We start from the raw sequence: 72089 nt of genomic DNA, 5'->3' as shown, positions 1-72089 counted from the left end.
TGCTGGATGAATTCAAAGAAACTTTGAGATAGACTGTTTTAAAAGAAGCAGTCACCAGAGAGATGAATGAGTCGCCCTGCCTTTCAATAGAGGACTCCGGAGAGCTGCATCTATAGTGCATACAAACTGGAACAGACCCCCTCAAAGCATGGTGGCACTGGGATTGTATACCCCTCAGAAAATCTGATTGTAAAGGTCCTCATGTGGTGGCTCTTTCTTTAAAAAAGCCATGACCAGCCAGATGCCAGGCCAAAGCCCTGAACTATTGTCCTGCATTTTATTGCCATTAGCCCCCATGTTAAAAATCGATATTACAAAAATGTCAGTATCATGCAGTAAATGAGGGACAGGGATACAAACAGGAGAAGTATCATGTAGCCCCACTACCTCTATTCTCTTCCCTGCCAGAGAGGGATGCTAGCAATAGCATGCCAAAGGACTGAAAAACATAGCTCGTCAGAGAAATTTTGACAGGTCCATATTCTGTTGGACTATGCAGTTCCAATAAAATTGAAATTTTTCCTCAAAATCAGGCTGATTTTGCCAGAATTTAATTTATGAAGAAAGCTAGGGGGAAGTTCTGGCAATGTCAATATGTTCTGCTTCAATTTGGAGTAAAATGTTTCAATTTTTTGTTTTGAAATGACTTTTTTTTTTGTTGAGAATTGCTTTTATTTTGCATTATATTATAATGCAATACAAAATTTAAAAAAAAAGTCAGAATTGAAACGATTTTTTGAAATGAAATTGATCAAAAATCAACCCACAACAAACAAAAATTGGAATGTCTCTTGATGAAGCATTTCAAATTTTTCAGTTTTCATTACCATTCAAAATCTTGAAATTCTTCACAAAAGCTCCTCAAATCTCTACTGGAAAAATATTAGTAACAGGTCAAAGCTCCACTTTCCCTTAGAGTTCCTGCTGGAAAATGGCAACCAAATATTACTTTCTGAAGTCAAATATGAGCTAGAAGGAAAGAATTTTGCTAGGGTCCTCTGAGATGGTTATGCTAGAATATAGGTGGTGTATATTACTCAGACCAGTGCAGCACAGTGATAGTATGATGATGTATACATGGTTTACATTACTCAGACCATGGCATATAGCAAGCATGTGTTACTCAGACAATGGAAGCAAGCTGAAAATTATTCTTGAATTCTTAGACATTTCTTAATGGTAACGCAGTCCTAAAACTACAGCAGCAGAAACTGAGTTTATTTGTGTCCTGCAGTCTGTCTGCTTGGAGAGTCTGATAGCCATATTCAGTAGTACACATGTAGGCAGCAAAGGAAATCCTCTGGATCAAATTAACCAATTCCTTCCCCCTCTAATGAAATGAATGAAAAGCATGTTGTGTTTCCATAGCTGTACAGTGAATGGTTTCAAAATAATTATTAGGGGAACATATTGGTACTAAGATCTTACAGGGAGGGACCAGCAAGGCAAAACAGGGTTCCCAGGAATTGATTAATTTCTTTATGCCCCCATGAGTCCTTAAACAAAGATAATTTCCACAGTGTTAAGTCCAGTTGTTCTAAACAGTGCCTTTGGGGCCAGATTCTGCTCCTCTAGTGGTCACAGGCAGTTTTCTCCATTGACATAAATGGGAAAGGATTGAGCCAAGTGTCAGATATTATTTTTGACTTATTATTTAAATCAGTTAGGGGTGCAAATTAGGTGTCTGAGAATGTAGTGCACATTCAAATAAACATGCACCACAAAGAAGCATCACATGGAAGTCCTTCAGTGATTACTACTTATAGGCCTGATCTCTTTCTACTTCCTTTTCCTACTCCCTCTGCTTATTTACAACCTTCCCTGCCCCTCATCGGTGTTGGTGCAAGAGCCTTCTCCCTTGTAGCTTTTGTCATCTTGAACAGACTTTCTCCCTCTAGCTGCCACATTACCTCTCCGTGTGTTTTTAGCACTCCCCTAAAAATCGATCTTTTCTCCTTCACCTTTGTCTCTTATTTCTCTCCCTCAGCCCTTATTTTGCATTGATCTTTTTAATTGTGCTACTGAATCCTATAGAGAATGTCTAACATAAATGAATTATTTTTTAATTCATAGACTCTTTTGGAAGTGACAGACCATATCTCTAGACTTGCTGCTAGAAACAACAATCTGTTAGCCATTAAAAATGTTAGGAATAAATTTCTATGGCAAAATTACAACTAATTTATTTTCTAACTCTCTCTGGTACCCAATGCACTATCCCCTATATTTACACATAAATCTGCCTCTCCAAAGATATTGCTTTGGAGAAAGTTTTTGGAAGATCTGAGACATGCTACAAAGGCTGCAGAATTTGGACCCTATTATAACCTGTACTTCTCATATATTTGCAGTTAGCTGGCCAGGAAAGTAACCTGCTTCTGTAGATGAAATTGAAACTCCTATGTGGTGGGCATTCTATTTACTGAAAAGTAAATAGAAGGACTATCCCACTCCCGCTGGTTTAAGAGCCAAACACAATTACTACAGGGCTTCCCTCAGCTAAAGTAATAGTATAAAAGGTAGAGCTTGCTTCAGCCAAATCCAAAGTAAAGGTCTGAAATGTCACATGCTGCAACCACATTTTTGATCCTCCTCCCACCTTATTCCCTGACTCAATCCCCTAGGTCACTCCAGCACATTTCTCTTATAGTGTCAGGAGTGGGGTGGGGCGGAGGTTAATTAATCCCCACAGCTGTCCCAGCCATGCTATCCTGCAAATCCCTGCACTCAAGAAAAGCAGCTGTGATCTTTCCTCTAGCCACAAATTAACCTCTTCTTTGCTTACTTCCTTGCTAATTTCTGAATAGGGTCCAATCAAATTTGGATCTGAACTTCATCTCTCGGTAATGGATCAAACAAAACCCAAGATCCAAACATTTCTGAACGTGGAGGTTTGAAATCAAATCTGAATTTTTCCAAATTTCAGGATACTCAGTTTTGGTCCATTAGAGATACATTACCAGATGCAAGCTAGGAAATTGGATCTGAATTTAGATCTGAGGTTTTGGTTTAGAGCCATCTCTGTTTGTCAATATGAACATGCTGCAACAATTAAATTACCTGAGCAGGAATTTGGTCAGAATACCAGGTTTAATTATCTCAAGTAGTCAGGACTATGGTTTCACATTTCATTCAAACCCTAAGTGTTCTTTGGAAAGAGACAGGAGCCCACAGAGAAACAGTTTAGCATGGAGGCTAATACAATTCAGATTATTCTTTGAGTCCATTGACAGAGATTCCTACCCATTGAGGTACAATCCAAAATTCTGCTAATATAGACTGACCAATGATACTTATTTTAAACACTAACACATTGTTGATACCATACAAATTATTAAGGATAATAGAGCATCCTCAATAAGAAATACATGCCAGGATGCTTGTTAAATTTGCAGTGGCATTGTTTTGCCTGGGATAGTTACAGTTAAACATTGAATGTAACTTTAGTGTCACCCAGCAAAAATGAGATGTGAGAAAAATCTTGTCGGAACTGCACCATTTACACACCAATTTCACCATTATTGCTCTGGAGGAGGCAAAAATCTGTCTACCACTGGCCCAAACATAAGAAGTAAAAGAAGCTCTGCAGCATTATTATATAAATGTGAGGTTCCAGCTTTAAAGAGAAATTGGAAAGACGGAATAATCTTCATTTCAAAGTGAATTTTGGAGCAAATCTGGTTTTTGTGAAGGAAAGAGGTAGCAAGGCAAAGGAAAAAATCTTTTTGGACAAGTGATAAAGCATTGAAACAATTAGCAAATGAATTGTGGAAAGGGTTGCAGGATAACAGTGAAACCTTGTGCTTCTTTTCTAAACAGCACTGATAATAAAGCAGACTAAAACACATAATAGGAGGTAAATATGGAAAAAAAAAGTGTAAAAACTTTGCAGGATAAAACATAAGAAAAATGTGTGAGTTGGAAATTTGACATGAATTTCAACATTTTATACAGCACAAAATTATTTGAGTTTTTGGTATGGCACTGGCCCCTCACTTAAAATCCACAACGAAAAAACAGAGTTTAGGGGAAAGAGATGTAACATACTAGCCAGTGATCAAGGTGATGGCTGGCACCAATCTTGTTAGTTCTAGATAGGCAAATAAACAAGCCCCTACTGCTTCATTAGCCATCAATAATTCTGGAGCTGATTACAAAATGTCAGTGGAAACATTTTCAATGAGAAACAGAAGTGAGTTTTTGCAAATTTCCACACTCCACTCTCCCCAGTCTCCATACATTATTTTCTGACGAGATCTAAATTAGTTCTATTTTTTTGTTTTTTACCCTTCCTCCAAGCCCTTCATCCATGTGATCTTATGCTACATACCCCCCCCCCCAAATCTCCCTCACTCTCCACTTTCCTTCTGCCACAACAGCCCCCTTGAATGATTAAGCGTGGAAAATCAAAATAGCTTCATGGACACACTTCATTCATTAGAGTCTCTGGCTTCTCCCAACCCCAGTCAAGGTGATAGTGTCAATTACAAACATATTAATACTTCACTAGATCTGATTATGTCTGTAAAATTCTTTCCACTGCCTGGACAGTTCTGTTAGCTTCTGCAGTCTGTGGCAGCTGCATTTCCACTTCCCCTTCCTCCTTGGGGTCTGAGCCTCTCATAGCTGTCCTGGAGCAAATAGAAGCTGCAGCCCTATGTGGTTTGCAATGGGGGGCATTTTCTTGGGTTCTGTCCTCCATTCAGCTGAGATATAAACCAGGGTGAAGGAACTGATGAGCCCACATTCTCCTTTGCTCTGTGAGCTGTAAGGGACCTGCTGTATTTTCACTGAAGTAAGGAAGCAGTCAGTATAATTCCAATGAATTGTACATCTAAGGGTATATGCATGTTTAACATCCATCACTAAGTAATCACTTTTTGTGGATGACCTATAATATTCTCAGACAACATAAGGAGTACAAATTGACTAATAAACTCTTTTTCCAGGACTCTGATGATCTCATGAATGATGCTGATGCACAAACAAGGAAGTAAACAAAGTATAAACCAAAGAAAGCCATTTTATTGTTATCTTCATTGAAAACCTAGGATGGAAATGATAGTTTCCCAATCCAGCAGCGCTAAGAACCATATAAATTATCTAATCATAAGAACACAGGTTCAGATTTCCAATCCCACTGGATTTCAGAATGGTCCCTTCCAATGCCTGTAAAGCAGTTCATCTGGCTGTGGTCACTCCTGAACTGGATACAGTACTATAATGGTGAAAGGTGGAATTTTCAAAGGAACCTGACTTTCAATGGGATTTAGGCACCTAACTCCCTTAGGTTTCTTTGAAAATCCCAGCTGAAATGTACTAACTCATATCAAATTCCTGGAATTTGTGTGAGATGTGGTATCCAATTAACCCTGCTATTTTAGTAGAAAATATTTTAAGTATTAAGTAATGAGTGTTTCCCATTTATTATAGACCTATCATGATCATTTCATTGTCGTTGCTGTTTTAATTTTGGAAATGCATATGAAGTGCAAACTCAATCATCCAAATGTTACAGGGAAATTGATTAAGTCTGGATAATTAAGGTTTTGAATAACTGAGAGACTTTTCAATATAAGTAATAGATGTCAGGCAATATGACTCAGATTACAGGGAAGATGACTGAAGTTTAGATAATCAAGATTTTACTTAGTTTAATGTGTACATTTGGGGCAACCAACTCCTACAGGTCTGAAGGAGTAAAGAACATACACAAACTGCTGCATTACAGCATTGCTGTGACCTAGTCAAGAACTTCAAGGTCAACATTAGGAGAGTTCAGCTTTGCGGCTGGGGGTGGAATTGCACATGGGTTGTTAACATTTATTACAATGTTTGCAAGGGGACACCTGCTAATCGTCAGAAGATTCTGCAGCAACTTTGTGTGTTTTCCTAAGCTAAAACTACAGGTTTTGCACAATTTCCAGAAATGCTTGTCAAGCTACTGCAACCTTTTTCACATCAACAGTACAAAGCTTTAAAGCAGAAGCATACATTTCAAAAATATTCAGAAGAAGATTCTCCAAAGCTCTTCTCTTACCAATCTATTTATGCGTTTCCAAAAAGATGTGACTCTGGTTAAATGGTACTGCTGTCTTATAAATACTCAACATAAAGGGCCAGATCCTCAGCTGGTATAAATTGGCATTGGTGCATTAACTTCAGTTGAACTATGATAAGTGACACTAGCTCAGATCTAACCAAGAGTCTACTCTGCATGAAAACAATCTCTATGAGCACTATAAAGCAACCATGAGCAAGGCTTACTCACATAAGTAAAGCCTGTAGGACCCATCCCTATATGTCTAAATATACAGCAGATTCCAATTAAACCCTTCCTTTGTTAACATTAAACCATATTTGAACATCAAGGTGATTCAAATCAATTTTGTGCTGAAGTTTGCTGTGTGTTTCAGTTTGTTGTGCTGCAGTATTACTTCCCTACATCACCACTGTATTTTCAGCTCAGTGATTTTCTTTGCTTTGAGTAATAAAACACTGTCTGCTCTTCAAGACTAATATACAGCCCCTGAGTGAAGGCAAGGGTGTAATTCAAATCAAGACTTCTGTTGACACTATAATCCTTAGGAGCACAACTGGAGCATTTCATGAACAGTAGCAGAGATTCTCCATTGATTTACTGCCTTGGTATTCAATCAAGAGCTGCGTTGTTAGCTGTAACATACCAAAAAACAAAACAAAAAAACACCCCATGACTTCTAATTGAGGAATTGAACTTGTTGCCTGTCTTGTAAGAAGAGATTTGTCATATATGTGATATGAGGCAGCTTTTAAGAATTCTCCCCTATTTTTATAGTGGAAGGGCTCCAGGCATGTAAGAAGGTCCTCCAGACTTTAAATGAGATGTACACCAAAGAGACTGTCACTTGTATGAGGCAGAAACTAAGATTAGGAGGTGGTGGGATTATAGTAATTGTATGTTCCCCTTCCTAATGGAGCATCTCTCTTTCCCTGTGTCCCAGTAGCTGCTCCCAGTTTGTATGAATGCTGTACTTACCCTGGGGGGGAGAGAGGAACACGTTCTACCCTCAGCTACATAAAACTCCTATTGACAATGTGGCCCTGGGCTTGTTTTTTGGAAGGCAAGTAACCTCCTCCAGTACTGCAATAGCATTCTACAACCAGAGTGCCTAACAGCAAGATAGATACTGCACTTTCTTTCTCTCACCCCTCGTCCCCAAAGACTGGGAGCATGTTGCCATCCCCCACTGACCTGAAGACAAGAGTTCCCTAGATTGGTTCCAACCCTGCATTGCTAACCCCACTGAGCCAATAGTATTTACAGTATTTTGGGGTGGTGACTCACAAGAAAGTCATGAGGGCCTGTTAAGGGGCTGTCCAAAGCTCCTTTTTGAAGAAGTGTTTTGTTTTGTTTGTTTATTACATAGGCTGACTGCAGCTGTATCCATAACACTCACATTTTTGTCACTCAGTCAATCCATTGTCAATGTAGCAGCCATAAGGCAGGATGCACACTCTGAGGCAGCAACTACAAGACATACAACCAGTGAGTTTAGAATCTGACTCCCTTTATCACCCTCCACCAGTACTAGTAGTAATAGTGAACTCTTCTGCTCTACACAGGTTCATCTATCACACCCACTAATAGTGCTACGCAAACATTAATTACCCCTTACAAAACCCATGTGAAATTGGTAAGGATTATTATTTCCTTTGTAGCATGGAACCTGAAGCTGAGAGGTTAAGGTATTCACCCAAGACCACAGAAGGATTCAGTGTCAGAGCCAGGATTAGCACTCAAGAGTTTTTGTCTCCAAATCCTGAGCGAAGAATAAAGGCGGTATCTAGTGGTATGCTGGAGCTGTTAATATTATGTTTAGTTTAAATTAAAAACAACTGACAGGAAATATGGTAACTGTCCACATATCTGATTAGCACCAACCCCAAGGGTGGGACAGAATTGTACAAGGGGGCAAAATTAGAAGTAAAGGGATGAAGAAAAGAAAAAGAAAAAAAGAAAATATGGGGAAAACATCAGAGAAAACTAACAAATGGGGAGATATTTTAGACTGAAATAGTTTCCCAGGGGAAAGGTAGAAGCCCCATCATTTGAAACAGTTAAAACTAATTTGGATAAAGCATTGGAAAATATTCTGTAGAGGATCATTTAAACTATCGGGGACATGTGACCTAATAGGTCTTTTTTAATCTCTAACTTCTATTCTTCAAATGTCCCAGATTGAGTTGCTGTCACGGGGTTCTAATCCTAATAGTCTCTAGTTTCCCAGATGAACGGACTTCTCATATTTGGCCAAGATCCTCAGCTGATGTAAATGGGCAGCTCCACTGAAGTCAATTTTGTGCCAGGAAGAAAATGGGCCAAATCCTCAGCGGGTGTAAATGAGCAAAGAAGGCAGCAAACCTTTCTTCACCTAGATGGTACCTCACCGGAATGTCTAATTATTCAAACAGGTCTATGTCCACACTAACTTTCATTTTTACAACTGTCAGTCTTTCAACTTTTCAAGGATTAGAAATCACCTAGCAGGAAAGCCCCAGTTAGTCAGCAATCCTGCGACTGAGCAATTTGTTTATGAGACAGAACCCTATTTGGCCATACATCTTGCTCAGACTTGCACAGAGAGGAAGTATTGCCTAGTGGATAGAGCACTAGCCTGGGACTCAGGCAATCTGGGTTCTATTCTCCGCTTTCTCCTTGGCTTGCTGGGTGGCTTTGGGAAAGTTATGTCACTTCTCTGTGCCTCAGTTTCCCCATCTATAACATGGGGATCATGATAATGATGACCTGTGTTACTTATCAGTACAGTGCCTAGCCCAATGGGGCCTTGATATCCTTGACTGGGGTTCTTAGATGGAATAATAATGATGAAAAATAGTTGGTGCAGAGCCTTTATGTCTTATTTCTTGTTTTGAGAATTTTATATGGAAAACATTCCCCAAGTGTTATCTGTGTAATCTATACAAAACATTCACTAATGCATGCCTTTGTTGGCAAGAAAGAGAAAAGTTATTACAGTCTCTCTCATTCAGAATAAGCAATGAGACTTTCTAGCCCATGTGTTGTTAAGGATGAAAGCACAGCCCTCCAGAAATTAAAGAATAATGAGGAGATAGTGTAGCCATGAAGCAGTGTCCTTGTATATTCTTGCCATTTTAAAACAATATTTTCTTATGTTATCATCGTCAAGCAAGTTAAATATTCCAATAAATTATTTTCTCTTGGATTTCTGTTTTTGTATTAATTAGAGGCCTAATCCTGCTGCAGTGGAAATCAGTGGCAAAACCCCCATTGACTTCAATCATACAGGATCAGACTCTCGCAAAATAATGTCATGTGAAATAATGAGAGTGTAAGCTTCATTATCACTTATCCGGTGGGGCTGGAGTTATCCAATGGGAAGAAATACTACCAAAGGCCAATGAGATATGAGATATGGTTACCAGGCAGGAATCCTAGGGGATTCAATTACCATGCAGGAATCCTATGAGACAGTATTATCAAGCAGGAATCTGTAGTATTCAGTTTACCACAAGGCGGTAATATTAGATTTTTAGAATGAAATCCTGTGGTATCTTATTTTATAAGAGTTGGCACAGAATGAATAGAGTAAAAAGGCAATGGAAGGAAAGTGTTTCTTGAATCCTGAAGTTGGAACAAGTTCCAATTGTTTATCTGTATTCCTAGCAGAAATAAAATGTCACAAATTTTCCTGAAGATTCCCCTGGAATTGTAACTAAAAGTTTCAGATACTTAGAGGTGAGAGAGGATTAGTTTGTGTTCATATTTTACACACACAGAGAGAATATAATTTATTGTTAGGCCTGATTTTATTGTGGTCATTTTTGATTAGGGGTGGTAAGCAACTGTTGGCTTTGTTTTTGATTTATAGTGTTTTCAATTTTTGGCAAAAGTACCAAAACCTTAGGGTAGGATAAGATTTTAAATATATTTATTATGAATCAACATTGCCCAAGATTATAAGCTGTTTGGGGAACAGGATGTCTTTTTGCTACCTATTTGTACAATGCTTACCATTATGGGGCCCTGATTAGGGTGAGTAGGTGCTGAAGATAAACAATAGCAATACTGAAAATACTTTATCTCAACATCATCTTATTGTGGCAGCAATAACATTTAAATTAAAAAGAAGAAGCAAACAGAAAATGATTACACTTTAGATATGAGTGTCAAGAAGACTCTAGAGAAGTTTGTCTCCCTAGAATCTAGACTTTCTAGAAGGGACTTCTAAGAAGAAGATTCTTAAATGTGTAGAATCTTCCCAATATTTGTGAATAACCATCCCCTACATATCATAATCACAAAGTTTCAGCTGAATTCCTAATTCCCATTGAAACAAATGCGACCTGCATTAATTTCAACCTGGGTCTGGAGGTAGGTCACTTCATCTTTAATTTGATGAGTCCTTTACCAGCGGTGGATACAGTTCTAGGAAAATCTAGTACTCAGGACAAAAAAATAAACAGGGGTTCCCAGTTCTTTTTATATGACTTTTAATTTGGTCACTGGTGTTACTTCCTGTGATTATACCTCACTATTGCTGATTGGTCAGCTCATTCCTTTAACATTTGGCTTTTTGATGCTAGATACTACCTGCTTATAATTTTAACATACATACCCACACACACACACTGGCCAGATCCTTACTCAATGTTTTTATTCACTATTTATTAAGGCACACTCCTAGTTAAGTCAATGCCTACGTGATGACTGAGTAAACTTTGGGTGAGGATCTGGCCCGTTTTGAGATTTGCCTGAGTACATACTGAATTAAGACCTCAATTTGGGTTCCAGATGCATGAATCCACCTTTGAGTCAATGTATCCCAATGAGTTTCTCAATAGATTCTCACAAATTCAAACCTCTACTAAAATTTTACATTTTGAAAGATAAGTGACAGAAGCAGTAGATCAAAACTCATCCAGCCTTTCAGGTACCTCCATGTGCATGGATAACTAGAACTGTTCTGGTATGGAATGTTTCGGTATGGAACAGTATGGTATCTGTAGGAGAAATTTCCTTACCTAAAATGCCACTGTGGAAAGTAATAAAATAGACTAAGAACATAGATTAGAAAAAAAGTGAGATGAAAAGATTGATGGCAGTGCATCTTGGGAAATGTAAATAATAGAAATGAAACTAGAAAACAAGAGATCTGTGTACAATAGAACATGGGATGATAAGGGCTTCATCCAAGGCTATTATAGTAAATGAAAGACTCCCACTGATTTCAGTGCCCTTTGGATCGAGCCCTAAATGAGGCATGTTAAAGGAGATTCCAAAAGAATCACATCCTCTCCTTGTTATATTGGTGACAAAGGTGTTAACGTGATAGCTGCAGGAATAAGAATTTCACAAGGCTGCGGAAGGACCTGTCTGTGTTATTCAAATGCAGTTATACAGAATGGGACTGATTATATTTCCGCTGTAGAAAAAGGGGAGGTGGCAGGAAGGAGTGTAAAATTCAAGAGGCATTATCCTGCTCACAGTGTTTGCAAAAATGTTTGCTTGAGTGCTTCTGAACAAGGAAGTGGTACAGCTGAACGGTAGGCTTAAGGAAAGTCGGTGTAGCTTCAGAAAAGGGTTTGGATGCACTGATCATATCTGAACTCTAAAAGACATGATCAAACAGTATTGTGATCATGGAAGAGATCTGGATGTGTTAAGTGGACTTTTAGCAAATATATCACCTATTGTGGGGGGAAAAGTGTCATGGAGATACTAGAAAGATTACTAAACTGATACAGGTAATGACTAATAAACAAGTTCCTGAACCCACATGCTAGAGAGATGCCAATTGTGACCATTGTGATTATGTGATAAGGATCTCAGCTCACAAGCAAATAGTTTGGGATCATTAGCTCACATATCATGAGTCACCAAACAGCCATCAGATGGCAATGACTTTTAGTCACTAATGATATCTTGAGATGACTGCCTTCTTTGGGGTCTCTGTACCATTTCAAAATTTCCCTGAGATATCTAGATCCACCATTTAGTGCTTATTGGGTGCATTCACCCCTGTACGGACAGTCAGAAGAAAGTCATGAAAATAAAGCTTTAGTGTGACATAAGTTGTGCATGGGCCCCTGGAGAGAATTTCATTCCTTATGCACAGTAGCTAGTTTTCATACATTGTAACAATGTAGAATGAAAACAAATCAAATGAACAGAGTCCCCCTGAAGGATTAACAATGTTTCACATTAATGTTCCACCTGTTCAGAAATTAACAGCCATATTTGAATTACAGGAGTGTAAAAAGCATCTAAACCTGTCAAACATCTTGGATCAGCTCAATCTAGCCTTGTTAACAATGCTATTTATTTTTTCACTTTTTAAATGACCTGTCCACACTCTAATCTTGTCTGTGGGCTCCAGTCAAGTCCTTTCACTTCAGTGCACAAGATCAGGTCATTTTATTAAGTGGTATGTTTGGCTTAGGCTTACTTTTCAGGTTTCTGTTTATTTAATTAACTGTTGCACTGCTCTGCAAGCAACAGGGTCAAACCTTGTTTTATAGAAGTGGGAGAGAAATGCTGTCAAACTGGGCACTTACCAGTGTATTGTGCTTGAGGACGCCATTGAAAAGGAAACTAATATTTCATGAGGTCTCTCTCTTTTGCTGGTAATCTCCATCTGCTGTGCTCCCATTGGCCATTAGCATTCCCTGACACGAGTGACAAGTTAGCATATGCATAGTAAATCCAGAATCACACTAAGTGCATTCTATCTGGACATGAGAATATCCAGTAGCCACCACATGATTATGTGTCTGCCTTGTCAGTGTCCAAGATCTGTGAATTCCTTGGTTTGCCTGCAGAGGTGACTCATATGGTTTGTTCCTACCTCCATTGAAATCAGCAGCCCTTTTGCAGTTGGGCTCATATTGTAGATTATCTTTAACAATAGGTTGGAGTGGAGTCTATTACTATAAAGAGAACAAACTCTAGCATTACTAGTAGATTATCTGGCCTCCATCCCCATAGTACCTAAGTGCAGAGAGAGATACCAACAGCTGAGCAGAGAATAGATGTCATTCTAATGAAAATAAAGGAGATTTATTTAAGACTTCTGGACATAGGCCCTGTGCTTCTCTGTGGCATTCTAGCTCCTAGGTTAACACAGCATGTGTTGCCTTGTGTCACCACAAGGGATCTGCCTATATTCTGGTATGCACTACACAATCAAGGACTGCTGACTACATTACAACATCAAGTTATCTGCCAGGCCAGTGCCTTATGCACATTCAGTTTTCACTGGTATGCACTCTGCTCTTACTTCACTGGAACATTTATCTCTCACTGTTGATAAGTGATTTAGTTTAGCACTGTTAATCAGCTTCTGAAATGCTTTTCTTTGTTTTTAGATTCCACTGGACACAAGAACAAAAAGAATCCCTTTTTGCAAATGGAAGCAGATAGAAGAGCTCACAGGGAGATGATATTTCACTAGCTCTAACTTCCAGCTCCAAAGTTCCCAGGAATGAGGAGAATGAAGATTGATCTCAGCAGCGGAGTAGGACAGAGCTGTTTAACGAGCCATGCCAGAAGTAAGCAAGCACATTGCTAAGGTTTGGAGTGCCATGCAATACAAAGTTCAATATTGACCATTACTATTGCACAGAGCAGGTTACTAAAATGAAGTATACAAGCAGGATTTGACCCTATTCTGAGATTATATATAAAGCCAAATTCCTTCCTCAGTTACATGTCTGCAACCCCAATTAAATCAGTGCAGTTGCACCAATGATGGCAGAATTTGGCACTTAATGCTTTTGCAGGCACCATGTGCATATGATCCTGTTGGCTAGATCACTGTGCTGGGACTCAGTTGAGCTGGGTTCAATTCTCAGCTTTGCCTCTGGCCTGTTGGGCAACTTTGGGTAGTTCAATTCACCTCTCTGCCCCTTGGTTTCCCATCTGTAGAATGCAGATAACGATACTGGCCTCCTTTGTGAAGTGCTTTGTGATCTACTGATGTAAAAGTACTCTAAGAGGTAGGTATTATTATTAAATGTAGACATGTTGTCTGAACAGTGAGTGATCATCCCATCAGTTTTGTTTTACCTCAAAAGAGCACATGAGCAGAAGTTATGCTCTTAGTGCAAATGATGCCTTGAAACTTGAAGAGTACACTTGCAGAAACAGTGGCCAGAAACTCCTCAATCAGACAAACCTCTAAGATTTTCATTGCCAGAGTCTGGTCCACCTCCCAGTGAAGTCAATAGCAAAACTCCCTTTCACATCAACAGCAACGAGACTGGGCCTATAGTTTGCAGGTTGCACAAATAATTAGGCAACAGATGTTCAGCCCAGAGAGTGATAACATGTAAAATACATGTAGCGTTCAGCCTAAGGTTGGTGAAACAAGCCTTTAATTTTTGTAAATGAGACATAGCTGACAACATCCACTCAATGTGCAGCGGCAGTCAAAAAAGCTAACAGAATGTTGGGAATCATTAAGAAAAGGATAGATAATAAGGCATAAAATATCATATTGCTTCTATATAAATCCATGGTACGCCCACATCTTGAATACTGCATGCAGATATGGTCGCCCTATCTCAAAAAAATTATACTGGAATTGGAAAAGGTTCAGAAAAGGGCAACAAAAATGATTAGGGGTATGGAACAGCTTCTGTATGAGAAGAGATTAATAAGACTGGGACTTTTCAGTTTGGAAAAGAGATGACTAAGGGGGGATATGATAGAGGTCTATAAAATCATGACTGGTATGGAGAAAGTGAATAAGGAAGTGTTATTTACTCCTTCTATAACACAAAGTCAGAACAGGGATAAAGTGAGAAAGGCCAAAAGCCATGTAGAGTTGGATCTTGCAAAGGGAATTAAAACCAATAGTAAAAGGTTCTATAGCCATATAAATAAGAAGAAAACAAAGAAAGAAGAAGTGGGACCGCTAAAGACTGAGGATGGAGTGGAGGTTAAGGATAATCTAGGCATGGCCCAATATCTAAACAAATACTTTGCCTCAATCTTTAATTAGGCTAATGAGGAGCTTAGGGATAATGGTAGGATGGCAAATGGGAATGAGGATATGGAAGTAGATATTACCACATCTGAGGTAGAAGCCAAACTCGAACAATTTAATGGGACTAAATCGGGGGGCCCAGATAATCTTCATCCAAGAATATTAAAGGAACTGGCACATGAAATTGCAAGCCCATTAGCAAGAATTTTAAATAAATCTGTAAACTCAGGGGTTGTACCGTATGACTGGAGAATTGCTAACATAGTTCCTATCTTTAAAAAAGGGGGAAAAAGTGATCCGGGTAACTACAGGCCTGTTAGTTTGACATCTGTAGTATGCAAGGTTTTGGAAAAAATTTTGAAGGAGAAAGTAGTTAAGGACATTGAGGTCAACGGTAGTTGGGACAAATTACAACATGGTTTTACAAAAGGTAGATCGTGCCAAACCAATCTGATCTCCTTCTTTGAGAAGGTAACAGATTTTTTAGACAAAGGAAACACAGTGGATCTAATTTACCTCAATTTCAGTAAGGCATTCAATACGGTTCCACATGGGGAATTATTAGCTAAATTGGAAAAGATGGGGATCAATATGAAAATTGAAAGGTGGATAAGGAACTAGTTAAAGGGGAGACTACAATGAGTCATACTGAAAGGTGAACTGTCAGGCTGGAGAGAGGTTACTAGTAGAGTTCCTCAGGGATCGGTTTTGGAACCAATCTTATTTAATCTTTTTATTACTGACCTTGGCACAAAAACTGGGAATGTGCTAATAAAGTTTGCAGATGACACAAAGCTGAGAGGTATTGCCAATACAGAGAAGGACTGGGATATCATACAGGAAGATCTGGATGACCTCGTAAACTGGAGTAATAGTAATAGGAAATTTAATAGTGAAAAGTGCAAGGTCATGCATTTAGGGATTAACAACAAGAATTATTGTTATAAACTGGGGACGCATCAGTTGGAAGTGACAGAGGAGGAGAAGGACCTCGGAGTATTGGTTGATCACAGGATGACTATGAGCCGCCAATGTGATATGGCCGTGAAAAAAGCTAATGCGGTCTTGGGATGCATCAGGCGAGGTATTTCCAGCAGAGATAAGGAGGTGTTAGTACCATTATACAAGGCACTGGTGAGACCCCATCTGGAATACTGTGTGCAGTTCTGGTCTCCCATATTTAAGAAGGATGAATTCAAACTGGAACAGGTTCAGAGAAGGGCTACTAGGATGATCCGAGGAATGGAAAACCCTGTCTTATGAAAGGAGACTCAAAGAGCTTGGCTTGTTTAGCCTAACCAAAAAAAGGCTGAGGGGAGATATGATTGCTCTCTACAAATATATCAGAGAAATAAATACCAGGGAGGGAAAGGAATTATTTAAGCTCAGTACCAATGTGGACACAAGAACAAATGGATATAAACTGGCCATCAGGAAGTTTAGACTTGAAATTAGACGAAGGTTTCTAACCATTAGAGGAGTGAAGTTCTGGAACAGCCTTCCAAGGGGAGTAGTAGGGGCAAAAAAAAAAAAAAAAATCTGGCTTCAAGACTAAGCTTGATAAGCTTATGGAGGGGATGGTATAATGAGATTGGTCTTTGACTATTAGCGGTAAATATGCCCAATGGTCTGTGATGGGATGTTAGATGGGGTGGGATCTGAGTTACTACAGAGAATTCTTTCCTGGGTGTCTGGCTGGTGAGTCTTGCCCACATGCTCAGGGGTTAGCTGATCGCCATATTTAGGGTCGGGAAGGAATTTTCCTCCAGGACAGATTGACAGAGACCCGGGGGGGAGGGGGGGGTTGCCTTCCTCTGCAGCGTGGGGCACGGGTCACATGCTGGAAGATTCTCTGAACCTTGAAGTCTTTAAACCATGATTTGAGGACTTCAATGGCTCAGACACAGGTTTGACACAGGAGTGGGTGGGTGAGATTCTGTAGCCTGTGTTGTGCAGGAGGTCAGACTAGATGATCATAATGGTCCCTTCTGACATTAAAGTCTATGATTCTATGAAGAACTAGGGGTCACCAAATGAAATTAATAGGCAACAGGTTTAAAACAAACAAAAGGAAGTATTTCTTCACACAATGCACAATCAACCTGTGAAACTCTGTGCCAGAGGCTATTGTGAAGGCCAAAATTATAATGGGGTGAAAAAAGAACTAGATAAATTCGTGGAGGATATGTCCATCAATGGCTATTAGCCAGGATGTGCCCATCTTGGCTAATAGACATTGATGGACATATCCTCCATGAATGGTGCCTCTAGCCTCTGTTTGCCAGAAACTGGGAATGGGCTACAGGGGATGGATCACTTGGTGATTACCTGTTCTGTTCATTCCCTCTGAAGCCCCTGGCATTGGCCACTGTCAGAAGACAGGGAACTGGGCTAGATGGACCTTTGGTCTGACCCAGTATGGCTGTTCTTATGTTCTTATTTGGGGATGAATATGGTGCTTTAAATACAGACACTCCCTCGCGTTCTCTCTCCTGATTGCTCCCTTTGGGCTCTGACCTACAGCAGAACAGCTCTGCATCTCCACCTAAAGGCAGCCCGACCTGTTATAGAATGCTCAGTATCTCACAGGAAGCTCTCACACTTTTCAAGGTTTGTCTCCTCCCACTCAGTAACACACCTTTTTTGATAGGGGAAGAGCTTTCTACTTCCCCAAAAACAAAGCACCTTCTCTTTCCTTCATAAAAACCTTCCTATTTCAGAATTATGTCCTTCATTTACCTCCTAACCAACAATGTCTCTATACTTTTGTGTTTGAATAGCTCTGTGTAATGTACTTTCATGAGGTAGGCTTTGGATCCTGCAACTTGTTGCATACAGGCAGATTGCTGTGCCTACAGGGAGACCCACTAGATATGTCTACACTACAGCTGGGAGCGTGCCTCCAAGCCCATATAGACAGACTCGCACTAGCTCCACTTGAGGTAGCATCCTAAAAATAGCAATGTGGATGTTGCGGCACTGGCTAGCCACCCAAGCTTGGACCCGGGGTTGGGCAGGGCTGGATTTGGGTGGCTAGTCCAAGCCACCCATGCCACAATGTCCATACTATTTTTAGCATGCTAACTTGAGCCAAGCTAGCATGAGTCTGTCTCCCTGGGTCAGGAGGCAAGCTTCCAGCTGCAGTGTAGACATACCCATTTAAGTCATGTGGGATTGAAGTCCACCTGTGTGCTACAAGATGCAGAATCAGAGCTTTAAACTGAGGCGGGGCATTGGTCTGCATTTTGTTTTGAATTGACTGCTTGGCGACTTCTAGCACTACCAATCATCAGACCAATCATTCCCTAAGAAAAAAAGATACAAAGAGTCAGAAGTTTGGCCAATAGAGAAAAATTATATATATACACACAGAGTGTTCGTACAAAGCCTAGCACAATGGGGTCAAGGTCCCTGACCAGGGCTCTTAGGAGCTACTGCAATACTTTTGCTGCTGCTGCTGCTTCTACTGCCTAGAAACATTTGACTTGTATTTGGTGAACCTAATTTGCTGTTCAGACATCCCCAACCCCAGCTTCACACGGTCTCCCTGCTATATGGTTTTACTTCACATGGCACACTGTGTTGTTCCCACTTGAATGATGGAGTTTATAAAAAATGTTTTGCTGCCATCCCTAATCATTCCAGAGGGTCAATTAATGGAGAGTCTTTGCTGTTTTCTAGCATACTAAGCAATAAATAGCTGTTGAGGTTGATTAAAACCAAAATGAAACTGAGGTGGTGGGGGGTGGATTTAGCAACCTTTACTCACATTGAGTAGAAACCACCATTTGGTATGTGATTGGGTTGCAGAATTGACCTTTATCTCTGTAAAAGAAACAGGTATGGTGAGTGTATACAAAGCATTGCTAATTATTGTAATTATTTAACAAGCCATAATTATATACTAGGTTTTCCCCTTGGGAAAGACTGAGAGCCTGATTCTGATCTCACACCTACTTTATACTGGGAATTCTCCTTTGCACTGCTGGAAGTGAGAGCAGAAAGTCCTTGAAGGAGTTTTAGTTTCCAGGGAAAAGAGAGATGTGATTGGACACACATTGGGTGGATCTACATTAAGGGCCTGGTTCAAAGCCCACTGAAGTCAGTGGAAAGGCTCCCATTGACTTCTGATCAAGCCCTAAGCGAGGAGACTATTGCAGGGATGTTGGTTGCATAAAGTGGTTCTCTTCTTATTTCTCTTTGTAATAGTTCAAGCCATCCACACAGATATTCTGTTTCTGACAAAACAATTTTGGAGTGTGTATGCATAGGAGGTACAGAACAGTCATTGTATCCATACATTCTGCATCTGTATATTTGCTTACCCCATAGTAGTCCCATCCTCGCTGCTGGGAATGGCTAATTTTTAAAAATAAGGCACTACCTTTCAGAAAAATGAAATGCCTGCAAGGTGCATAAAAACTTTTTAAAAACACCATAATAGAAGCTCTAATTAAAATGTATAACTCAAATTTAAAATAAAAGTAAGAGGACCAAAAAAATGCCACCATGGCTAAGCAGAGTAAGAGGTGGTTAGAGGCAAAAAGGCATCCTTCAAAAATTGGAAGTGAAATCCTAGTGAGGAAAATAGAAAGAAACAAACTCTGACAAGTCAAGTGTAATTAGGCAGGCCAAAAAAAGAATTTGAAGAGCAACTAGCAAAAGATTAAAAAACTAACAGCAAAAAGTTTTTTAAGTATATCTGAAGCAGGAAGCCTGCCAAACAATCAGTGGGGACACTGGACAGCTGAGGTACTAAAGGAGCATTCAAGGAAGACAAGACCATTGAGGAGAAGCTACATGCATTCTTTGCATCGATCTTCACTACAGAGCATGTGACTGAGATTCCCACACCTGAGTCATTCAATCTGAGGAACTGCCTCAGATTGAGGTGTCAATAAAGGAGGTTTTGGAACAAATTGATCAATTGAACTATAGTAAGTCACCAAGACCTGATGGCATTCACTCAAAAGTTCTGAAGGAACTCAAATATGAAATTTCAGACCTACTAACAGTGGTGTGTAACCCATCACTTAAGTCACCCACTGTACCAGATAACTGGAGGGTAGCTAATGTGATGCCAATTTTTAAACAAGGCTCCAGAGGTGATCCTGGCAATTACAGGCTGGTAAGCCTAACTTCAGTAACATGCAAATTGGTGAGGAATGATTTCCCTTTACAAAAGCTGTGTTGACTTTTCCCCAATATATCGTGTTCTTCTGTGTGTCTGATCATTCTGTTTTTTACTATAGTTTCAACCAATCTATTAGAATTCTTTGAGGGGTCAACAAACATGAGGACTACAGTGATACCATGTATATAGTGTACTTGGATTTTCAGAAAGCTTTGACAAGGTCCTTCACCTGAGGCTCTTAAGCAAAGTAAGGAGTCATGGGATTAGAGGGAAGGTCCTCTCATGGATCAGTAACTGGTTAAAAGACAGGAACCAAAGGGTAGGAATAAACAATATGTTTTTCATAATGGAGAGAGGTAAATAGCAGTGTCCCTCAGGGATCTGTTCTGGGACCAGTTCTGGTCAACATATTCATAAATGATCTGGAAAAAGGGGTAAACAGTGAGGTGGCAAAGTTTGCAAATGATACAAAATTGCTCAAGTCCAAGCTGATGGTGAAGAGTTACACAGGGAACAAAACTGGGTGACTGGGCAACAAAATGGCAAATGAAATTCAGTGTTGATTAATGCAAAGTAATGCATACTGGAAAACATGCTCCAAACTATATGATGGAGTCTAAATGATAGGGTCTAAATTATCTATTACCACTCAAGAAAGATCTTGGAGTCAGTGTGGATAGTTCTCTGAAAACTTCTGCTCGATGTGGAGCAGCAGTCAAAAAAACTAACAATGTTAGGTACCATTAGGAAAGGGATAGATAATAAGAGAGCAAATATCATAATACCACCATTTAAATCCATGGTATGCCCATACTTTGAATAGTGCATGCAGTTCTGGTCACCCCATCTCAGAAAAGATATTAGAAATGGAAAAGGTCCAGAGAAGGGCAACAAAAATGATTAGGGCTGTGGAACAGATTCCATATTAGGACAGATTTAAAGGACTGGAACTGTTCATCTTAGAAAAGAGATGACTAAGGGGGGATATGATTGAGCTCTATACAATCATGAGTGGTGTGGAGAAAGTGAATAAGGAAGTGTTATTTACCACTTCACATAACACAAGAACCAGGGGTCGCCCTATGAAATTAATAGGCAGCAGGTTTAAAACAAACAAAAGGAAGTACTTCTTCACATAACTCATAGTCAACTTATGGAACTCATAGCCAGGGGATGGTGTGAAGGCCAAAACTATAACTGAGTTCAAAAAGAATTGAATAAATTCATGAAGGATGGGTCCATCAATGGCTATTAGCCAAGATGGTCAGGGATGCAACCCCAAGCTCTGAGTGTCCCTAAGCCTCTGACTGCCAGATGATGGGACTGGAAGACAGGAGATTGATCATTTGATGATTGCCCTGTTTTGTTCATTTCCTTTGAAGCATCTGGCATTGGCCACTGTCAGAAGACTTGATATGGACCATAGGGCTGACCCAGTGTGGCCATTCTTATGTATACTCAGGCCTGTCAAGAGAAATTTGGGGACCCAGTACATCATGTTTTCTGGGGCCACATCCCCTCCCATTTCACTTTATTTACATAGCTGTTACAGGTATGCTCAAGACCCTGGTACAATTGTCCCCCTTTCCTCTCCTCTTGTCAGACTAGACTTCACTGTGTCATGGAGTTATATGAGCCTGTTGACTTGTGCAGCTGCAATTGTCTTGTGACTTCTTGTCTATGCTGGAGTGAAATTTTTGTAGATTGCATGGGTTCAGTTGGACCTAAGCTAGAGATCTTGTCCCATGTTGCATTCTATCTGTACAGCCAGTGTTCATAAAATAACTGGGGTGGCGATTGTGTGTGGACACAATATATTTTACAGATGTTCCACTCTCAAGGATTTCCAACCAATGGTTTGTTCCAGCATCTGTAGTCAGAACCATAGTGAGAAAAAAGGCCTCAAAAATCATGCTTTTCGAGGGGCACTATGTTGGTTTTTCTTTTCCATCTTGCAAATAGTGGAAATTCTTGAATTTTATACTATTTTCATGCCACTAGTTTGTAAAATGTGCACAGTATTTTGAATAATGTCTAGAGGCAGTTTGAATTATGGTGCTTTTCAGTACAGGATATGCCTTTTGGACCACACTACTGTGAATCCTTAACTGAAAGTTGTATGTGCCTATGTCTGAAGAGTGGGAAGTGATGCCTGGTGGAACAGCAGCAGCAAATATCAAGGTATCTCCCATTCCTTCCAAAAATTGAATAAATCCTTCAAGGTGAACAATACAAATTCAAATCTTTGTTTCTATTTTGATTCATGTGACTTTGGACCCCTCAAGATTTTCTTTGAGTTTCAGATTTGGACAGACTCAAAACTCAAAGCAAGATTCCTTCAAACTCCTAGCATTTCTCTCCATTTCACATAAGAAGCATGCTCAGAACTCAGCCTGAACTCAGTCAAAACTGATGTTCCCTATGCAAAAATTCACACACATTTTGGTGCAAAAGTGATTTTACCCTTTGCTTTTTTCCACCTGACTTTTTCATATCAAATCTGATCCTGAGCTAACCTGTAGCAACCTAGAATTTTCAGAACTGGATCACCTCAGAGTATAGAAATAATGTTTTACATGAAAACCTTGCTGGATTGACACTATTGGAGGCTGACGTGCTTTACCAAAATACTCCTACCAATATAATATAAAGAGCAGAGTCTGGAGGACTCTTCACAGGTAAAGTTGGTTGAAAAGCAAGAAAACGATTTTGAAACAAAAATCAAAATTTTTGACTTTGTTTCCCTTTCACAGGTTCAAAATGAACCCATTTTCCATAACATTTTCAGTTAAATATTTACTGAAATTTTTATGGAAACTTTTAAAATAATTTTCTAATCTATTTTTTACTTTGTTTACCTAAGACCCAGTTTTCAGCAAGTAACCATTGTTTTCAGAAAACAATATATTTCTATAATGATTTTGAAAATTATTTTGTTCAAACTTTCAGTAAATGTTTTGGTAACAAATATTGTGAAAAATTGAAATTTTCAATATCAACAATTTATTGTGGAATGTTTCATTTTTAATAAAGGCCTTTTTATGAAAAAAAATTGCATAACATATCAACCAACTCTATTCAGAGATATTTTTCAGTCCCTTTCTGGAGGGTTCATCTTGAAAGGAGAGAAAGTAGTTCGATCTCCATGGCCAGTTCTCCTGAGGATGCTTTTTCCAATAGACAGTAACTGTATTCTTGTATCACTAATTGCAGAATAGGAAACTTTAAGGACTGAATACATGTGCATGATGAAACAGTTCTCCCCTTTTCCTCTATTTTATCATTTAATAAAAAGAAATTCTCCACTGGTGGCCTAATCAATCCCTCCATAGAACAATGGCCTCTAATGAATAGGGAATAAATGGAATCAGATTTATGTTAAAAACCCAGAAAATTCAGAAACAATGAGCAAATATTATGACTACACTTTCCTACTCCTTGTCTGAGGTAACAGACAACTGTTATGGGTGAGAACAAGAATAGACCAGGATCCAAAGATTCAAGATTTGGAATCAGATAGTTCTATCCTTCTCCACTACCGGGTCATGTGCTTTGTGGTTATTCAAGTTTTGGTCTGTGAGCAAACATCTCCTGTCTTTCCAACACACACACACGGTCAACCTGCTAATATGGTCATCTAAATGGGGGTCTGGTTTGGTCCCTCCTAGGATAGTGCCATATCCGAGCTGGAGCCTTCTTCCTGGTCTACTCTGATACAACTTCTTGTTCATCCTCAACTTCCCTGCTCCTGCAGCCATCTTGTGCTAATCTATAACAATGACAGCCCCCTCCTCAAAAAACAAACAACTCCCACTCCACACACACACGAACGGCATCATACTTTGTGGCAGCTATATGAAGAACTCTCTCCTCTTGAAATGTCCCACAAGTTAGATTGGCCAGTCTGGACAACACCACATTCTACTTACATCTGTAGCCCACATCTGATAAGACAAAAATAAACTGTTTACAATAATTTAATTAAAGCTAGTACTACTACCACTGAAAAATGGGGCTTCTTGAGTGTTTCCAATATGCAAATTAGCTAGCAATTTATTCAGGGCATTATTTTCTCCTAGAGGTGACACCAACAGTAAAAAATTCAGTTGTAGGTGTAGTAATTGACACGGTTAAACAGGGAGATAAAATAGCATTTTGCATTAATGACTATTATCACGTCATTTCCCCCCTTCGTTTTCCAGAGCACAGAACACATTCAAGAAGACTGCAAAAATCTATATATTTATTCTGAGCACCTGCAGTTGATCTTTAAGCCTCAATCTCCAATTTGCATGAGAAGTCAATTCATAAATGATGGGGGGGGGAGGGCAGATTAATTTTGAAAACAATGTTTTACACAGCATAATAATTTAGGTTATGTCCCCAGAATTTGTATCAATTTCATGAAAAACTCCAGGGCTGATTCTCATGTACCCTGAAGCCATTTTAAGGTCTCCTTACACTGCTAGAACAGTATAAAGTAGGTGGAAATTTAGTTTACTCCCATCTTCAGGTTCCTTTGCCAGAATGGTGTAAAGTGGCCTTAGGATAAATCAGACTCAGGCCTTTCATCTTTTAACCAATTTCCCCATTTATTTGAATAAATTCCATTTAGCCCATGCTCTTTGGATAAAGAGAAGTTCTGCTGTATTCCTTTAGTGGGGGAGGGAGTGCTAAACAGGTTATTATAAGTCTAAGACTTTGGGGCTTGAAGGGCTTTTTCTGGCTATGTCTCTGACTGAGTGGAATATTTTGTGACTGTATATAGCATGTGGCAAATAGCATAGCAGTGACTGCACAATACTGTCTGGATTCTCTGGGCAGGGAGTTTTCACTTCATTAGTTCATCATTCACAACCTGTTGCAGTGGTTGCAATAGCTCACAACGTTATCCTCCATTCACATGAACACCAATATCATGTTCATTAATATTCCTGTAGAAATAACAGGTTTGTCTAGGAAGCTGAGTAAATAAATCTCATGAGGCTGGTGGTGGTTGACTCTTTCTGTGGGCTCAGCTTTTCCCAGCTTTGCACATTGACATTAATAGAAAGTGTCAATAGATCATATTTTAATAGTAACACTGGGCCAAATTCTGGCATTAGATGCCAGTAGACGTACATGGGAGAAAATGAGAGCAGAGTTTAGCTCAGTGTCCTCAGGGTAGTAATTTGTTCATTGTTTCACAGTGAGTGGCAAAGCCAAGAAGAGAGCTAATAACCATACATAATAGTCCTTCTACTATGAACTGTCTCTACATGTTGGATGTTGAATTTATTTCACCACAGTATTACTGAGAATGTACTGAGAGCAAAGTCACATGCTTATCTTACATTCACCAGTAACATATTCAGGGTTGATTTGGTTCAATTTGAAGTGTGGTCCATTCCATTGGTGGAGGGGATTCTCTTCTTTGTTGGCTGTTCTTAGGGACCCAACAAGCATAACTACCTAATGTATTACCTGCCTGAACTAAGAGTCACCTCAAATCAAGGCAAGTTATGAAGATAAGCTCATTTCAGGTCTGTATTTTATAGCTCAACAAAGTCTCATTCCAAGAAGTTACATTAGAGGTCTGTAGTTGAGACACATTTCTCTCTCTAAATTGCAGCTACTGGTGACCTGTTCCCATGGCCCACCTTAGCATTATGCTGCCACCTAGCCCTCTGTCCATTATCTGCTTTCTTGATATAAATCTCAATGAAAAAAGAGGGGGGGGGGAGGAAATCACAAAGTGAATGGCCACAACTACTACTATGCACTATGCAGCCTGAATGGCATCCTTATCCAACCTGAGTTAGGGCCCCATCCTGTTCCCACTTAATTCTATGGAAGCAGGAGTGGGAAGTAAATTTGTCATCTTCTTCTGTGTCTCTTCAATATGTTTATGCGTACCACTAATCTGGCTTTGTAGTTTCCCTTGCTCAAGATTTTTTGGGAAAAAGTCACATTCTGTCAAATTACTACTAATATTTTAATGAGCAAGTTTTCTCTCAGCAATTCTTAAAACAAGAATATGGTGATTTTAATGGGATTAGAATTGAGGCAGATTTTTATAAGCCTTAATATTGTCACTGTTCTTCAGTCAAATCAAACAACAGCATGGCTACACAATGCCCAAACCATTGTTAGAAATAACAACATCAATGAACACTTGGGAAGTAAGCCACACATCAATTTGGTCTCAAGCTTTTAAACTGTGTTGTGCACTGTGTTTTTTATGAATTGTAATGATGCAAACTGCAGCTTGCCTTTCAAAGGCTCATTCAGGGTCTGAAACAGATGTTTGCAGAATGACACCTTGAGAGCTGTGACACTTCTCTCATCAGACTCAAGTGTCCACCTATCGGTCTCCGGGCTCATTTCATGAAGAGTGACACAGTGCTGGCTTGATCCTTGCACAGGTTGTATGTGAAACTATAGGAGGGCAATGGAATATGTTAATCTTTGTTGGTACAGTAGCAATATGTTGTTTGCATTACCCTTTTGTACATCATGGAGCTTGAAAAGTAAATGCAAGCTACCGTTATGGCCATAGTGACTACTTTAATAATGGATATTAGAGAAGAAGAATGGTGCTATGGTCAAATCTTTGAATAGGTTTCAGGAAATATGGATTCTGTTCCCAGCCCTGCTACAGCCTCCCTATATGAACTTTGGCAAGTCACTTAATCTCTCTGGTCCTGATTCACAACTCCAATGCACCAGTTGTATGCCAATGTAACTCCATTGACTTAAATACAGTTACACCAGTGTAAAATTGATGTAACAGAGGGGAGAATCATGCCATCTGTGCCTTGGCTAAATATAAACTGGGAGTGATGATAATACTTCCCTATCTCATAGGCTGTTCTGAAAATTCATCTGATCATTTTTGTGAGGTGCTCAGATGTTATGGTGATGAGCACCATAGCAAAACTTAGGAATAAATAAAGAAAATAGACTCTAATTTGTTTCATAGTTGTGACACTAAAGGTCAACTGGAAAAGGCTCTCTGTACACTGCTCAGGGAGGTTATGAGTTATACAGTTATCTGTATATATGTTCTGACAGATTTTGTGTTGTATTTTGCTGGACAATTTTAAAATTCAGCAATACACGTCATTTGCTTACAACAGCCAGTTTGCCTCACAATAGCCACCAGTAGAAGGATGATTCATACAAGAGAGGCCACCACATGTTGAGCAGACCCATTTAAAGCACTTATACTGCATTTTAAGGTCAGCTAAAAAGATTCTCACACAAAAAGTTAATTCAGGATGCTGTTTCCCACAATAATAATAATAAAAATTAAGCTTAACAAACAGTTATCCTGGTTCCCAAAACCCATTTTATATTATGTTTCCTTTTACCAATTTTCTTTGGCATATAGTCAGAGCGTATCAACAAAAGTGTGTGTTCCATAATTGGGCAAAAGGGATAAAGGTATATTTTTAGTTAAAAAAAATAAGTACCTAACTTCAAGAGGTTAAAAGAATACAAGGAACAGCAGGACAAGGAATAGCAGAACAACAAATGCAGAAGTGTCAGCAATGAATAAAATGCTATGAGCACATTGAGCTGGTAAAACATTGAAAGGTGCACAGTGCACAATTATAAGGAAAATCTGACACAAAGCACTTTTACTAAACAGGTCAGTTAAATAGAGGATATTCACTTAACACAATCTCTTAGGGTATCTCTGTATAGTACTGTGCCTAGTACAATGGCATCCCCAACCTGGTTGAGCATCTAGTTTCCACTACAATGTAAATTAACAATGCAGCAATAATTGCTATAAGGATTCTTCATGCACAAGGGAAGCTATAATCACTCCATCTATATTCACAAGATGGGCAATCCTGGAATCTAGAACTTTCAACCATGTGGTCTTAGGTCCCCTGCCTGGTACAAAGACCATCTGGAAACTGGCCTACCAGGCTAGTTCATCTGATCCAGACCATGAGTCAGAAGTGCTCCGCTCATGTAAAGTTAGACCTGTCACCAGGCCAATCCCTAGTAGTCTCTATCACTGTGTTTCTTAATGTCCTGTGGTTTAAATCAGTAGTTCTTCGCCTTTTCCCATTCAGGACCTGCAAATATCCTTGTTTCTTGCCATGATGCATGCAAATCCCATAATCCTCTGCAACCATGAAGATTATGGTGCTGGAGCAAGAAACTGGTCATGTTTGGCTACTTGATAGAAAGTATTGGGGTTTGCAAGTGTTAAGAGGCTGTTTTTCAGAGAGGTATAGGGAGTGATGAAGTGTTCTGGTTAGGCAGGATTGTTGAAAGATATTGGGGAATGCTGTGGTGGGTGGGTCCTGCATACTGTGTTTTGTTGTGTGGGTGCTGGAGGCTGGGTGTGGGCCTGAGGAGAATGCTTCCCCCTTTCTCTCCAGCTGAGTGTTCATCTTGTCTCAATGTCCAGGAATCTCTCCATTATACTTCTGGGTGAACTTACACACCTTGTGGCTGACATTTTTCCAGGATGACCAATAGCAGCAGGACTATGGGCTCCCCTCCATACTCAGCACAATGACATATTAGATCATATCTACTTTGTCTAGGGGAAAAGACACTAAAGCTGAGTCCAGTCCAGTTTTGCCTTAATTAACAACACAAAACCTAGTGATAAGGGTTGATGTGGCTAAACTTATCCTAACGGAATAAATACAAAACCACTGCCAAGGTAAACCTGAGAACGATGGGATCATATGAGGGACAGCCAGGATCTGGGTCTGTATGAGCAGAATACAGTATTATCACCATGAACAGCCAGAGACCTTTCCAGAGAAGATACTCCTACAGTATCTTGCCATGGCAGGCTATCTCCACATGGCACCTCAACAAGGTGGTGCACATGATCCCTCCCATTTGTGATTTGCCTTGGAAAAAAGTACAGATACAATTGCATTTGCTCAGGACCCAAACACATGTTGCTTCATAAAAGCAGTCCTGGATGGGCCCTGCCTTTGGGCCCAGGTTGGGTCTTTCCAGCCCTAAAAGCTGAAAGAAAGGCTAACGAGATGGCTGCCCTGAAAAGGAGAGATTCAGTGCCAAGACAGGTGACACTCCCATATAGTCACTTGAGACCCGAATGGTGTCTGGTCACTACCTCTCAGCTTACTGGATCCCCCCCAGCCATTTAAATAAATAAATAAATAATCTGCAAGTTTTGAGGAATCCAGCTGCCTAGGAGAAGAAGGATATTAGTGACAAATGGAAAGGCATAATAGAATGGGCAAGGCCGTGTTTCATTAGAATCACAATGAGGTGCCCTATGTGTTTCCATGGTAAAGAAAGCCAAATATATTCCTGAAGGTCACTTATTGTACTCTGCCTTCCAAAAAAAGGACTGTATTAGGATGGCACCGATCATTCACCCATCCCTAGCCCTATCAAATGCCAAGAGATAGTAAGTGTTCTTCTGGCTCCCTGGTAGATTCCCTCCATTCACCTTAGGTACAAGCCCCTGAAACTTGCTGGTGTGAAGATGAGAGATTCAGCAATGCTGCTGCATATCTCTGGGACATGCAGGACTGGAAACAGATGCAGGCATTGTAGGACAAATTCCCAGACCACCTCCATCACACAACCAGATTGAGAGTCATGCTGTTTAATATAAACTATGGCCAAATTGTCAGCTCCAAATAATATCTTTCTGTTAGAAAGATACTGTCGCCACACTGTGACTACTACCAAATTTGGGGGGGAAACTCAAGAAAGTTGATATCACTGATTACCCTTCAGGCCATCTAGGTCTCTGGCCTGTGCACTTCACACAAGAGCCCCCTATAAATACACCCAAAACGGATGCCTCCCAAGGTGTACAACTGCAGTTGCAATTTTAGGAACATTTGACATTCACATCATCACACAGGCACTCTATCAAAAGGTTTTTCCGAATTCCTCCCATAATTCCTAAATTGGTCTTCATCCCAGCTGTGATTCACATGTGTTGGTGAAGACAGTCAATGCCTGCCAGGGTAGCACGAAAGCAAAGGCAGAAGATGCAACCCAACAAGCGTCCCTAACCTGCAATTCCAGTAGCATTAATTTAACAGCCTCCTTGTCTCAGGACAGGGCATCTCCAAGCTTCCAAGCATACACAGCCATGCCTAGTTCCTTTAAGAAGGTTTATTTTCTTAAAACATACCAGGAAACAAGCAGAAAACACAATCTTAACTCACTCCTTAGTCTCAGGCTTCAGGGTCACCTCTCTCAGGGATCTCTGGCATTCCTGCTCCTGGCAGCTTCCAAATTTTAGTCAGCTCTGCCCACTTTCTGGAGTAGTAGGCCCCAGGACTGCTTCCCTGGGCACCTGGCCCCTTGCTCCAAGGACCCACCACCAGAGTTAGCTCCACTCCACTCCACTGTAGCTTCCCTTCCCCAGGCACAGCCTGTCTCAATCACTGTCTCCTCAACCTCTTATTTCCTGCCCTTTATAGTCTGAGGTGAAGCCCGGCCCCCTTTAACTGGGCTCACCTGCTCTGACATAGGGGCTTTAGGCCCAGCTCTACTCACATGGACCAGGTACCCTGTAATACAACTCCCAACTTTTCAGGAAGAAAAAAAAACATGTTTTTTTCTCTCTGTTCCTTCTACAATTAGATTCTTTATAACACTCCTGGACCCCAATATTTCCCCAGATCAACCAAAACTTTCCCCTTAGTCTTTTAAGGTTTCACAAACATTTCATACAGTATGTCACATAAATTACAATAGGTCACAGAATATTCTTCCTGTCACAGGGACCCTAGCACAGTCCCTCCAGCAAAAAACCCTTGTCCCATTCGCCCCAAGCCTTACACAGCGTGGTCAGAGTCACAGCCCAGCCTCACCAGCCACACACAATATACAGTCTTATATTTGCTGCCTGGACTTCAAAGTCCCTGCATGCATAGGTCTTTCTGTCTCTGCCTGGAATTTCTACCTCAGTCTCAAGGTCATGAGCCATGAGGAGTAAATGTCGTTTTTCCTCCTTGGTGAACCAGAGATCTGTCACAAGTTGTTCTTTCTCAAACTTGAGGTTCTGTAATTAATGTTCTGCTGCTTCCAGATGCTCTGTAAGGTCCAAGACCTCAGGACAGGAGCCATAAAACAGGTACCTGCTATTTCCTTCCTCATACCAGAGTCTTGCTTCCATCCCTGGCCCTCTATCTGGGCTTCTATTTGTTATTGTGGCCCCATTTGAATCCCCATGCTAGCTTGTTTAATGGGGAGTCCAATCTGGGTCCCCATAGTACCTTGTTGGGATTCTGCTTGGGTCTCTACAGTATCCTGCCAAATCTGGGACTCTGTCTGGGTCTCCACAGTACCTTGCTGGGTCTGAGACTCTGCTGGGTCTGAGACTCCATTTGGGTTCCCATTAGCTTCCATTCCTTGGTACTTCTGTCTGTCTGGGGTTGGGCTAATTCTTTCTTCAGGATCAAGCACTGGTGCTTCTTTTTCTCAGCTTCCACCCAAACCCTGGCTAACTCTTGTTTAACACCACTAGCTGGTTAATAATTTTCCCTCATGAGATGTTTGCATCGTCCAACCCCTGTTGGCACTTGCTAAGCTGATCCTTCACTCCCTGGAAATGGTCATGCTTTCCCTCTCAGCCTCCCTTTGGCATCTTTACGCTGGCTCCTAGCTCTCTTATTTCCTTTTCTGATCAACCCCAACCCCTTAGTCCTGGGTTCTAATCTCTAGTTTTCCGCATTACGTGGGCTGAAAAACCGACCTCGTTTTTCCCCAGAACTATTAGCCAAGGCACACCCTTGACCACCCCAATATGAAGTCAAGCTTTCTGACCCTGAACTTCCAGGCCAATCTCTGCTGTGGGCTAGACATACGTCTCACCATGGATACACGAGACATGTACTGGGAGATGTTGGTCTAGGTTATTGACCCCTTCCTTATCTTCCTGATCAAGAGTGCACCCACAACCTGAGTCTACAAGTCCCTTAACGATGGTTCCTCCCAACCTAACTAGTACCTCCCATGGCCAGCCTTCCCCCCCCCCTCAACTTTCTAAGTGGGCCTCCATTGCCTGGTCCCAGTGTAGTAACAGCCTAGGTAATCACACTCCATCACCAATCAATTCCATTAAATATGCCCAAGCTGGCCACATCTGAAGCACACCATGGTGCCTGTTAGTCCACCCCATAACTGTTTCCATTAAACTGTGGGGCTAGTCAAGACTCTTGTTGCTTCTGTCTGTCTCCCAAGTTCTGGCCACTCAAGGTTTTTCTCCTTTGAAAGTTTCCCTGGAACATCCCCTGTTGAGCCCCTCTCAGTTTGCCATTCCAGCCACTCATCTCCTTTGGCCTTAAAGGAGACCTCAGCTTGTTCCACACCTTCCCCCACTGAGGTTGGCTGGAAGTGGCTTACCCAGCTCTGTGCTCCCACAGATAGAACCTTCAGGAACTTCTCCAAGACAATCTGGTGCATGACCTTCTCTATCAAGCTGGTCTCAGAGCCAAGCCACCACATTGTGTCTCTCTCTTTCTGGTCCACTACCTATGAGCAAACTCCTTGTGGTAATGGTTCAACCCAAAACCAGCATCTGTATGACTCAGGAGTCAGCCCTCATTGGTTCAAAATGGCTGCCTTCACTACCAGGTAGACGTTTGCCTGGTTATTGCTTGCCACTCTATAAGCCGTCTATGCCTCGCCTGTCAGAAACAGTTCTATGTGGGCTGCCAATGTTGATTCCTCACAGCCTGATGCCTTTGCCATCCTCTCAAATATTTGGAGGAAGGCTTCATGGTTGTCATCTAGTCCAAGCTTCACCAGGTCTGGAACCAGCTGACACAGGGTCCCCTTACTGACTATGTTGCTTGGTGATCCTTGGCTCCCTTCTGCAACCACTCTTGCTGTTGGAAGTGGACTACTTGCCACCTCCGTTGTGCTGCAAACTGGGCCTCTTGTTATTTCTGATGATTCTCCATCAACTTCATGAGCATGGCCTAAGTCTGCTGTTGTTGCTCTTGTTGTCACTGTATTATGGCCATCTGCTGCTTCTGCCCAGTCACTAACAGGCTAATTACCTCCTCCAGCTTTCCCTTTGCCCCAAACTAGATGGGATCAACCCAGGTTTCCTCTTCACTCCTCCCCGATATCAGGGCTAATCGAGGTGCCCACATTCTCCACCATATGTGTCAGTGCGGGGCTTCACCCCAGCTTCCAAGCACACACTGCCATGCTCAGTTCCTTTAAGAAGGTTTATTTTCTTAAAACAAGCAAATAAACAGAAAAACAGTCTTTTAACTCATTCCTTTGTTTCAGGCTTCAGGGTCACCTCTCTCAGGGGTCTCTGGCCTTCCTGCTCCTGGAAGCTTCCAAGTTTTAGTCAGCTCTGCTTCCTTCCTGGAGCAGCAGGCCCTAGGGCTGCTTCTCTGGACACCTTGTGTGGGGATGTATAGCTTTCCATGGTTACGGCACATTGTTTTTATTGGCAGCAAGGCAGAAGCTGTTTACACCCCCACGTTTGTGTTTGGGAAAACCTTTTGGCTGATTTGATTGTACCCTCGCAGCTGGTGTTCACGCGCACAAGAAATGGGTTTGCTATCTTGTGTAATTGTACACTGCATGTTTTCTTCATGCACAAGAATGTAACCACTAAAAAAAGTTGTAAACAAAGTAAGAAGAGAAATAAAAGCCCCAGAAAAAGTTCCTGGGAGGTAGAGGGGCTTTTCAGCTACCACAAACCTGGTGTTCTGTTTCCTTTCATCTGTCGTCGCCACAACCTTGCACCAGGGATCTACCACCAGAGTTAGTTCCACTCCACTTTGGTTTCCCTTCCCCAGGCACAGCCTATCTCAATCACTCTTTCCTCCCCTCTCATTTCCTGTCCTTTATAGGCAGAGGTTCAGCCCAGACCCCTTTAACTGACTAGATTGGGCTCACCTGCTCTAATACAGGGGCACTGGTCCCAGCTCTACTCAGGGATCAGATACTTTGTGACATTCTGTGAGGACGGGTGCTGGTTTCTGTAATCCTGTCACCTTGCTCAGTTCAATGCCCATAAATGTCATGGAGGCAGCAGGGCCTTCATTTTTTCCCATGGGCATTTGAAATTCTCGAACATTCTATTATCTCAGAAAAAGGTCCTTAACAAGGACTCACAATATCCCATATCCACACAGGCTTTAAAAAAGGAAATAATTAAAATAGTACCCATCCTCATCCGAGCTCAGTCAGATTGGATGAAGAGGGGGAGAAACTGGACAAAAGTCTGCCTTGTATGAAGTCATGAACCTCTGGAGGAAAACAGGGTACTGGATGGTGCTACAATGGGCCTTGCTGGTGTGCCCTCCTAAAGGACTCTCCAATAAATAGGAGTTGGAACAGCCTGCTGGGAAACTGGTGGGAGGGAAAGAGAAAATGACACTCCAACAGCTGCAATAACAATTCTTCTGGCTGTTGCTGGGCCCTGCCTTGGTCAGATTCTGTTGGCAATGAGGCAGGAGTGGCAGCAAGGGGCTGGGGCAAAGGGAGACTTTGCCTGATTTGCCTTACTTAGAGCAGTGGTAGTGATAGTAGTATATGTGTTGGACATGTGGTTAAAACCATCTCAGCCCTAAGCAATAGCAGCAGATGGCAATGGCCTGACCTGGTGAATGTTGTATGACCAAACATCATCCTGGAGTAGGAGGGAAGTGAGCTGGGGAACTGGAATACAGTGGTCAAGAGGCATGGGCAGGGAGTTAAGGTGGCCCTAGAAAGGAATTGAAACAAGAAAGAGTAGTGGGTGAGGAGAAGAGTGGGAGGGACAAGAGATGGTAAGGCAGCCAATGGGGCTAAAGAAAGCTGCCAATTGGAAGGAGGCATGCCAGTAGTCGGGAACTTCTGCTAATGGGGAAGCTGCTGATGAGGAAGAGGAGCTGCAGCCTGCAGAAACAAAGCTTTCTCCGGGTGAGAAGCGGGGGGATATAATAGCGTGGCCTTGTGCATTTTCTCATATATAAAGAGGGCTGGTCCCAGGTCAGCCAAGCAACCAGGGGCCAATGGGGCAGCTAAGTGCCTCAACAAAGCCATGGTTGGTTGGCTGGCTGAGAACATCTGCTGAGTTCCACACAGTGATGCCAACAATATTGCTCCCCAGCCACCCTAAGTCTCTGAGCTAAGCGGGTTGCCTGAGGCAGCTAATCACAAAGCTCAAAAAACAATAAGCAAACAAGCAAATAAAACACTGACAAGCTGAAAGAAAAGGATCCAATGAAACTGAATGCAATTAAGGGGGATTCAATCTTTTGTGGTCCTAGGAGGAAGCACTGAAACCCTTAAAACATCAGGTAACAGATCAAGATCACTACATCATAACCACATTCTGAAGCAAATGGGTAAATACGAGCAACATGGTATCCAGCCATAAGTACAAACTGCAACATCAGAGCCAGTAGAGAAACAGACAAACCATGCAGATGCACACAATCAAGTCTTCTACAGTAATGTTAATCAGTGCTTTATAAAGAGGTATTTTTCTGCACAAATTCAGTTGTGCCAGAGATAAAGCAACAGAAGGAGATAGTAGCTGTTGAAAAAGTCCATATGCATTACAAATAAAATGACACAGACTTTGCATTGAGCCCTTTGGGTATCTATACACATTTGATCCATATTATTGCTGCCTTTGGTATTTATCCAGTACCCTATTGTAGCTGGCTACTGCTATACTCCACTGCTCTTTTCCAACATATGACACCACATCACACCCCAAGATAAAAAGGTTTTGATCAGGGCAGGACATTTACAACAGCAAGAAACCAAGGCACACAGAGATCAAATAGACTGGCTGCAAGCAAGCAACAACAAAAAAAAAAAAAAAAAAAAAAAAGGGCAGCAAACCATGGCTTGTGTGCACATGGCCAGCTAGTGTGTGTGCAGTGCAACTCCAAGAGGACTGGATGGTGAGGGTCTCCCAGCGACACTCCAGCCATTCTGGGTTGGGCCCCCAGCTTTGCCCTGCATTCCAACCCAACCTCCTCTCCCAGGACTACTGTCCCCTTTGACATAGAGAGTCAGCCAGACGTGAACGTGAGAAAGCTTTGTCAGGCGAGTCTCTTCAGCAGATCTTTGTGCAGTGTCCTCCAAAATAATAATAATTAAAAGGGGCATGTGCAAAAGGGAGGTGAGGAACAGACCTGCCTGTTTGCATTGATTTAGTTACATACAAACATGGTGAAAGAGATTTTCCCCCCCAACAATGTATTTTAAGAAGTGTGATCCCCATGCCCGCTCCAGTCCATTCCCCGTCCATCCAGATCAAAGAGTCTCAGTACAATGTTTTCCTTCAGTAACAGAGCTCAGGAGATGTATCTTCTGGGCTCATTTACATCTCTTTAGCAGGATTAATAAATCAATAAAATGATTTTTTAAACTGGCTAATTCTGTCTCCTTATCTATATACACACATAGGGCCAAATTCTGCTTACTGTTACACCAATGTAAATCCAGAATAACTTCAGTGACATCAATGAAGTTATGCCAGATTCTTTCTTTCTTTGGTTATGTTCATGGCTGACGAGAGGGGAAGAAATGGGGGACAATTATACTGGGGCCCAAAGCTAAGGGAGACCCCAAAACATCTGTAACATCTGCGTCAATAAAGTGAAATGTAAGGGGGTAGCCCCAGCAAACACGATGCACCAGGGCCCCCAATTTCTCTTGACAGGCCTGTGTATGTCTATACTGCAATCACAGAGGGTGATTTCCACTTGTGTAGACAACCCTGAGCTCGCCTTAATCTAGCTAGCTCAGGTCCTGGAAAAGGGAAGCCACAGCAGCCCGGGCGTCAGTACAGGCTAGCCATGGGAGTAATTACTCAGAACTCTGGGTGGGCTTGTACAGCCTGCACTGAAGTACATGTTACTGCAGCTTCGAGACTCCAAGACTCGAGCTTGCTTGATAAAGCGAGGTCACATATATCTACTCAAGCTGCCATCACATCCTGTGATTGATGTATAGACATATCCTTTCTTTCTTTCTTTCTTTCTTTCTTTCTTTCTTCTTGTGATTCTCTTTTGCAGAATTTATATTACATAAGAGTATCTCTGTCAAGACAGTCTCTGCATTAGAGATGGACCTAACACCTCAAAATGTGGTGTGTTTTGAATCTGAATGGGAGGCGTGGATCTGAATTTTATGAATACCTTCTTACTGCAATTACTCAAACCTCAGTTCGGATCTCAGTTGTGACTTTCAGGTGCATTTCTAAGGGATAGAGCCAGAGACAAGGATAAACAAATGAAAACCCACCTTTTTAAATTTAAAATATCAACTATAAATGATTGTATCACATAAGGCCCAATGGATGTATGAAAGTGATATAGGACTTGATTGAGGAAGATGATGAGTGAACTTCTAGATGCTCTGAACACTCTCAGCTTCCTTTCATCTGTAAGAAAGTTGAGGGCACTTGGAACCATCAGAACCCATTTGGTACCTTGCAGGTGCCCATAGGACAGAAGGATGATCTTGTAGTTAAGGCAAAAGATCAGTTCCTAGTTTTGTCATAAACTTCCTGGGTGACCTTGGACAAATCACTTAATCTCTCTGCACCTTATTTTCACATCTGTAAAATGGGGGTAATACTTTCTTTGTCCACTTTCTTTAAGTGCTACTGTAATAAAAATTATAAGGAGAATTGTCTTTCCTCAGGGATAGATCAAGGCATCGGAAAAGATGGTTGCTGGGAGAACGGGGGACTGTGTGTGTGTGTGTGAGAGAGAGAGAGAGAGAGAGAGAGAGCAAGAGAAGGAAGGCAATTACTCAATTCAACACTGAGGGACTGAAAGAAACACCTTCACATTGTTCTTCTCAAGGATCTTGAATTTTACAGCTGCATAAAAAGTGTCTTATAATGAACAAACAATTTTTGTTTTCCGATAACTTTGTCATGACAACAAAAGATGGTTTGTTTTCTGGGCAGAAATTTGTATTTTGCTGTAAAGAAATGTGGGCCAGATCCTCCCTTGGGGTAAATCAACATAATTCCATTGAAGTCAATGCCACTACACTGATTAACACCAGCTGAGAATCTGGTTCTTTAAGAAATGGCAAATTTTCACATACCCATCTATTAGGTGGGGCTTTGGGGGAGGGCTTAAGATATAGGGGTTTAAATGGAAGTGGAATGGGATATACTTCTACTTTGATTTATTGATGGCAAATTAAATTATTGTATTGTGTCATGCTGCCCATACAAATTATGAATTTAATCAATTGTCATGACACCAAGAGCTTAGGGTGCAGGCATCTTTTCATAGTTAAAATACCACCTAAATACATAAATAGCAAATAATCACAAATCTCAGCATGTCACCTTTGGTTGGAATCTTGTCACTTTTGCTACCAAACAGGACTTTATTCAAAGCACTTGTGGAAGTGATTAAGTTTTGCTCTGAGTCATTTATGAATGAATTTGTGAAAACATCCTTTATTAATAAACTTGGCAATTCTATCAGGCAACTTTCATGTAATCGTCTCAAAGCACTTTTCAATCTTATAGGCTCTAATCCTGCAAATACATATGTACTTTCTTAATCTTAAATTTTAATGGGTATCTAAAGTTAAGCATGTGCTGCATGTTTGCAGGACGGGGCCCTAGACTGTAAGCTCTTTGTATCGAGGGCTGTCATTGACTCTGCTTGCACAGTGCTTTACACAATGGGATCCTGGCCTGGCTGAGGACTCTATGTATTACCATAATAAAAAAACAAACATTAATAAGAAGAAAACAATAACAGTCATTAACACTCTAGCATCTTCAAAGAACTTTACAAGCATTAATTAATAATATCTAATGAGTTAAGTATTTACACATTAATTAAAGTCACAAAATAACCTTAGGGTTTAAATAAATATTGTTATACCCTTTTTGCAGATGGGTTAGTAAAGTGGGGCATAGAGAGAGTGGGACTAACAAAATAAGGATTTGCCATGGGGAATAGGACCCAGGAGGCCTGACTTTTACATACCAGCTCTAATCATTAGACTACTCTGCCTGTTGCCAATGTTGCCTGAATAGGCTACAGATTGCCTGTATAACTGCATAGATCTGTTTGCAGAAATAACCTGTCCTGGGCCTTTTTATTCTGATAATGAATCAGTTTCATCCACAGCTGTATTTAAAAAACAGCAAATACCTGCAAACTTAGAATCATGTTAGGCTCTTCCTTTTCTAAGGACGATCAGGTAGGAAGGGGCTGTAATGCACAGGAAGGGCAATAGGGGATGGGATTGTTGGTAACCAGTTAGATGAGCGCCAGTTTTCCTTTCAGGGCCAAATAATGATACCCTCATACATGCAGTAGTTACCTTAGTCCATAAATAATAGCATTGGCTTCAATGGGATAGGAGGGCTCCTAGAATAGGGTATTAGTCAATAGAAATAAGAGTATCCGAATCTGGCCCAGAATTGTTTGACACACTGACCATCGCACTCCAATGGGTCTTCTAACTTTTGAGGACCAAGTTGCAGCCATCCAAAAAAGCAACAAGATCTCAGTCCTGGTTGCCCTGTTGTTGTAGCCTGTCGATCCCGGGATATTGGAGAGACAAGGTGGGTGAGGTAATATCTTTACCTCACGCACCGTGTCTCCCTAAAGACCTCTCCTGACAATCCTGAGGGCCAAGGAGAGAGAAAGGACTTGGTTGGGACATGCCACACACTCAATAATATGCGTGCATCTCACAAGAGGAAAAAAGGACATCATCTAAAGTTTGCTTAGGTTTAGCGAAGGTCAGAGATTTTCGCACCTAGGTGAGCTGTCATCTGGCTCGGGGCAATTCTCTTTCCTCTCGCATCTCTTGCTGGAACAGCAGGAGTGCTTGCTGGCGTGAAAAAGACTAAACTGTCCTCGGGGCTATAAAAGAGCTGAGTCACAAACAACTTTTTTCTGTTGCATATTAATTCAGGGCCATCCAAAATTGTTCTGACATCCTCCCACCTGTTAGTTTCTGAAGACATCGAAAAAGACCTAGGATGAGGCTAAGGCAGGTAACCGAGCCTTTGTGACTTGCCTTTATTAAAACAGTTACAGGTTTATGAATTCAAACCTTCTTCTCCCCTCATTTTGAATATTGTGTTAATATTATATGCAGGGAAATGATTCCAAGGAGTGAATATATCACATTCAAAGATCAGAAATCAACTGTATCATTGAGACAACACTGCAATACTTAAGTGAATGTGAAGAGATTAGAAATCAGCTGCATCACTAAAATACCATTCAATATTTGTAACCAGTTTTGAATTCTGCATTGTCTTAAACTCTGAAGTAATGCGGTGTATTCCGATTTCTTAAAGGGACACTTAGAATCCAAAAAGTTAGTTTTACTTTCGAATGTCCTTTGCCTCTTTAAGTGTTTTCCTATGTATTAAAGACTTAGCCCTTTGGTTTAATAAATGCTTCCTCCCCCCCCCCCTCCAGTTCTTTCATTTTTCATTTCTTAAACCTCCCATGCAACAACTATTTTGGCTTTTAATGAAGGGAATTTTTTTGCATCCAGCAAACTGTAAACCATGTCGCCTGGATACAGCAAAAGCCGAAATTCCACAGATTTCCACAAAGTCAGACATTGTGTTGAGGGAAAAGCGTGTTGGGCATTCTTTGATTTTTGTGTCCTGCATTAGCATTTGTAAGAAAGAAAGAAAGAAAGAAAGACTGCATGCGATGAACGCAAAATGTGACATTTTCTTTTTAAAAGTTGGCCTTTCCTGCTAGTTGAAAAAAATGTGCCTCTGCCTCTCCCCTCAAGACACGATTCGAAGTTGTTTAGCATCTAGGGGTGATAATCTGACTTCTGTTAAACTGGATTGAACGCTGCAGCAAAGAGCGGTAGGTGGTGATGTAATAGGTACCAACGCACATGGATATATAAATATCGTGGCTAGGGCTAAAGCGCTATGGCTGAGCAGCTATAGAAGAAGATCAACACTTCAGACAACTTCTGGAGTTGAGATCAAGTTCAGAATAAGATTCAGCTGAGTCGATCCCCCCTGCTTTTTCTCCCCTTGCTCACAGGATTTCTTCTCCATGCAACCTGACCAGGGAAACCACAGCTCCTTTGGTGACTGAGCTATTGGGATCCCTCCTTTGCTACTTCTTCTCCCTTTTTTTCTTTGATCTAAGTATAAAGTGGGAGCTCGGAGGCGAGTGTATTTTTAGAGCAATTGACTCCCTTCTAACCACGTGTGCTGCCCATGTTGATCAGGATGACTCTCCCCTCGGCCTTCTTGCCAATCTTGCTCCTGGGACTGCTTTCGCCTTGGGTGGTGCGCTGCGCTCCTTTCCCTGCCCAGCACAACGACACCCTGGAGTGGCGCTGGGAGACTCTCTTCTCTCGCTCCATGGCCAGGCTCCCGGGGGAGAGGAAAGAGATCAGCCGGGACAGTGACTATCTGCTGGGCATCAAGAGGCTGCGACGTCTCTACTGTAACGTAGGCATCGGGTTTCACATCCAAGTCTTGCCAGACGGCAGAATCAACGGGATTCACAACGAAAATCGATACAGTAAGTTGCTTCTTTTCTTTTTATTTCCCCACCTTGTCAATTTCCTGGGGGGGGGTTATGACAGGGGGGCTTTGGCACCTCGAAGTGCATCTCACCTGATTCCTGACATTTCAGCTGGTGACTTTCCTAAGCTCCCCTTCTAGGAGGGACCAAATGAAGAATTGTGGGGCTCTGTAATTTTTGGAAAAGGTGTGCGGGGGAGGGGAGGAATCAGCTGAAGGGCACTTGGTTGTATTGGCACTTTTCCTTCTTGGTGCCCTGTTCGGAAAATAGATTCGCTTTCCCAGCGTGTATTGCACTTTGTATATTAGAGCCTTCTGCACAGAAACACACAAGGGCCCCTTTAGAGGGAAAAATTATTATTGCAGCTGGTTACCTAGGTATTGTGAGCGGCTTATAGAAAGCTTTCCAAAGTCAGCTGAAAGTCGGTCCTAAGAATGCATGGTCAAACTCAAGCTGCATCGACTGACTTCCTTAAGATCAGGCTTGAATTGGGTTATCAAGTCCCTCAAATCAGTGGCATTGATCCTGCTGAAGACACAAGGTTACTAAGTAAAAAAAAAATGCTTAGCCAGCAGTCCCAGAGCCTTGCGTTTGAAAGTCCGTATGTATATGCTTAAGTGGCATGAGCATTGGAAATCAATCAGGGAAAATCTTTTTGTTCATGTCCTTTTCTCCGCCCCCAAGGACTTGTTTTAAAAATAATGGCACTGCAGGGCTCTGATTGCTTGCTTGAGCGCGATTTATGGAGGAGGCTACTGGGTCTGGATAGAATTGCTTAAAGCAATATTTTTCCTGCTGTCGAAAAGAATCAGGTGTTCTGCCCACGTCAGCATCTGGATGCTCAGTACCACAGCATGCAGGGGGTTCCTCCCCCACCCCCGGGTTTTCAAACAGTAAATTGGGATTCCTGAGTCCAAAGCAACTCTCCAACGTTAGCACAGTCCAATAGAAAAGCATCTGTTAGTGACTTAACCCCTTGGCCCCATGACTTTATCTGATACCCAACTGAAACAATAGGATTTGGGGTTATAAACAGCATGAGGACAAATGTCTGATTTGCCACAAACTTATTGTTACTTATTTTAAACTGGGCAATGAGTGACATTCCTCGTTCCCATTTCAAATATCAGGGTTGTTTTTATTTTTTAAAGAGCTGTTTTATTAGACGTTATCTAGCCACCGAATGAGAGCGGGTTTCAGTCTTTAAAGCATAGGGGGAAATCTAACACACATAATCATCTTGAAAAGTTTTAAGAACCGGTTCATCAAGGAAGTAACTGTGAAGTCACATATAGGAGCATGTCGGTGATGTTAGGCAAATAATCACGATTTAGCCTTAATTGGCAGGAATAGGTTTGATATGGCCACTGTTCGTGTTAAATGAACCCATAATAAGGTTAATACATGTATCTATATTGTGTGTGACTCCATATGCATCGTTTTCCACCATAGGTCTGCTTGAAATTTCTCCAGTGGAAAGGGGAGTGGTGAGCCTATTTGGTGTTAAAAGTGGACTCTTCGTAGCCATGAATAGCAGAGGCAAGCTCTATGGATCTGTAAGTAACGTATGAGATACTGAGTGACTGGCTACATGACCATATCAATCCGCGATGAAGAGCGCCTGTGGTGTTTTGGATTTAAATTGCCCAAGCCCCAGTCCTACACTGCATTGCTCATCGAAGTCAGGACACTCTTGAAGCACTCTGTTTTACTGTGAATGGAAGGTGTGCTGTGCAGAGATGCTACTGGAGTAGTGCCTTTCATGTAAATTCCATTCTTTGCATTTCTAGCCACTAGATGTACTTACTATCGTCTCTGGTGTAAAAGTCACTCAGCCAGGGACCACCCATATCGCAAGTTTGTCCGCAAACACAGTCATCATTTTGTTGGGCAATACCACAAGCTAGTCTGCATAATAATTAATTAATTTAATTAAGTAATTAAATAATAAAGCTCTCCAAATAGGAACAGCTTCAATCAGGCATATATATCTGCTCAGTTTCTCTGAGGGAACTTTAATTTGTGACCAGTCCCACGTGTGTTTTTTGTAATCTTTTATGACATCACAAATCAATACCTACCGTGATCACTCTTTGTAAATGCTGCAGAACTGACACTCTGCTCTTATGATGGATAGATAGTCATCAAAACTCCCTCTTTTTAAAAACAAATTTGATCTGTTCAGCCAGAATGAAAGTATGTCTTGCATTTTTACATTGGATTTTGGGAACAAATAGTGGACAGGATTTCATTTTTTAAACCCACTTGGTGCTGAAAATAATAATACAAGTCTTGTTTCAGGTCACTTAGAACTTTCCCTCTGCTTGTTGCCTTCCCCTTTGTACAAGTTTCTGTGGCCAGCATCATTTCTGTATGTAGAATTCTGCTTTCAGACTGACTTCTCTATCAATGACTTCTCTGTTTCATGTCTTTCCACATTCATTTTGAAGGGGGTTTGGCCCTCAGGGGCCCGATCCTGCACGCCTTAACTCCGGCAAAGCTCTAATTGAAGTGAATGGACGTTTTGCCTGAACGAGAACGTGAATATACAAAGTAACTGGTTTAGGGCCTGATCCTGCACCAGTGCAGTCAAGAGGCCATTTTGCTATTGACTCCAGTTGAAGCAGTATCAGGCCTTCAAAGTACAACAGCTCCTCTGTCATCATCTCTAATAGGGACATCAAGCAGGAGTCTTGGCTGCATTGTGTGCTCTGGGTATTCTAATCTCCAGTGCAGATTTAAATCTAGCAGGTTGAGCCCTGATTTACAAAAACTAGTGCTTAAACTTAATAATAGAGATAATCCCATTAGTTACTTTAGTACCTATTAATGCCAGCCCAATACTGTGCTAGTATCTGTATCCAGGAAAAGCACCTGCCTCCCTTTGTATCCACATAAGAAATTATTTCACTTGCAAAGAGTTCCCTTGCCTTACCTTCAAATCAGTTTGCTTTCCTGGTCTGTTAGCATCAACGGATCCCAATTTCTCATTCAAGATCAAGGACGAAATACTGTCAGTTCTGAAATGTTCTGGGTACCTTTAAAATTCTTTCCTCTTTCCTATCAAAACATTTTGCCAATATTTAGAGGGTCCTGAGCTCTGAAATATCCTAGGCAATGTATTGTTGGAGGTGCAGCTAATATTTTTGGAAGCCAAGGGTTTCTGTATATATTAAATGTAATCTATTTAATGTCAGAAAGATCAATGGGCCTATTATTTAAATAAGGTGACTTGAAGGAAGGTTACATCCTGCAAAGCTTCCACTGACTTCAATGTAAGGACTGAAAGTCAAAATCCTAATCCTCGTTAGTGGGAAAAGTCTCATTGAATAGATATACCTGAGGAAACCAACATAATTTTGCCCTACATTTATACAAGCTGCATTGCCGTTGTGTTAAAATGTGACATGTTTCCATGGTTGTGTAGACAGGCTACTAGATGCTCTGAGCCTCTTTGGACATATCTGATTGATCTGGATTTTAAAACCCTTAATGAATCCACGGTTTCTGATGGGCCATCTGGAGTCTCAATGGGATGATCTCTTCAAAAGATCACTAGGGGGGAAAAATCAGCTGTGCATTTCCCTTCATCAGGCCCTACACCTGTTGGCAATAATATTTCCAGACCTGATGTTTAATATTTCCTCCCCCCTTCCTCCTCCTTTGCATTTCAGACCCATTTCAACGATGAGTGTAAATTCAAAGAGATTCTCCTGCCGAACAACTACAATGCTTACGAGTCCAGGATTTACCCTGGCATGTACATAGCTCTGAGCAAAAATGGAAGAACAAAGAAAGGCAACAAAGTGTCTCCCACAATGACAGTGACACATTTTCTTCCTAGAATCTGAGACATCTTCCTTCAGACCTACCTCAGCACAGGGGAAGAGACAAGCCACGCTTGAGGAAAACATGGTGCACTTTTATTGGAGAGTTTTATGCAAGACTAGGTGTAAGATATTTAAATTAATTATTTAAGTCTGTATATATTGCCACAAAATTATTTATAGTTCTGATTTTTTTTATTTCTAAAAACAAACAAACAAACAAACAAACAAAAAAACCCAACCCAAGGTATTTCATTTGATGGTGCAATTGTAGAAGACTTCTGCTTTGTGGTTTATTTAACGTTTTTAAATTTATCACAGGTGTGCTGCTATTATGTGTTTTAAAACAAGTGAAATTCAATTCCTATATTACAATGTTTTGCACTGTTTGTGTGTTGTACAGTGTTTGTTGGTGTACACATTTTTGTTTGTTTTTTTTAACCCACCACCACCAGATAAGGTCTTAGTCTTTGAAAATGAGCTGTGCAAACCTTTCTCAGTTCTGATGCTAGCTTGTAGGAACATACAATGTCTGACCTCCTTTGTGCAGTGTTGCTATTTAATTGAAATGGTATCGGTTTACTTCTGGTACAGAAAGTGCAGTGTTGAAGAACTACCCCACAAATCTGTTTTTAGATCTGCCAGTGCTGAACTTTGAACTTTCCTGCAGTCAATCTTTGCAGAGCTACTAGGCACCAGAGACCCTTAAACAACTATATAAACTCAATTTTTTTTTCTTTTCTGTTCAGATAAATAGGAGCATAATTTCTTTTGTGACCCTTAGAGAAAGCTAATATTACATATGATTGCTTTGCACATGAGGTCTAAACAGTGTGTGTCGACTCCTCCCCTAACAAACACTGTGAAATATGCTACTATGAACTCATTGGGTTTATTTATTCAAATCAAAATTCCTTTTTCAAATTTGGAGACTACACTTATTTTCCAAAGCCTATGAAACTCTATTGCTCCCATATTTTTTAAATATATAATCAAAACACATTTTCTGGTTCTTGAGAAACCCAAGCTCTATAGATAGAAGTCAGACTGGTTTTAAGTGAGTAAAGCTGGTCTATATTATTTTTAAAATGCAGTGTTTGGAAGGAGAAATATGCTGCTCTTTTCTATGTCTCATTCCCTGACAAAGTTAATTAATTTCTACCTCACTAATTCTTGAAGCCAGTCTCCTAACAAAATCTGCATAGAAGGTGCAAACTTTTCTCTTCAGTATTATAATTCCAGGAAGGGGGGTGGATCTTTGTAATCCCAAATCTCTATTTTTCCATATGTAGCCAGAAGTATTTAAGATAGAGTCAGTTGCATCCTATTTGAGCCTTGTCACGTTTGAGCTATCTTTACCCAGTGATTTACTTTTAGTAAGGATAATCATGGTGAAAATATTTGCAGACAGCTGTCAGGCTGCAGCACTATATGGTCATCGAGTAACCCTATATTTTTTCTTTCTATATTTTGCAAATGTAACCCATGTCTCTAAAGTAACGAAGGAAAAGGCAGGTTTGATCATGAAAGAGGGGAGAAAGGAGACCCTGAAATGATGGTAAACTTTTAATTTTTTTATAAAAGTGAGACTTCATGGTCTTAAGTTGAAACCAGGCCTGATCACAATGTTTAGTGAATAAGTTTAATACTCTTACAGGATGTTTACACATAGATAATCTTCCAAATTCAACTAATGATTTTTGGACATATACAAGTCCCAAGGCTGCAGAAAATTTGAGTTCAGCATTTTTTTCTTTCTACATTCCTATATGAAAAGTTTTTGTTCTACTAGAGTCACATATACTTGCATATATACTGTACTTACAAATGACCTTGAAAAGTAAAGCTACTCGCCAAAGTTCAGTGAGATCAGAGTGTAGCAGGACCAGATCTTAAACCATCTACTGCTGCTGTTCAAAAATAAAACCAATTTAAAAACAAAAAACAAAGTCAAACCTAAGGAAGCACCTAGGAAACATGGTGCCTAAGGAATTCTCTGCAATTTGGGGGATTTCTGTACTTTCTCTGTTTTCTATATGTGAGTAATCATCAGTGTAACTTTCGCCACTACCTCTGAAACCTCACAATTCTTCCACGTTTCAGAAAGCAAAATCAGACTGCAAAGAATTTGTCTGAAGAATGGTTCTTCTGTGTCACCTTTCACTCCATTGAAATCCATAACTGACAGCCTCACTCCTAGATGTATTCAGAGGTAATTGTTGTAACTTCCGAATATTGTTGTAAAATCTTTATATTGATGTTACATGGTATGAGCTTTCATCATTTACCAGAATCTGTCTGTAGTTTTATACAGGTGCTGTTCAATATTGTGGTGTATGTGCTGTGCACATTTAAATGCATAATAAATGATACATGTTTACACTAGAACTGATTGAAGTTATTTAGAATGGACTTCATTCCTCCTGTGAAAAACAAGACATTATTCCTCTCTTTTAAACACATGGGCACCTTTAAATAATATTTACAAGAAGTTTTTATGACAGATGCTCTGAGCACACCCAATTTGGTAGTCCTTACTCAGGCAAAACTCTCACTGAAGGCACTGGGAATTTTGTCTGAGTAGGCCCAGGTTCTTGTAGCTGGTTTTAAATTAGCACACTTGCATTCAAGCCAGATCCATAATAATAAATATAAACTATTAATGACAGTAGCAAGAATAGTAGTGATTAGAGACCCAAATTGAGACCGTAGCTTCATTTTGCTAGGCATTATACAGACTTGTGGTAAAAGATAGCCCCTGCCTCTTAGTCTGTCTAGGAGTGATGCTTGATAGGTTTTCACCTGGCTTTAATGAATGCCATAGTCACTCCTTGTGGCATGCGTGCTTCGATGAAATAACTGATTTAAGATTCTCTGGTCCTGTTTTCCTCTGGAACTGTTGATTGTGCTGTTACAAACATTTATTGTAATGTCCATTGGGGGAACTATTAGATATCAAGTACTCAGTGGTGCTCATCTGGCAGGGTTCCTTCTGGTCCAATTTTTTTCTTTCAGGTTTTAATCTATACTCAGTTTCTCAGAAAAAGTGTGTGTGTATGTGTGTATATATATATATATATATATATCTGCCATGACAAAGGCAATATATAAGTTTGATCCTACACCCACTGACTTCAATGGGAGTTTGTCTAACTAAGAACTGTGTAAAACCAGAAGTAACTCATCAACACTCATCCAACCTGAAAGCAGAAACTTACCATCTGACCTACATGGCCAATCAAAACAGCTTGAGTTTCACATTTTCAATCTTGCATACTCCCAATGACTTGCTCTCAAGCAAGTCAAAAACCAAGTAATTATCTTGTGGACCATTTTAAACAACTAATATATTTGAGAAGATCATGATCAGTCCAGAAACAGAAAAGGAGGCAAAATATAATGAATATATATTTGTTCTGGATTTTTCACCCAGATGTACAATTAACTGGTGAGGTATGATGAAGTCCTTTTCTGCCAGTTTCACCCAAATAATTAGAGCTCAGTGAATGAGGTATTTGATTAATTTCCACTTCTTTTTCTGTTTGAAGAATGTACATTAGAAGATCCTGATTTTCTATGGTTTATTAGTTATTTAATAATATTTTATGGATAACTGTGAAGTTTGTTTACACCTCAGGATTTAAAATTCAGAATTTGAGTTGTGTTTGTTAGTTGTAGTTGAACAACTAAAGTCACTCCAATCCTGCAAAGACTTACTCAAATGTTTAACAAGCATGTGACTAGTCCCACTAATGTCAATGTGTAAAGCTAAGCATACAGACCGAGACTGGTGTTATTCCTGATTCCTGATTGTAGAAGTGTAACTCTTATAATCAGGTTTCTGGTGTGAATGTTCCCTGAAAGAATTTAAAAGTTGTTTCCCATAAGCATGCAAGGAGTTCATGTTAGAGTTCACTTACTACAAGCATTCATGCTTGTAAAACTTTTTTGCACAAATGTTTGAAGAAAGTAAGTGCAGAAGTGGTGTGAATACTTCTGGAGCAAATATATTTAAAAATACAAACAAGTGTTTGCAAATGTTTTTTTCCCAGACTTATAAATAAGATAGCACTCATTACATAAAATAAGCTTATATATTCCCAAGTAGAATGTAATTGATAATAGCTCAGGCATGCTGGTAATTAGCAAAAGTGTGTGTTTAAATATATTATTTAAACAACTAGAGGATACACACACACACACACACACACACATCTATCATGATTATGTCCTGTAGTTGTTTAAATTACCAGCATGCCTGAGCTATTATCAATTATGTTCTACCTGAGAATGAAACTATATAACATCTATTTATGATTACTGAGCTCATGATATGATGAAACATAAATATCAGCAATACTAGAAAAAATGAATGAAATTCCTGTTTAACTACCTAAATGAAACTGTATCTAATGATTAGAACTAGTTGAAATTTTTCCAATGGAAAGGTTTCCCATCAGAAAATGCCGATTCACCAACCTTATCAGAACAGAATTTTCAATATTTTGTTTCTAAACATTTATAAATTGTTTTATTCTATATTCTATTATAAATTATACTATAAATAAAATTTTAAAAGGCAACATTGAAATGAAATGTTTCAATTTTATCAAAACAAATTCTTTCAATTGACCCAAAACAACAAATTTTGTTTTGCTGGAAATTTTGAAATTCAGTGTTTTATTCCAATACAGAGTGAAAACAAATTTCAAAATCACAAACATCTTTACAGTACTACTAATAATGAATCCAAAATATATGAGGGGTTAATTACCACAAAACTGAAATAGACTAGTGCCCAAAGAATATCTCTTCAAAAGTAACAGTGTAAACAACTGAGATGAAGACAGACAAGGTGCGGGAGGTAATATCTTTTTATTGGATGAAGACAATAAGTTAAATCAAGTGACAGTCTCAAGCACAATTTTACTCTTCTCAGGACAAAAGTGTGTGAAAGACGCCTGATCTCTGGGCTGCAAGGTCAAGGGAATTTAAATGATATGCTGCCATTTCATTTTTTGCAGATCTGTGTTTGTGACTCTGACTGTGGGGAGCATTTGTATACGCAGACTTCTAAATGTGGTCAGCGTTTAACCCATAGACATGTCTACAGATAGTTCTATACTCAAGTGTTCCCTTGTCAAACATGTTTTGTTCTGACTGTTCAATCTAGATGTACCTTCTTAACTCGACATAACTATCATGATTATATTTATTATTTACATAGTACTACAAATACATGTAGTGCTTTCCAATAAGTATAATAAGCAAATTAAAATTCCCTACCCCAGACTGATCACAGTTTGAGTGCAGAAAGCAGATGTGATCCAGTGAACAAACACAAGAGACCTGCTGATGAGTGTGCTGAGGCTCTGTCTGGTAGATGAGCACTCTCACCTTCCACCTTTTTGGTCTAATTGTGTTCCCACCAAAGTCTGTGTCATGAATCAGGAGATGGGGAAGGAGGGTCTGGCCTAGTGGTCAGAGCTGGAGTCAGCGGGTGAAACAGCACCAAAGGTCAGAGCTGGAGTCTGTGACCAGGAATCAGAGCCAAGGGTCAGAGCCAGAGTCAGCAACCAAGCAGGAGAGCAGGGCTGGAGTGGACTGGTCAGGACAGGAGGCTGTGAACTAGGCAGGAACAGGGCTAGAGCAAGGCTAGGAGCAGGGTGGGCACAGAAGAGCTTGCAGTTGTGGGCATGTGCATTGAGTAGCCAAAGATCAGTTATGAGTGTTGGGCTTAATCAGGTGCAGTAGTCAATCAGACGGCCCTACTGTGGCTCAGCTGTGCACATAGGCATAGGCTGCCTGGAGACTGGGAAGGAACACCTGCAAGTCCTCATTCCTGACACTGTGGGGATTCTAACTAGAGCTTTTCTCCTTAAAATCTCCTGCCATTGCTCCCACCAGTGCTAACAATGGTTGGGTCATTACAGTAGACTGGCTGCCAGGGGCTTGACCATCATATGCTCTATGCTCCTGCTCAGAGAAGATCTAAATGACATGGTGACCAATGACAAAGTTCTGGTAGAGCAGCCTATGGTGGCTGGTCTACACTACTCCTCCCAACATTATTAACATCTGTGTAGTTGCACTCCTGGTGGAAATGGTGGGAAATTTCAGGGGGAAAGTCTAGTGTGGGCAAGGCCAATGGACATTTTGTCATTGACCAAAGTAGGGGTGCATTCAGTCCTTAGACCACTGAGAGTTGAGGCCACGCAACACGGTGCAGGAGTTGCTCAGTATCTCACAGACTGAAGCCCACATCAACATGTGACCTTATAATGGGAATGCTTCCGGAAGAAGGTGGAGTTTTCTTGAAGAAGAGGAGGGGGAGGCATTGCATAGATTACGAGGGAGTGAAAGAGTCTAAGGGAGCATTCAGGAGAGAGGTTTTAACGGATTGTCAGAAATGGAAGGAAGCATAGGGTGGAAATGTAGTAGTGTTGCCAATTTTGGTTAGATGTATTCCTGGAGATTTCATCACATGACATAATCTTTAATTAAAGATTAATCTCTAATTCCTGGAGACTCCAGGCCAATCCTGGAGGGTTGGCAACCCTAAAATGTAGTCTGCTGTAGACTTATACACAGGGGTCAGCAACGTGTCCATACACGGACACAAGTGTCCGTGGTAAACATTTTGAGGTTTTGTGGTAATTTTTCAAAAAATTGAATGACTTAATGGCATAACCCCTCCCCCCACAGTGTCCGTCACTAAGTATGGTAATTTTGTCAAGTGTCCATCGCGCAACGTGGTGGTGCCGACCCCTGCTTATACAGTAACTTGAAAAGAAGCTTGAACTTTATGTGGAAGAAGTTAGGAAGCTTGTGCAGAGATTCAAGAAGGGTGGAAACATGGTCCTACTAGCAGGAGAATAAACATATCTTGACAACAGGGGGAGCGATAGCTCAGTGGTTTGAGCAGTGGCCTGTTAAGCCTAGGATTGTGAGTTCAATCCTTGAGGGGGCCACTGAGGGATCTGGGGCAAAATCAGTACTTGGTCCTGCTAGTGAAGGCAGGGGGCTGGACTTGATGACCTTTCAAGGTCCCTTGCAGTTCTAGGAGATAGGATATCTCCAACTCTGATTAACAGGGATGTGCTTGAGAATTAGAGGTCAGCTCCAGAAGCAAATTTCTACCAGTGTTGTAGGGTTTGGATCCAGAGTGTTGTTTTGATCCATTAGAGATAAAGGAGCCAGCTGCAACATTCTGATCCAGATATGACCTTCAGCAAAGTTTGGGAGTCTTCATATATGGAATTTGGGCTCAGGCCCAGGCCTAAGCATGAAGAATACAAATCTTCAGTTGAAAATGCAGGGGCTATACATAGAGTGTATAATATGCAATATGTATAATATCTGCCTTTACTTCTCATATCTTATACCTGACTGGGTCAATGGAAATTGCATAGCCCAGCAACAGAAATGATTTGTCCAGGTATGTGGAAGGGGAGATGAAGCAAGGACAGGGAGTCAGAGGAAAGGGAGAGGCAGAGCACAAGGAAGAGAATAGGACATAGAGGAAAGGGGTCAATGGAGGTCACAGGTAACCAGGGAAGATAAGGAAAGGGCAGTGAAAATGTGGGTACAATATAGGAGAGGAGCACAAAAGAAAGGGAGTGAGAAAGGGTGACAAAGAGTGAACACACTGAGGAGGCAGATAAAGGCAACCAGTGTGAAAGAAGGGGAGGGGGATAGAGAGGGAAGACAGACAACAGAAGAAACCAGAGGAGACAACATGGATGAGATAGGAAATATTCTTCCTGTCAAAAACAGCCCTCTTTGAACCAGAGAGACAAGGTGGGTGAGGTAATGTATTTTATTGGACCAAGTTCTGTTGGTGAAAGAGAGAAGCTTTTGAGCTACACAGAATCAGACAGCCAGGAGGCATTGCCACAGACGAATTGATTCAGACACTGGGCAGGGCAGGATTTTTCAGGGAAGCTGGAAAATAAGACCAACAGAAAGAGGTAAGAGAAGGGTTTACATTTCCATTGGCCTTAAAATGGTTTCAGAATATTTCAGTTAAGAAAAATCTGAGGACACCATACAGAATTGAGTTTCTCCCTTGGACACCTCTTTCCCTGATCTCTGCCCTGCCTCACCCCTGCCCCTCATTTCATTCTGAATCAGGGCTTGTCTACATGGGAAAGTTTTACTGGTTAGTTCAGCATAATTATAGCTGTATAGTTAGTTATACCAATGTAACTCCCAGTGTGGACACTCATTCTGGAATAAGAATGGCTTTTTTCAGTTTAGCTTAAACCCCTTCCAAAGTGACATCCGAGCTAAACCTAAAAAAAGCACTCTTATTCTGGAATAAGAGTGCACATACGGGAGTTATACTGATATAACTATATTGGTTTAAATTCACACTGTAGCTTATCCTGGTATGACTTCCCACAAAGACAAGCCCTTAGCTGCAGCACCAACTAGCCTTTCCACTGCAGAAATCTTTGCAATGCATGTCCTTCCTATCAGTGTGTTCCCATCCAGGTGAGGGCTGGAGGAGGCCTGAAAGCTGGAGGAGGTCTGAGGATTGGAACCACTGGAGACTGCATTGGGTTAGTAGGATTAATGTTAAAGGAAGCACTGAAGCAGTCTTGGGACTGGCTCCATGGTAGAGTAGGCTAGTTCCTATGGAGGCAAAACAGCTGATCATGTCATTTAGATACAAACCATTGTGGTCCAGCCCACAAGCAAGTCTGACTCATCACTGGGAGAAAGGCCCAGTTCAAGGAGTCAGTTGATTGGCTGGAAGAGTGAAACAGAGGGCTACAAAATAAGTTTGTGGAACAAAATAATCAACACAGAGGGTTGTACACATAACTTTACTAATCTGCTGAGCCTCTTTCAGTTAGAGCTGTGATAGGATACATTTCTTTCAATGCCCTCATTCAAGAGTGTTGCTACAAGTTTCCTTTGGGATTCCAAACACTCTCAGTTTCCTCACCTATACTACAAGGTAACTCTCATTAAAAATATTCCCATTGGTGGTTCTAGAGCTCCTACTCTTTTACAGTTGCATGATTGATATTAAACAGCTGTATTGACCATTGGCTAACATTCCCAAATACATTTCTGGAAGCCACTGGAAGCAAACAGATGTAGCTGTGGAGTTAATGCCAAAGGATGTAAACAGTAGCTCACCAGAAGCCAAAGCATTTTACCAAGTGGCTTTGACACTTTCCAAAAACCTTTAAGCTGATGAAGAGTTGATTTGTACTTCAGAGGTAACCTGATTAACAACCAGTTTGAAACTGGAATATGTTAATTGGTACAAACATCACTAAATCACTTTCTTTAACCTGTATGAGATAGTGTGAATGAGTGACAACAAAAGTCAATAAAGCATGGGGGGAGATAAAAAATGATGTTTGGATCACTTGTGCATGTACTGACAATAGAATAGTGGATGATTAGTAATACAAAATAATGTTACATACAAAAAAAGTATTAAAGGAACGTTAAGGTTGCAAAGTCCAGCACTCAAATGTGAGGAAATGACAGAATTTATGTTGCCCATGCAATCTAAATCTGCCTTCTTTGTGTGCATGCATTATGAGGCAGTCTTTAATTATATTATCACATATTGTTTTCACAGGACTCCTTCCTAATTCAGTGTACAGGATGGACAGTGCTCACTAAATGAGCAGGTATTCAAGATTTTATTTTATCTTCATTATTAAGCCAGTGACCCCAGGCCTTACAGTGCACTATTCAAACCTTGCTCTGAAGGTAGAATTATGAATTTCTTCATGAGCTATCTATGGCACTCATCACTATATCTGAGTACTTCAAAAACAGTAATGAATTTATTTTCACAACACCCTTGTGAGGTAAAGGGGGCCCCACATTTTACAGATGGGAAACAGAGGCATAGAAACATTCAAGTCAGAAGTGTCCACTCATTTTAGGTGCCCAGTTTGAGACACTAGAGACATGATTTTTTCAGAGTACTTAGCATTATACATTCAAAGCACAGCTTCCATTGACTTCAGTTGCAGCTGTGAGTGCTCAGCATTTCTGCTAATCATACCCCAGGGTCTCAAGTCAGGCATACAGAAAATGAGGAACACACAATTAGTGACCACCTGTGAAAAATTACTCACATAGGAACTCTGTGGCAGAGTCAAGGGCAGAATCAAATTTTCCAGGGCAGCATTCACCTTCCTTAACCATGAAGCCATTCTTTCTCTTCCTACCAAATCCCCTGCCTCATTCACTGCACATATTCCAGCTTCAGTAATAAATGAAACAGGGGTCCTATAGTCAATGGCCTCCCTATCCCATCTCAGTCCATCCCCAGCTATGGCTCCCAAGCCTAGTCTCGATCCCAGACTTCTTGTCCCAGTCTCCTTGTCCAGCCAGTCCAGACTTTCTCCCTGCCTTCCCCAGGCTCTTCATTTGATCTCAGTCTTCCCCACCTGCTCCCAGGCCCAGTCTCCCTCGCTGTGCCACTAATCGCAGTCTCCCCCCTGGCTTCTCACCCACTTTGAGTCCCAATGTACTCCCCAAGCTCTTTGTCCCAGACTCCTTGCACAGACAGTCCCAGTCTCCCACTCCTTGGTTCCTCATCTGATGTCAGTCTTCCCCTAATACTGGCTCCCGGTCCCCCTCACCAACTCCCAGTCTCCCCCAACTAGTCCCAGTCTCCCTGCTCCTATTGCCCCCACCCCCAGTTCCCAGTCCCAATCTCCTTTCAGAGCCAGTCTTCCTCCCCAAGTTCCTTTTCCCAATCTACTCCCTCCACCCTTCCCTCCAGTCCAGCTCTTGTCCCCTCTGTATTTGCTTCCTCCTCCACACTGCCTGGGGCCAACAGGGGGAGCACTAACAGGCTCCCTGCTATCATTTCCTGTGCACAGTGGCCCCCTGCAGCTTGAAGGGCTAGTGGCAGGGAAAGTCCTTCTCAGCCCCTCTAGCCCTGGGAAGGAGCATGCCCAGTACAGATAGACTCTTCAGAGAATTTAGCTCCCAGGTCTCTACAGAGCATGTCTGAACATTTAACAAGTCTCTACTGAGCATGTATGAACTGAGATTTTTTTCAAAGGTTCCTAATTTGGCCAAGTTTATGCAGATTTAAACAGGGATAGCAAAAAACTACATCCCTGACACCAGAGTGAGCCTCCTGACAAATTTCTTGTCCCTGCTCCAAAGGGTGAAGGCTCTAGAGCAGTGGTGGGCAACCTACAGCCCATCAGAGTAATCCACCGAGGGGCCGTGAGACAGTTTGTTTACATTGACTGTCCCCAGGCACGGCCGCCCGCAGCTCCCAGTGGTCGCAGTTCGCCATTCCTGGCCAATAGGAGCTGCAGGAAGCGGCAGCCAACCTGCGCCGCAGGTTGCCCAACACTGCTCTAGAGCTTCTCAATGAAATGGTTGCAAGAATTATTTTTTTTCTTGGGTAAAACAATTTTTTCCCCCCAGCCTCTTCTCAGAAATGCCTGAAGCATTTTTCTTGAAACAAAACAAAAAACTGAGGCAGACATCCAGTATAACAAATTTCCACTCAAATCCAGGCAAAGTCATCAGCAACTGAAAACAGGGTCTTTCAATGGGAAGTATCAGGCAAACTTTCCTATAGGTGGTGTTACCAGCTCCATCTATAATATACAGCGGAATCTATGTCAAAACCTCACCTTAATATTAACACTAAGGTATTCCCAAGCATTTCACAATGTTAAATTACTGTACCTGTTTCAAATGAACAAGGTAACAAGAGACTGATCAAAATTCACCCCAGATATATCCTTTCCTAAGAGACTGACTGAACTGCTAAGGCCCTCAGAGACCATAAGACATATACTGGCTGGACATGAAGCTGGTGTACAGGAGACTGCACTTTGCATAGTGCTGTATATCAATGTAGAATGTAATGCTAAACTCTTTGACAGCAGCTCAGTATCATAATCTCTAGCTTTCTGTTTCACCTGTGTAGTGTAACTGCTGACAATAGAACAATGTTTCAGCTCCAAATGACCTCTTCTGCCTTAAAAATCTGTTCTTATTAATTACCTGTACCTTAAGTGATTTATAAACAAGAGAATAATTCTTGGGGTCATATAAATGGGATACAATATATAATGGAATTCCTTTTAACTTTCCCACTGAAGTTCTCAGTCACTCCTAACAAAAGACCCCAAGCCATTAATAGACCTCCTTTTATTGATTACTTGAGTGATCAGTTAATACACAGTAGTAGATGCCAAGTGGTAGAGTGTCAACAGGTGAAGGAAATAAACTCTGTATGATTGCTATGCCTAAGCTTATGGCTAGTTATATACAGGGCAGGGCTTTGTTATGGTGATTTTTACAAGCACGGATTAGACACAGCCAATTTGTAAAATTTCACAGAGGAGTCACAGAATTTCCACTGCAGGCCTTTTAAAACCAGCAAGTCTGCAAAGGCCACTAGCCCTGCTTCAGTGCAAGCTCGTGGTGGGAACCCAGAGTGCAGCTTCCTCAGCAGGCGGGTGTTTGGTATGGTTCAGAACTGAACCCTTCAGGGGTAGCTGGGTAAGGGGCAAGGTTAGCACAAACATTATTCACTTCCGCCCAGAGAAGTGTCTGTTAAATGGAGGATGGCATGAGTAATGGCCCAACTTATAGCAAAGGTAAGTTCTGCAACACAATGCATCCATGAGGTTTTCATTTAGGGTGAAATTCACTTCTGTGCAGAGGACCAGTGTAAGGCCTATGCATCACTGAAGACCCACCATAAATGGGATTTCAGTGGTGCATAGACTTTGTGCCGGTCCTCTGCATGGGTAAATCTCACCTTTAATGCATTTGTTTTCACACTACAAAAGGCAGTGACTGATTGGACGGAAAGGAGAGTGGATGCAAAATCCTAGCTTAGGAATGGAGTCAATATTGGTGAAACTGAGGAAGGGACAGCAACTCTTTCTGCACTTTAATATCTCAGGTTTGTCAGTTTGTGATGGCAAAACATTTAATGTATTTGGGTTCTTACTTTTGTGGAGTAACAAGTATATGTGAAATACAAATACTGTGTACTGCTATGAACCTACAAGAAGTGCTTCTCTGGGATGTCATCTCCTGGAAGAGTCTAGCATAAGGACCTAACCCTGATTTAGATATGTAATTGCATATCTCCTCAAAGTTTACCAGCTTTATCCAGGCCCACAAGGCTCTTCTCCATTCTCCAGACTGTATTTTTCTTTTATAGCTTTGGAGGATCCTGGGGTCACAAAGCTTACTTACATTAATTTATTTGTTCACTGCTTAAACCCCTAAGTAGTTAAATAAGGGTGAGGAGGGAAGTATGAAAGGCTACAAACACGTACACTTACTGGCCCATCTAATCTATCATTCAGGAGCACCAGATGCCTTGATTCTGCAGAAAGAACCATAAAGACCTGTACCAACATGGGTGCTCTATTGATTCCAGAAACGATCTATATCAATCAAGTGTCCACCCAGGCAGTTCCTTTTGAAGGATCAGGCCCTAAGTTAAGATAATGACATCATCTTTACATGTGATCAGAAAAAAAAAAAGGATCAAGTACAATTTCTTGTGTAAATAGTAGTAATGCAGCAAGGAACATACAAATGACTAAATGATTGAATGTATAACTGAGAGTCAGAAATACACATTTAATACAGATTTTACAAGGATCATTTTTGATTCAGTACCAAAGGATCATTTAAAGCACAGTCAAAGAATACATACATATATTAGCATAGCTGTGAATGACCAGTAATTATATTTCCTATAATTATTAGTGTATTGACACTTAATAGTAGTCTTATTAAATCTCACTGGAAGGAGTATGTTAGAACTTTACTTCAAAATAATGATACTTAAATGAAAATCTACTAAATCATTCCATTTTGGTTCTATTTTAAAGAGAATTTAGGTAGTAGATGAAGGAGTCCTATGTAGGAGATTTTGAAAGTAACTCATTTTATGATGTCATCTGAAAGATATGGCAAGTCTAGAATGCAGTTTACCGATACACAACTCATGAAGTGAACAGGAATTTTCTGTGACTTTCCCAGTTTCATAATTAAATCACTCAGATTATTTTCCCCAACTGTAATCCACTTGTAAAATAATTGGAGTAATCAGAAAGGCTGATTTAGGCTTCAATAGATAGATTATATCAATAGTGCTGGTGATTAGAAAATTTAGTGAAAATTAGTTGTGTATCCCACAAACAGTTGGTAACAAAATATTCCCCTAGAGAAATTTTAGGAAGGTGATCCCTATTCATTTGTAAAATGAATGTATTCCTGATAATTGAATTAGGGACATCGGTTGCATAGGCAAATACCAATCACAGCAGAGATGTTGAGTTTCACACATAATTTGTTTCTGACTCTTTAGCAGGTCACCTCAGACATACAGAAAGTAGAAAGCAAACACTCACTACTTAGCTCTCCCACCCAGCAAATACTTCTGAGCATCCATTAGGAAAAGCAGCCTTTGGCACAATGGTTTGTTTGCCTTGAGGACTAAAGGTCTTTTATGGAGATCTTATACTAATACAGTACTTGAGCAAAACAAGATTCTGGCAAGTCTGATAATTTGAAGGATGCTCACATAGGTCAAATAGCATATATACAGATACAACTTTATATTACAGACCTGATTCAGCTTTATTGAAGTGAATGGGAAAATTTCTACTGACTTCAATGGGTTTTGAGTAAGGTCCTGAATCAGTTATTGGCATGGAAATGTTCCCAGCACATTCCCCCCACATGTATTCTTCTCCATTCTAGCCCCAAGTAAGGACAAATTTGACCTTTGTCCTTTCATGGGTGTATGCTGTGTACATGTGTGTGTGTGGGGGGGGGGGGGGAGTCTTCTGCCCACTTGCATGCCCTATACAAGGGTAAGGGCAGTAGTGGTCCCTGTGGTCAGGGGAGGAAAAGGATTGCTCTCCTAAGGCACCCCAGAGGTACAATCCATGCCAAAGGTATTAGGGAGGAGATGAACTTATGGTCCCATGATTCTCTTTGCATCAGCCACAAAACAAGCCAGGGGCATGAAGATAGGAGGGTGCATTCCCCTTTGGGGTGAGGCAACTCCCCACCCTACCCTAGGCTGTGCTAATATGTCACAATTTAGGCTACACTAATTCTACCAGGATACATGTGTTTGGTGAGACATTGATTTAATTTATTAAATGTCAGCTGAACAAATAGCAGCCAAAACAAGGTAGGTGGAACGCTGTGTATGGCATGGGTTGCTAACTGAAAAAGGCAAGCTGAAAATAGCAATGCAAGCTCACACTGAGATTTCAGTTTAAGGTCTTTTTCAGGAAGGATCTACATAAGAAAAAGTCTAGAGAAGATAGCCATAATCAAGAGAGCACTCTTTCTCTGCTTGGCCACAGAACAGGGAGTCAGATGGGCTTGGCTCCTAGGGGCATGACTCTTTCAGATTCCACGTAATCATAAGCGTAAGTCCTTCCCTGTTGTTTGTAAAATATCCTTTGGAAACTAGAGAAAGGGGAAGAGGAAGATTCTCCCATTTTTGTATGTTTTAAAAGGGAATTAAGTGAATGGACATTTGTACAAATAACACAAATATCCAGAGTTATTATAATCAATCGTAACATTGAAATCTTCTGTTTATGCATGAGGGAGGTGTAGCATTACTGCCTGACCAATTTGCCTCACCTCTGATCTAGAGGGATGATACCACCTTTGCAGGTGACACAATAGCTCCAAGTTCTTTTTGCTGAGTCTCCCAACAAAGTAATGGTGATCACCTTGATCAATCGGTCCTTCAGCCCTCATATAGATTGCACCGATCACAACACGTCTTCCATTCTTCTCTTATTCTGGCCTTCCTTCTCCATGAGCGGCTATGCCTTTTCATGATAAAATCTTCCCATCTTTTTGGAGGTTGGCCAAAGCTGTAGTCCATCGATTGTCAGTGAGCCTAGCTATATGCCCGGCCCTTTGCATTTTACTGTACCTGCTTTCAACAACGATGCCTGCACTTCATTCTGCTGTCTGATCACTTCATTGGGGACTCAGTCACAGATTGAAGTCCCCAGAATTCTTCTTTCCTTTGCCCTCTCCGTGACAGACAGTTGTTGCTCCTCTATCTTTGTCAGCGCCCACGTTTTGCTGCTGTACAACATTGCCGGTAGTACTATTGATTTGAAGAGGTTGGCATGTGTTGCCTTGTTGATTTTTCCTTGGAGGACATCCTTGATAGAATTGAATGTGTGCCAACCAGCTTTCTTTCTTCACAAGAGTTCGCTTTCCTGATCATGGCGCATGTTAATTTCTTGGCTCAAATAGATGTATTGTTCAACTTCTTCTATTTGTTCTCCCTTGACTATTATTTGGGCTTTTGGCAAGGCATCAGACCGCATAAATTTCATTTTAGAGTGGTTCATTTTCATTCCGACTTGGCTGCTTTTTGTGTCGAGTTCTCACAGCATTTTCTGTAGTTTGATAGTGTTTTCGGCAATCAACACGATATCATCCGCGAATCTGAGGTGGTTGAACCTGTTGATGCTGACTCCACCCTTCCAGTTCATCCGCCTCACTACCATTGTGAAAGGTTTCAGTGAAACCGTGTCTCCTTAATTCATACTTTTTTTTACTGGGATATGAAGGGGAGTGTCGAACAGAGTTATAGCTGTAGTGCAGTCAGAGTTTGCTTCCTTTAGTAGTTTGATGTAGTTTGAGTCATTGCTCTGCTCTGCAAGAGCTTTCAGCACTGCACTGATCTCTACGTTGTTGAATGCTTTTTCATAGTCGACGAAGGCAATGCATAAAGGGAATTTGTATTCCCTTGAGTGCTCCAATAGCTGGTTTATAGTGAAGATATGGGTCCATTGTGCTGAAATTCCTTCGAAAACCTACCTGCTTTCTCGGCTGCTGCTCATCCAGACTCTGTGAGAGTCAGTTTGTTATTATTTTGGTGAATAGCTTGTAGACATGCAAGAGCAGGCACATTGGATGACAGTTCTTTAGATCTTCATGATCGCCCTTCTTGTACAGCAAAATGGTGTTGGACTCTTTCCAGCTGGCCAGTATCGTCTGCATTTTCAAGTAACGGCTAAACTTCTGAGCAAGACTTTTCCAGAGGTCGTGGCCTCCAGCTCTTATCATTTTTGGTTGCTGCAAAATCCTACCCCAACATCTCAAAGCGGCGCAGTAGTGACCCTGGATTGTCTGACAGTGATGATAATGGAGTGTATTCTCCAGTAGGTCCTACCATGCTATTAAACTGTCAGACTGCCAACCCAGAGAGGGGACAGTTGTCCTCCTTCTTGAGGTTGGCTGCTAGCTAAGTTGAGGAGATAAATATGCCACTGACATCATAGCCAGTGGGCGGCAGAAGAAAAAGCTAAAACGAATAAATGGGCCCCAGTTCCTTGCATGTCCCTTGATCCACTCTACACGGTGGTGCGGAGTTTAATTGACAAGAGGCTTCTGAGAATCTCGGGGGCCAGGAAAAGGACTGCCATTTCAGTGTGTACCTACAACTGCAGGACACTGACAACTCGATCAACCATCTAATGGAGGAAAAGGCAAGGACAGCCTGCGATGTCCTTGGTCTCTGTGAAACATGACAAAGAAAGGAGATGGAAGCAAAGTGGAGAGGCAGAAGCACCATCATGTTGGGAAAAGGAGAAGGAGTAAGAACTGTTGGAGGAATTGGTTTTATCATCAACAAGGAATGGTCTTCAAAAATCATCTCCTGCAAGTTCAAGTCATCACGCATGGGAGTGCTATACCTCCAACTGAACAAGAATAGCACCCTCAAGATTATCTACATTCCCACAAGCACAAGTGAAGATGATGATACTGCAGAATTCTATCAGGAGCTTGAGGAAACCCTCATTCAAAAATCCACATATACAATTGCGATGGGAGACTTCAACACCAAGGTCGAAAGAGGGAAAGAAGGCAAAAAGTTCATTGGAAGGTATGGCATCGGTGAATGGAATTTACAAGGAGAGAGACTGGCAAATCTGGTAGAGACAAAAGAAATGTTCATTGGTAACACCTGGTTTAAGAAGAAGGCCAAGAGAAGGTGGATCATACCTAAAGTGAAGAACAAGAACGAGATCGATTATATTCCAATCGATAAGCAGCACATTGTACAAGACATCTCAATAGTGCCATCATTCAGCACCGATAGTGACCATCGCTTGCTCAGAGAGAGGCTCAACTTCAGTGTAAAGGTGGAGAAGAAAGCACTATAGATGGCAAATCAGAGACAGCGGCTGAAAATATTCACTGAAGCAATCCAGAAAGTGAACATTTCCAAGGAAGACTGGAGTCTCATAGTTTACTGCAACGAGGACTATAAAAACTTCGCTGATAAGTTGAGGCAATGCGTGAAATTAGCCGAGAAAGAAAGACCAAAAAGAGCGAAGGAAAGAATCTGGGAGGAAACAAGGAATTTGCTAGAGAAGCAGAGGAATATGAAGCGAAACGATGGTGACAAACTCGAGTACTCCCTCCTCTGCAAGCTGATAAGAAGACTAAAGAAGGACTTTGAGAAGTACTGAAATGAAAGGCTCTTAAAGACACTGAAGATCTCAGAAGCCTCAAAAAATGCAAATGGGAATTGATGCTGGACAGGTTGACAAAAACAGTGCTGAAGAACAAAGATGGAAAAGCAGCAATTGACAGAAAAGGAATGGAAGTGGTTTGCAAAGATTTCTACACCACATCATTCGTGTCTCAAATAAATGTCCAAGTACCAACACTAAAACAGACCAACAAGCGCGTACTCCTGGTCCTCGTCAGCGAAGTTCGACATGCAGTTTATCAAATGAAGGAAGAAAAAGCTCCAGGAAAAGACAGTCTGACAACCAAAATGGTAATGATGATACTTTCATTTTTAAGTGAACACCTGTATACTGTTAATTGGGCTAAGGCCATCAACATATTTCACATAGACCACGGAACAACCATTAAATGGTAATGCAGTTTGTCCCTAAATACATCGACCAGATTACCAGTGACCTATAAGTGAAAGGCAATGTGATGGCAGATTAAGTTAACTGCTAACAAATGTAAGGTAGATGAAGTCAGTGTGACTAACCACATGCCTAAAATAAAAAGCTGAAGTGCTTTGCGAGGTTGGGGCATAATTGACCAATTAACCTTTGGAATGTGCTTTGAGATATTGGACAAACAGTGCAATACAACATAAGTTCAAAGCACTGTATTATTGCACAGACATATGTTGGGTGAATTAAGCTATATGAAATAGGCATATACATTCACATTAATATTAATGATAATTAAAAACATTCAGATCATGATAGTAACACAATTTAATGCTGTCTTAACTTGGCCTCAAAAGTGGAATTGATTTTCATTTAAACTTCCTGTGTGATATTCTGTATTACTCTTGTAAGGGTATGTATTCACTGCAGAGTTAGCCTAGGTGACTGGCATCCAACTCTGAGAACCAGGTTAGCCTAGCATGAGCAGCCACACTACAAAGCCATACCCAAGTTATCGTGTCCTCACTGGTGCTACACTACCCCATGTGTCACTTAGACTTTTGAGGCATATCCCATGGATCTTTTGTGCTGCATTAAGTAGAGTTACTCTACGATTCTTTCCCAGTGAATTGTGGGAGAATTTGTCCTTCCACCGGAGGAATTGTAGAAAGGCATTGGAGGCTTATCAGCACTCAAGTGATTTAGCCTGAGTCCTCACTGCGAGGTAGGGAAGTTACTCAAGCGAAGGTAGAACCCAGGCTCTGACCCACCCATGCCTCTCTTCCTCCAGCCATGCTAGCCAGTCCAGGTTGAAAGCACAACTTAACTCAGGTGAGAAGTTTTTGTGTGTGTACTGTAGGCAGTTTAGGGTAAGAACCTAAGTAAGAGCGCAGGCTAATTCTGCAATGAAGACATACCCCCATGCAGCACAGAACTCACAGGCAAAAGACAGTGAGTGTGTTGCTGAGGGGGACAGAGGGAAGTGGCTCAGGAAGTTTTAAGCCACCTTCGTGCCATCCTGATTCTGGGGTGTGCGGGGGACTGCAGAGGCATAATTTAGACAGCCCTGCAAGGCCTAAATTACAGCAGTCTCCCCAAGGCTGACTTTGAGCCTCGGTGCTGCCTGGAATATCTGTAATACTGTGCACTGTAGTCCCACTCCCATCCCTGCCTCTGGAATGACTCCTATACCAGGACAGGGCTTTTGACACAGTCCTTGGAAGAGAACCTTATGGCCATCTCCCTCAGTGCCTATGCCAGAGCAATTATACCCAGGCTCGAACCAGAGCTTGTAGGGCCCCTTTATGCTGCTCTGCCCTTTTAGCTATCATAAAGGGGCAGAAGTTAGTAATAAGGATCTCACTCCCTCTGATTCTCATTTCTAAAATTCATTCATTTTTGGAACTGAATCCCACCATGAGCTACTGAGCACCTCCTGTGAGGTGCTCAACACCCTCAACTTCTGCTGGTTTCAGAGGAAATTGAGGACACAGCATAACATAGGAAAGAGCTGGCATCTAGCAGGATGGAGGATTTTATGATCCTGATTTAAAGTCCATTGAGTCAATGAGTGTCTTCAGTGGGCTTTGGATCAGATGCTGTAAGAATAAACATCATGACCAAGCTCTGGTTTTAATCCTGAGATAATGAGTCAAGTTGTCTGGTGATAAATTACTTGTTCTCTGAAGCTGGGCTAAGTAAATGAATAAAATAATCACCAAAGCACATAACCAGTTAACATACAATTTCAAGCAAGCTAAAGGAAAAGAAAAGAGTGGCGTTTGTAAGTGATATGTCCTGCTGATTCTTTGTAAAGCCAGCTGTGAATTGTAGCTGTGACATCAGTTTATAGCAAGGTGTGTGCAGTCTTCGAGATGTATAAGTGTAAAACCTACAGACATCAAAAGGTTTGAAATTCAAATCAACTACTGGAATCCTGCCTTTATGTATTTCAAAGAGGAAATCAGTTGAACTTTCCCTATAATGATTATCTTGCAGCATGCCTTTAATAGACAATAGGGAAACTCTCAGAATGAGACAGCCACTATTGGCGTGTTGAATAGATGAAATAACTAATAAGGAGAGTGTTGGATCATTTTATCTGTTTTTTTCCTCATTGAGATGTTCTCCATGTCTCTCTAGAGTTGAATTTTCAAGTCTCACACTTAGTGCAGCTGCTACTGTTCTTGGTGAGGATTGGATGGGACTATATAGCAGTATCAGGCAAAAAATGATACTGTAGCAAAGCCATGGAGAGAGCTATGGAGAATGATAAATGAAAATTGTAGTCATAAACTGGAACTATTAGGATAAGTCCCTTTTTTCCAGCAGTACATTTTCTAATAAACCTCTTGCAGCTGCATTTCCATCTTTTGAATATTTGAAACTGTGTTCCTTTCTTTGGTTTCCACCGATTAAGGAATTTAACTAGAAATGGCTGAATTATTTGCTGTGAACATGGTGAATTTATCCCTTTTTTCTGTTTGTGAATTATTCATAAGCAGATCATGATTTTTATCAATCTGTTTGTGAGTCATAATTGTTCAATGGATTGCTTACACAAACAAATCAGCCTCTGCATCATTCACAAAGTGTTTGTAAGGTTCATTTGATTATTCAATGGTTGGAATTTTCTATGCAAATTGTGTGATTGGTTCCTTAACTCACATGATGTTGTTTCTGTACTGTGGTTGAATGACCTCACCTTTTAAACTACTTCCATTTATGCATCCCAAAAAATTCTTGATTAAACAAATCTCAATGAGAGAGGCCTGAAATTTGCTTTCCACTGAAGATAGGACAGTAAGTAAGGGACTTACTCTGAGGCACGTGAGATTTAGCTCAGATATTATAAAAATCTTTCTGATTATAAGAGTAGTTAAATTCTGGAACAAGCTTCCAAGAGAGGTTGTGGAATCCCCATCACTGGAGGCTTTTAAGAACAGGTTGGACCAACTCCTGCCAGGGATGGTAGGTTTACTTCATCCTGCTTCAGGCCAGGGGGCTGGATTTCATGACTTCTCAAGTTCACTGCCAGCCTCACATTTCTATGGTTCTATGTTTGTATATAAAGAAAATTGAGCTCTACTTAAAGGGGCTGGATTCACAGCCCTGTAGAATGAAGTTCTCTATTTGTCCATTGACCAATACAGGGCAAATTTCCCCAACCTGAAGGGATTACCTCTAAGCAATAAGTCCTTGGTTTTTCAGCTGAAACAGTCAATAGTAGCAGAGATGACTTATACTGCTGCTTATTAATGGAAACCACAAATGAATCCAAACATTTTCACCAAACATGTGACCTAATGATTAATTAATGTTATGAAACAAAATTGCACCCATGCACAACGATTTGCTTGACACCTTGACATTTGTATTGAGTTGCTGGTGCAGAGATATGGCCCAGATCTAGATCTCAGTTACACTGGTGTAAGTACTGCGTAACTCAGCTGATTTTCAGAGTTACTCTGGATTTTTATCATGAAATTTACACCAAAATCTGACAATTGGAGCCACAATTGAAAATATATATAAACTGCAAAACTGAGATTATATCTGCACACAGATTTTGAACACTTCAAAGACTAATGATATTCAGATCCAGGGCTTTGGGTGGCCCCATTATAAAGACAGAGATGATTTTGCAAAATGTGGATCTGGAGCCAAGTTTGCACAACCAATGTTTGGTTCAGGGGTTTTGGTCACAGTCCATCCCTAGTTGAAACGTATGAAAAGCTAATGCAATAGTTATTTCAGATGCATTCAATGAAAACTTTGGAATCAGAAAACAATTTGTTCTACACAAGCAGTCTCTGGCTAATAAGCAAGCCCACAGTAGCCTGTTTAAAGAATGCAAGTGATACTGTGGACAATGTGCATTTTTTTTAGGAAAAGGAAGTATTGAGGAACCAACTGTAATAAACACAGTAGGGAAAACAAACACATTAACTGGCTTTAGCGCAGACAAAAATGGATGGCTAAGGGAGAAATTCTATTTCAGAAAGGTCATTCATTCGCTTCTACATTCCTTCACCACATTTACATGCCTGCCAATTGTATTCATCAAAGGTCTTTATTATTCTTTTTTGGCACACATAAAACAATCATTTTAATAAATAATGACATAACCACTCAAATAAGACGAAGGAAAGAATGGAAATTTACTTCAGATGTTAGCATTTAGCAGCATCCAAGAAAAGAGGCTAAAAGTAGTTGTACAATGCATTTAAAAGTTGTATCTGGCAGCACCTATCATGGTATTTCCTGATGAATAAAGACAATGGGCCTGATTCTCTTTTAAGATGACTCTCTGAGCTGCTCTAACTTATGTTCTGTTTTCCACAAGCTCCTATGGGTTGTAGGAAGCAGAGAATAGCCACAGCACAGCCAAAATTCTGATAAAACTCTTGCTCTGGTCTGCCCCCAGCATATCCTGGATGGGCTGAGAGACAGTAGCTCATATAATCACTCTAGGAGCTCTACCCAGGTTAGGGAACCCCATCACACTAGAGGTATTCCATAGTGAGCTGTTTCTGCCCTCTTTACGATCTCTTTACATTGCCAGAGCAGCACAAAAGGACTGAAATGCAACAAGAAGCAGGCTGAAAATCTGTAAATTAAATACATAGTTGGGATGATTCATTTCTAAACTAACCAGTGTCTGAGGAACAAGGCCTGCTCCAACAAACAGATCTTTATGCAGTTATTTTCCGTGTTTATTTGGAAAAGCTCATGATGTAATCTGAGTCAGCAAATGTCACATTTAGCAAATGACTCATTTAGGCTGGCCTCACATGGTTTAAAAAAAAAAAACAGCTTCAAATGTTGCCCGTATTTTGGACCTTAATAATACTGAGTCACATTTATAACTATATTGATTATCTGGGGAACAGAATGTTGCCTATTAGGACATGTACTTCCCTGATCCTCTGTGCACTTTCCCATAGAGGGATTAATGGTGCTCCTGGCTCTAATATCTCTGAAAGTGTGGATGATGTGTCCTGTATTACTTCAGACCAGCCAGACTACAGGCCCATAATACTGCCGCTTTGGAACTATTCATAAACGTCCATAGCCATAGAAATATTATGTAAGGCTTAGATTCCTTCTATTATATTCATGTTAATATACTTCGCAGCAGTATCACTGGAGACCCATAGAAAAATCCATCTCATTTCCTAATTACTAATCATTTTACATTGGATGAAAAACAAAAGGCTTAAGCCCCAGTGGGATCATATAAGTCTGACCCATGAATAATTGTTTAACTTCAGAAGGTTTATTATCTCCTAACAGGAATGAGAAGCATATTTCTTAATGGGTTCCTTACCCTGGGCAGTACAAGCCTTCCTTCCTTTGAAGAAGATCTCTATGGTAATTGATGTTAATGAGCAGCAAGCCATGGAGAAGCTCTGGGTCACCAGGTAGGAAGCCCCCCAAGAGATAATCTAATTACTCTCCAAAACAAATTACTTTCAACCAAAACAAATTACTTTCAATCACTCTGCAGCAGATAAGATCAGTGGAGAGAGCTCAAAGCTGATGACAGCTGGAGACTGAGGCTTCATGAGTTTATGGATTGATCGCTTTTCTCTTTGGTCCATTTTGTTGAATGACAATGGAGTGACAGAAAACTGGAGCCAAGAACTGTGCTTCCCTTTCATTTCATTCAGATAAGTACATAGGTTCTCCTCAAACCAATACTATTTACAATGAAGTCCACTGATCTGAGTGAGAAAAAGGACATTACTTAAGTCACAGACACATATGCTCATGTGTGTAATATATGAGAAAAGACTTCTAGTTTTAAATTTACATGGACTGGTTTGGCATAAATTATAATCTTAATATTTGTGTGATTTCACTGAGAAAGCATAAAATATTACACTGTTGTTTACTAGGTGCTTGTACAATGCCTAGCAGAATGGAGCCTTACCTGGCATAATGCTTCTATCTGCTACAGAAATATAAATGTTAAATAGTAATAATAATAATTAATAACCAGTGCCTTACCCTGCTCCCTTTAAAGTAAATGGCATTACTTCCATGGAGGGCATGACTGGGACTTAGCTCTTTTTATTAATTGATTATTAGTATTATTAATTAATGGTATTTTTGAATGTATTATATCTGTGTGGAACTTTTCACCCTGAAGAATCACAAAAATATTTTGCAAAGTTAAATTGAAATACAAACTATAGACAGGGAATCAATTCATCAACCAATGAAATGCAGTCACCGTCAGCTGTTTCCCAATGCACCACAACTCTACAAAACAGGTCACAGACAGCTGAAAAAGTTTTATCATTGCCAAATGAAGAAACCAACAGGATTTAAGTTGGCAGCACGTAAATCACCAATAAAACAGACTTCAGTCTTCGTATCTCTCCATTAAAATAACTTTTATGGAATATGAGGTTTGTAATGCAGCTCTAAAAATAATTTGACTGAAAGTAAACATGCAAGGCCATTAGTTAATTAATAACATTATAACTGTTTCTGTTATTTGCCAAACTAGTGCTAGGTGCTTATGTTTGTTGTTTTTTATTTGAATGTATATTTTAGAAAAATTAGTTATGAATATATCTATCTTATAGGGATAGGAAATGCTCATGTACCTTGCATTTTTACAGCAGTTTTGCTGGTTTTATTTTATAGCATGCCTTTAATTCCTGAATAATATAATGTAATCAGTGACACATTCTGCTTAACTATGAAAAGCAGTTATGGAAGTGCAGAGTAATGAGTTTTCATCAAACAAACAAACACAAAACACACCTCCAGCATTTGTAGTGCAAAGATATAGTTAGCAGGGATATTATCCAAGTTAGCATGATAGACTAAACTAAACAGTCTTTAAATTGATCCTGACATGGCAACTTCCTGGATCCATATACCATGCCATTCTCTGCATGCAACTCTCATAGACAACGACTGGACTTCCAAAGCAGATTGATGGCCGAATGTGGCCCATCTGTCAGGAGATCCTCCATGGATCAAGGACAGTCTATTGTCTGTCAACAGGTGTTCTATTGTTGATAAAGACTCGTATAATTGAGATCAATAGTTGTTCTGCCATAGGTCAAGGAGAGCTCCATTTTCTATCATGGGAGACCTCCAATGAAGATAAAGAGTAATATACAGCTTTCAGTGAGACCCTGATCCTGGCAAAGAGAACGCTTGCACCTGTGTGGATACCCACTGAAGTTAATGAGGTGTGCTGCCTGAGCACATGGCTCCTTTCCTTCAGTTCTCTTTGGAAGATCAGTGCCCGAGTCAGTTTTCTCCATGTTACAGAGTATATGGACTATAGGAGTCAGAGAACACAACCCTGCCACCAGCTCCCCAGTGTGTAGGAGGAATGTGCAGGCTCCACTATCCATTCCATTGCCAGCCAGGGTCATGAACCATTCTATGTGTGGTGCAGTCCATAGTTCTCATCCTCATCCCTGTTGGGTTGATTTGTTCACCCAAGGGTCCATGGAGTGTCCCTGTCCCTCATACTGGGTATGCAAGAGGTTGGAGGGATGGGCTGTTTGTGCTATCCCCCACATCCCTATTCATTCACAAAGGGCCAGGGACAGTCTGGCCCTAAAACTCTTGGTTCAGTTTAGTGGAGTTTTATTTCTTTTCATAGGGCTATTTAAAAAAAAATTAGAATATCTCTGTGTTCA

General features: G+C 40.8%; 1 protein-coding gene across 2 annotated transcripts; it reads left to right on the top strand.

Moving 5' to 3' along the window:
• The first annotated feature begins 41248 nt into the window (after positions 1-41248).
• On the top strand, positions 41249-47795 carry FGF4 (fibroblast growth factor 4). Of its 2 annotated transcripts, none has more exons than XM_024205067.2 (3): positions 41249-41630; positions 43086-43189; positions 45478-47795. In XM_024205067.2, exons 1-3 carry the CDS (start codon positions 41321-41323, stop codon positions 45601-45603), a joined length of 540 nt encoding a protein of 179 aa, XP_024060835.1. In that variant the 5' UTR covers positions 41249-41320; the 3' UTR covers positions 45604-47795. The 2 variants fall into 2 exon arrangements, with proteins under 2 accessions (XP_024060835.1, XP_024060834.1); XM_024205066.2 differs by having other exon boundaries at positions 45308-47795.
• Positions 47796-72089: the final 24294 nt, after the last annotated feature.

This window comes from Terrapene carolina, unplaced genomic scaffold (assembly GCF_002925995.2).
Source record: "Terrapene carolina triunguis isolate 2854851 unplaced genomic scaffold, T_m_triunguis-2.0 Scaffold96, whole genome shotgun sequence".
NCBI classification, from domain to species: domain Eukaryota; kingdom Metazoa; phylum Chordata; order Testudines; family Emydidae; genus Terrapene; species Terrapene triunguis.
This window is presented reverse-complemented; position numbering and strand designations above follow the sequence as displayed.

Coding starts and splice junctions, on each gene's coding strand:
- FGF4 (XM_024205066.2), top strand. CDS start 41,321: ATGTTGATCAGGATGACTCTCCCCTCGGCCTTCTTGCCAATCTTGCTC. Junction 41,631..43,085: donor TCACAACGAAAATCGATACA/GTAAGTTGCTTC, acceptor TTTCCACCATAG/GTCTGCTTGAAATTTCTCCA. Junction 43,190..45,307: donor GAGGCAAGCTCTATGGATCT/GTAAGTAACGTA, acceptor TTTGCATTTCAG/ACCCATTTCAACGATGAGTG.